The sequence below is a fragment of the Aplidium turbinatum genome, chromosome 5, assembly GCF_918807975.1.
Source record: "Aplidium turbinatum chromosome 5, kaAplTurb1.1, whole genome shotgun sequence".
Lineage (NCBI taxonomy): Eukaryota > Metazoa > Chordata > Ascidiacea > Aplousobranchia > Polyclinidae > Aplidium > Aplidium turbinatum.
The window spans coordinates 1,476,834-1,537,703 of NC_137476.1; the positions used below are offsets into that span (position 1 = coordinate 1,476,834).

Consider the following 60,870-nt stretch of genomic DNA (forward strand, 5'->3'; position numbering starts at 1 on the left):
GGCAGGCCGAATGTTTCAAAAGAACCGTTATTTGCATGAAGGTAAACTGCAGTCTACTTATCATGATTTTATCATGCAGCGCAAAATAACAGACTTAAACTGCAAGAATTTCGCTGAGCACAGGGGCGCCGAAACGATTTCTGACTGGGGTAGCGGGATTATGAAAAAAAGACACTTTTGTTGCTGAAAGGCCAATTTTTTTGAAGTTTTAAGATGATGTAACGATAATGCCCCATCTATCAGCTCACTATCGAGTACTGTAATGATATAAGTGTGCAGTATACAAAGAAGGGCATCATGCTACGTTATAATGATGTAACCTACTGTGATACGGAATTTTTTGCAGTGAATATTATTTTGGGACAAAAATGACAGATTATAATTAGACTAAAAGCAAATAGCAGAAATTGTTATAGTGCAAAATGTGCAGTAGCTTACATGACTTTAAAAAGGCACCATTACCCCCCTTGCCCTTCCATCTACAGAAAACCACTTCCGGCGCCCCTGGCTGAGCACCGCGGCTTGAACTTCCATCACAATCCCTGTAGCGACTTGTGCACAGAAATTACCTAGTTTGGTTTCAAATCGTAGTTTGTTTGTTTTTTCAAGAGTAATCCTGCTTAGTGTAATTTCTTGTATCCGAAACTCTTTTGCTTTGTTATGTAGTTTAGAACAATTGTGTCAAGCATTGATTATGACTTCACAAACGAATCTTCGTCAGGTATAAAAGCACAATACGAATAGTTGAAAATGTATCCGGGGATCGAACCCACAACCTCAGAACTTCACGATGCATGCTCTTATGACTGTACAATTGTTCTTTAATAAAACATGTTTTCTAAAGCTGGTAACTTACTACATTCATGTCTGTTAGGCGATTGGCTCAAATATAAACAAACTTTCGCTAAACCTGATGGTAAACGCCTGCTCTGTCATTCTAAGAGTTCAGATCAAATGAAAAACATCGCAAACAGGATTGTACAGCGTGTAAAAAGTAATGAATCAACTCTATTAGAACTTTTACAAACTTTCTCAATATTCAGACTGCCACACGAATTGCCGGCTGCCATAATCAGATTGCCAACGGAAATTTAATAAATGACTAATATTTTACTGCTAGCTAACGAAAAAAAAAGAAAAAGAAAAATTCTTAAAGTAACTTCTATTACGTAGCCTAGGTTGCATCAATTTGCGATATAATAAAACTAGCAACATTTTTGACTGATCCTTAGTTGTTGTTCACACAGAACATTTCGATCAATCCGAACAACTCAAACAGCTGTGAGTTCAGTGTTCACTCTTAGCAAGTCATTCACATGACTTATGATGTGATTATCGCGATCACAATCGCACAGTGTGACGTCGTTACGCAAGAGGTAATTGGACTCACGTAATGACGCGACAAATTTTATTTTTGGTTGTTTATGGGAAGTAACGACGTGATGCTTACAATTCTAACTAAACCTTTGAATCATTGAAAGCCAAACATATGAGGTATGTTCGTTTCATCATTTTGAATGTCAGTAATGAACATGTTGTCGGGCAGGCATCATCTTTTACAACAGAGTTTTCAGCTGTTATTTTCTCTTCATAGTCTTGCTTGGCTGATTTAATAGAAAGTTTGAAGATTTAGACAAAATGATGCACTCTGTCCGTGTCACACCCCTAAGGTGCGTAGAGGTGAATAGGATCATGGCCGGGATTGGAAATCAATTTTTTGTTACATTACAGTAGTTCAACGTCTGCGGTCGATGAATCCACGTAAAAAGTTCTGGTTTGTTGACACGGTAATAGTAAATGAATTGGACGCGATCATAAGAACAACAGAATGGATGCCACTTTCGAAAACTAGACGATTAACTGAGGATGCTATAAAGCGAAATCAATTCTTTAACAAATTATGTTGAGACAATAGATTGTTGTGCAAATGCTAACATTCGATGAATCTCATAAGCAGTAGATACAAGACTTCGATAAAGTATCCAACCAACCCAGATAACGCACCAACATGAAAGTAATTCGATGACATAATCTCAAATCTGATTATCTTGCACCAGTTCGTGTGAAAAAGCCTCAAGGTTGTAAATTCCACGCAAACCTATAATTGGAGCGTTTGTTGTTGCTATCAGTCAGTGATCTTGCAAGCTTCTAACAACGTAGAAGATTCTTGTTGATAATAATTGGAAATTCCACTTACGCACCAAACAGATCTGCACAACATTCGTCCTGCAAGCGTCGTGCTGCTGGCTAATAATAATAATGTTATGTTTTTATTTATTGTTGCTCCACAACAGCTAAGATCTTTTAGCGACAGGGTTCATGTTCAATTTTACATCAGTTATATGATGTCATCACATTATTGACCAGACTTATTCTCACTGCGTCAGGCAAGAAAGAATACAATCGGTAGGCTACAGTTTTTAAATTGTTTGGTGAGACTCTACCTGGAATGAGAGCATTAGATCCCAAGGCGAAACTTTTGACCACTAAGCTGATGTGCGGCTGGCGGCCATGATTGAAAAGTGTTTCACAGGGAAATCATACAGCTTGGGATAAGTTGCTATTTTTGTACCAAAGACAGGCAAGACACAACAATACAACAGGTAAAGGTGAGTCCCATACTTGAATCCAAGCATCGGGGATGAGAAGATATGGTTCTCATTATACTAAGCTTTCAGCACTAACGAGAGTAGGGTGGCCAGTTCCTTTCTCTCGGCCGCATTTACTTCAGCAACTAGGCCCACCCAATTTGTTACACCCTGGGTAGAACTGAGCGGTGTTTTTCAACAACCAGCTTAAGCCGAGAGTCGAACCAGGATTGCATGATTGGAAAGCGAGCGTTTTATCCGCTGCGCCATCCCACCACTATACCCATCCCAATACAACAGGGTTGAGCATTATAACAATATATTTTATATATTTACAAATAGTTGGTCACAAGAGTAGGTGCTCACTGCCTTCCTACAATCCCTCCTCTGTCTGCCTCAACCATACTTGCAATTGTTTCTTGTTGTTTTTTGATTTATTGAGTTAGCGAGTTGGGATAAAAACCTGATTTTGTATAAACTTATAATGGCTTTAACAACGATAACTTAAATCCGTGGTAGCCTACACATTGGCATTTCTCTAGCTTGCTCTTTCGATAATAATAGTAATAATAATGTTATGGTTTTATTTATTATCGCTCTACAACAGCTAAGGTCTTTTAGCGACAGGGCTCATTTTTAATTTATATCAGGTTTACGATGTTATCACATTATCACCCGACTCATTCTCACTGCGCTATACATGATAGAACACAATCGGTACCGTTTTTGAAGTCCTCGGTTTGACCCGACCTGGAATCGATCTCAGATCTACCAGCACCACAGCCGAAGGCGAAACCACTCGGCCACTGAGCTGGTTTTATTTCGATAATGAAATGAAACTCAACACAATGGCAAAATTGTGACCAGAAACAACGGCTCCCGGCACGCAGCAAAAATCGACAATCAGTTGTGAAATCTCTTTGCAGCCAGGCAAGCCACATCACGCAGAACACAAAAAACAACGCAAATTCAATGTCAACAAATTTCATCACAATTTCAATTCTGAACAAGAGGGCAATTGACCCGCCGGAACAATAGTCAAACGTTATCGGCTTAACTTAAGCCCTCATCAGGAATCTGAAAATATTTATAAAAATTTCAGACTTCTGATGAGAGCTCTGAAATTCTCAGCAAATCTGAAATTCGCTCCCGAAACTACAGTATAATTGCTATTTGTCAAGAAAAGGTTATGTAGCCTATATACCGTTTATAGATGTTGAATCGACGTAAAAAAAGACAAAGTAATTGGTTGAGTGGTTTTGTGTTTGCTTCAACGGATCTTATTTTTGACGGTCTCGACATCACAACTATGTAACCATTCTAACAACGGCAGTTTTTGATTTGTGTAAACTATGTAGATTGTAATGGATTCATCAAATTACATTCAAACTCAGATCTAGATTCTTCTTTTACTTATTTTTTTTTATTTACCCAGGCCTGGTTTAAATTTTAAAATTATGATCGGCTTACAGAGTGGTGCGTTTTATCAATGACGCATTTGTTTACAGCACGGCTTATAAATACACATTTTGGTTCTCAGAGACAAGTCACTTGAAATATAAATCTGTTGAGATCTTTACGATTTTTTAACAGTTTTGGTTTTAGATTGTGACAAACGAATTATTCATGAGCTTCGATGGCCTGATGGGTTCTTGAAATATTTTGTATTAAGTTTTGTAATTTCAAAACTATTCAAGTATTTCACGCGGCAAAATGTGATTAAAAGCGTAAGAACGGTCTTCCATTGACACGTGGGCTACACAATAAAATCTGCCTTTTCCCTCCAAAACTTCTACACGTAGGATCATGCTTGTGTTTTTATCATGAAACAAACGTTACAACATTTCAACATGTTGAGTGATGGCTGTCTACTGCCAATGTCATCTGATTCAATTTTTGCTCTTGGATCAAATTTTCAACGAAGAGGAGAAATGGAAATTTAAAGCAAATTAAAGAAAGCTAAGTCGCAAGAAATGCAATAATCATTGTCTTAAGTTTTGCATTAGCGAGTTAAGCAATTAATGACGTCGCTAAGCTCTAGACTGGGTTAAACACAAAGTATATTTTTAGATTAAAGTTTCGTTTAATTCCGAATCCAACTTCCTTTTTTCCTTTTCATAGCTTTCCTCCTCATCTGTTTGATGACTTGATGCACGAGGAAGAGAGGGTGTTGTCATGAACATCTTTTCGTCTCTGCTGCTCTCGGAATATTTCTCCTCCGAATCTTTGTGGTGCCTAATATCTTTTTTATATTCTGGGACTCCGAATCTGAAAAAGGTTCTCACACACTCCGGAAGATGCTTGTTATCCACCAGAGGGATGAATAGAGCAGGGTCCATCATCTTAGGATCATTCTTTCCTGTTAAACAATACAGTTGTTAGAAGGATACTAATATTAAGTATATGCGACTTTTAATAAAAAATTCAATGTGTATTTTTATGTGACTAATTGATTGTATTATATATATTATATATTCTATTATATACATACACCATACAGTATTACATTTTATTACTATTGTTATCTTATATATTATATCATGTATTGTATCTCCAATGTAGCCTGGAAAGATTTGCTCATACGCCGATAATGTATTGTATATGATTCCATCAGTACACATACAGTATATGTATTCAAAAATAATACATTCAAATTCGATGATTAGACTTACATTATTATGATTACGATTATTCAAATTCTAAATTCGATATGATATTGAGAAATATCATTCATGTCAGTCACGCCACAACGTAAACAAAGATACCTGTTACAAACGAAACCAGCAGAGTTACTACGATAGCAAGAATTAACCCAACCACTCCGTAGTGCATGAAGGATATTGAATACAAGGAATCGCCCAAAATAGACCTGAAACGTTTGACTGAGATTATTTGATTTCGATTCAAAATAATAGGAAATCAGAAAAACCAACAATATCATAACCTGCAACTGCTAAAAATTTCCACATCTGAGAAGCAAGACCAGTTTGGCCCAGTTTGGCGGGAAAAACTCGTAGATCTGGCAACTCTTAAAAATTATTGGGCGTTGTCGGCATTTTGAAAAATTGACAGACATTTTATAGGTTTTTCAAATTATAATCTTAACCCTAACCCCCAATCGTAACACAAATTGTTATCCGAAAAACTGGTTCGATTGGAACTGGCAGGGTACCTCTAAATACCCATTGTCAGGCATTGTCGGGCATTGTCAGGCATTGTCGGGCATTGTCAGGCATTGTCGGGCATTGTCAAGCATTGTCGGGCATTGTCAGGCATTGTCAGGCATTGTCGGGCATTCTCAGGCATTGTCGGCTGTTTGGGGGGTTTTGGAGCATTTTTAGGGGTTGTAGAGCATTTTCAGGGGTTGTCAGGCATTGTAGAGTAGCTAGTTTCAGGCATTGTTGATAGTTTCCAGGCATTGTCTAGGATTTCCAGGCATTGTCGATCATTATCAGTGGTTGACAGGCTTGTGAGGCATTATAGAACATTTTCAGGCATTGTCGAACATTTTCAGGGGTTGTCGAGCATTTTCAGGGGTTGTCAGGCATTGTAGAGTAGCTACTTTCAGGCAATGTTGGATATTTCCATGCATTGTCTAGGATTTCCAGGCATTGTTGATCATTATTAGTGGTTGATAGGTTTGTCAGGCATTGTAGAACATTTTCAGGGGTTGTCGAGCATTTTCAGGGGTAGTCAGGCATTCTAGATCAAGCTACTTTCAGGCATTGTTGGGCATTTCCTAGCATTGTCTAGGATCTCCAGGCGTTGTCGATCATTGTTGGTTTTTGACACGTTTGTCATACATTGTCGAACATTTTCATGCATTTTCATTCCCAGCTCTGCATGCGCAGCAGAATGATCCCTTTCTATTTTGTGTAGGTTGTAAACATATTTACAGTATACACACACACAGCAGCGTTTAAACGACCTGGCTATCATAAGTACTTATTGAAATCATGTGGAAGCCCTCGATCTCATCGAAACCATAGATGAGTTTGTTTCCAGAAGTCAAACCCGTTGCAACAAGTTTGAAACGAGTTTGTGACCTCATTTCACAGATAGAACGCAAAAACAATGCCTGAAAATGTTGTATAATGACTAAAAAACCTGTCAACCACTGATAATGATCGACAATGCCTGGAAATCCTATAGCCAATGCCATTAAATTATACACAATGCCTGAAAGTAGCTACTCTACAATGCCTGACAACCCCTGAAAATGCTCGACAACCCCTGAAAATGTTCGACAATGCCTGAAAATGTTCTACAATGACTAAAAAATCTGTCAACCACTGATAATGTTCGACAATGCCTGGAAATTCCCAACAATCCTTGACAACCCCTGAAAATGCTCGACAACCCCTGAAAATGTTCAATGCCTGAAAGTGTTCTATAATGCCTAACAAACCCGTCAAACACTGATAATGACCAACAATGCCTGAAACTAGCTACTCTACAATGCCTGACAACCCCTGAAAATGCTCAACAACCCCTGAAAATATTCGACACTGCCTAAAAATGTTCTATAATGACTAAAAAATCTGTCAACCACTGATAATGATCAACAATGCCTGGAAATCCTAGACAATACCGTTAGATTATAGACAATGCCTGAAAGTACAGCTACTCTACAATGCCTGACAACCTCTGAAAATGCTCGACAACCCCTGAAAATATTCGACAATGTCTGAAAATGTTCTATAATGACTAACAAACCTGTCAACCACTGATAATGATTGACAATGCCTAGAAATCCTAGACAATGCCTGAAAGTAGCTGCTCTACAATACCTGACAACCCCTGAAAATGCTCGACAACCCCTAAAAATGTTTGACAATGCCTGAAAATGTTCAATAATGCCTAACAAACCTTTCAACCACTGATAATGATCGACAATGCCTAGAAATCCTAAACAATGCCTGAAAGTAGTTGCTCTACAATACCTGACAACCCCTGAAAATGCTCGACAACCACTGAAAATGTTTGACAATGCCTGAAAATGTTCAATAATGCCTAACAAACCTGTCAACCACTGATAATGATCGACAATGCCTGGAAATCCTAGACAATGCCTGAAAGTAGCTGCTCTACAATGCCTGACAACCCCTGAAAATGCTCGACAACCCCTAAAAATGTTCGACAATGCCTGAAAATGTTCAATAATGCCTAACAAACCCGTCAACCACTGATAATGATCGACAATGCCTGAAAGTAGCTACGGTACCGTACTCTACAATGCCTGACAACCCCTGAAAATGCTCGACAACCCCTAGAAATACTCGACATCCCCTAGAAATGCTCCACAACCTCCCCAAAAGCCGACAATGCCCGACAATGCCTGACAATGCCCGACAATGCCTGACAATGGGTATTTAGAGGTACCGAACTGAATCACCTATCCGCACACCGCAATTTATCTGGAACTTTGACACTGCACCGCACCGCACACCGCAAATTACAAAATTTTCAAAAAAATAGTTTAACGCGTTATTTTTTAGAAAGTTATCTGTGGCAAAAAGCACCCATGGCATATAACCAGTAACCTACCAGTATGATACAGTTGTGGACTAAATGACTAGGCTAACCAGATCATGTTCTCTTATCAGCAATGCATCTAAGTTCTAAGACATCATGCTTTTTCAAATAGAATGCTCCTGGATCCAGTATCAGGACTTTTGAACACTTTTTGTAAGCAATAATGCAATTTTAATGTCAGTGGCTGTATGAACTGCACACTACACAGATAGACAGGACGTCAAGAGTAAAACTGATAGCCTGAACTCACTGGGCTAACTGTTATAGTAACTAATGTGGTAGTTGCGCTAGGCCTATAGCCTGGTAACTGAGCTGATTAGCCAGGCTATTAACCAAAAACACTCGTACAGCTTTCCTAAATCTTTGCGACTTCATATCGCTCACTCGAAAGTTGAGAGTGTCATAGGTAATGAAAATAGTAAACAAAGCAGTTGTGATGTTACAGATACTACGCATTATACATGATAATTAGAGCTTTTTTGAAAAGGCGAGTAATCCACACACAAACAATTTTAGGTAACTTAGCTAGTAGGGGGGAATTTATATTTAAATGTAGACCAAAAGGGTCCATAGGATAAAAAGGTTGGAAACCACTGGGTTAGACCAATGGTATTCCAATAAATCTGATTTCGTCCCATGTAGGCTTACGCGCGGTTGATGAAGCTTTAGGCTACATTGCAGTATTCAGAGATTCCCAAACTTTTTTGTTGTGTAACCCCATTTCAGAAAAATACTTTTCTATGGGACCTCTTTCCAGTGTAAACTACCCTATGCAACCCACTTTTAATCTGTTTCGCGACACTAAAATTACAATTGACGACCCCATTAGGGATCGCAACCCCATTTGAGATCGCAATCCATAGTTTGAGAAGCACTGTATTAAATGAAAATAAAGACACGAAAGCGGATCTGCGTGTCATCAAGTGATTTTAAAGACACAGAAGCTGCTCTTGAGCGGTGTCAAACCAGTTACCAGAGCGTCGTAAGCCTACAAGAGTTTCCCCACTCGACTGTGCAGTTCTTCAAGCAAACAAAATTTGATAGATAAATCATTCTATTAACTTACTAAGAACTTATTATACCTACCGCAATATGTCTTTCAAATATTTCTACAAAAACTCTTAACAGACCTTTCCGCCTCTCCCAAACTGGTCTCTAGGTGTGTGATTTCAGTTGTTGTCCATGAGGAGTTGTAGGTGGTTAGGTTAACTGGACAGAGATGGTCTGACAATGGAAGAGTATGTGTGTTCTTTACTGATGTGTTGAATATTCCTCCCAATGTGATCCAGATCGAAACGGTTAAACTTACCACAAAACCAACAAGTCCTCCCTGAAAGTATATTTGGTCACACAAAACACAAGTACAATAATGATGATTACGTAAAACAATTTGAGATGAAAGATTAATTTAATTAAATACAAAACTTGGTCTAGTGATTATTATTAAGTAGGCCTAATAATTACTAAGATAAATGTTATCCCATAATTGTACATATTGTAACACATTAAACAAAGGTGTGATTTAACTGTTGTATGTTTATTTTTAAATAGCCTAGTTTGAAAAAACACCTTATCCGAAACACTTGCTTGGCTCTTCGTTATCATTATCGATGTAATGGTTGAAGTTTTTTAAACTTACTTTAGCATTTGCCAACGGGAAATGGATCCCACATGCAAATATACCAAGGATAGGTCCACCAAATGTTCCAAAAAACCCGATGACAATTTGAAGAGCAGTTTGTCCAAACAATTGATTCAAAAACGCCATTCCTGTGACCATGACTCCCAAAAATACACCTTAAAAAAATTTGCTTTTCAACAATGTTTTGAAATGGTTTCTGCAAAACTGAAACACAAAACTAAGCTCTTTCCCTTCAAGGTTCGACTGTTTGAGGCAAAGATTCCATTCTTTTACCACTTCAGGTTGATGATGTCCCCAGATTGCACGGAGAGGCTACTGAATATCACCCAGTCTCTGATTTCGTCGTCTACTACATATGGTGGACGAAGGCAGTGGGGTAGATATAGGAAAAAGGGGAAAGGAGGAAGTCGTTTCTAGGGTAGAATATTAGGGAATGCCATGTTGATTGTTCTTAAATGTGAAGGGTCCAGAACATCATCACATTGTTATGAAAGAAATTTCTCAGGCTATTAATACCGTGCCATACAAAGTTTAGTAAAACACAGTAGCCAACAAGTAAAAATAAAAATTTGATACCAGTAATCGCCATGCGGCTCCCTTTAGGTATAAATCAGGATGTCCGGATTAAAACAGTGCATAGTGGGATGGCTATTCTTAACGTACGTCGTTTGAGTCTATTAACTTGATCGATTCACTATGGAACCAATGGCACAAGTGATCATTTTTTAATCATAAAAGAACATATTTGGTGCTGCAACATTAGCCTATTGTCATTGACCTGTAATTCCTTCAGATGTTATTAAAATAAATTTGCAAATTAGGCTCTGTGGAGCCACCTTGTGATTTTTCTGGTCGACTTGGAAAAATCAGTATTTTTTCAAACAATGATTGTTTTGTGACCTTTGCTGGACATGTAATGTTATGTTGTGACAACATTTTGCCAACTTGTGACATCATAATTTCATTAGCGACTCTACCTATAAAAATGTCTTTGTCAAAACTCAAGAAAGGCAACGCCATTTCGTTCATACACTTGCCAAGATGCTGTCAAGACCGCGTCAAATACTACCTTTAACATTTAACAAATACATTTCGTTCTCCTATGTACAGTAGGGTAAACGAATATCTTCACACCACTAAACAATGTAGATTATACCAATTTTCAACATTGAAGTGAGGTTACTGCTTTATGTCACGTACTTACATTTTTGCCACTTACTGAACCATTTTTGCCACTTAATAGAACATTGGTTCTCTCATTTTATAAGGCCTTACCGTGGCTTGCGACTGGAGAAAAGAATAAACGTAGTTATCTCATACTACTGTGTATAAATTGTTGATAAACTTATTTAAATTGTTCAATTAATTATATTCTTCAAACTTACATATCAATTTGCTCAACGGGAGTCGGTAATTTTGCTTTAGCGTTGGTCTTGCGGCAATAATGAAATCTTCAAGGATTAAGGCACCGACTGAATTAATCCCAGAAGACACAGTGCTGACAAAATATACAAGAGACAGTAATATAAGATTATTTCACGTAGTGTTAAACAAAGCCTGACAAAACAGTGATTGACTAAATCATGTGATAATAATAATACAAATAATGCTTGTTCTTATATAGCGCTGTATCCATCGCAGTTGCTCCTCGGCGCTTTACAAAGCAGACAGTGTTAATGCAGCCGTATAGAGGCGCAACTGAGTAGCCTACATTTTTACCCGAATCATTCCATTGTTCAGCGCCAAGCAAGAATTAGGTTCAGTACAACGTTTTAATAGTCTTTGATATGACCCGACAGGGCATCGAACCCATGCCTACCGATTTAGAGGCAGACGCACTAACCATTAAGCCACCGAGCCGGTGTAGCTTCAGTTATTTTAAAGATTAGTATTTCACCTCAGCATTCCACTATATGCCGCCGATACAAACAGACCAGGAATTCCAGGAGTATCTCTAAAGACATCCATCACCAAATAAACGACAGCTTGATCAACTTTTGAGATTTTTCCACTTTTTAAAGGGTCGCATCCCTCAAAGTAGGCGTACATGACGCAGCCGGTCAATGATGCGCAAGATATTAGAAAGAACATGGGTAAAGCTGATATCAGTGCCGCTCTGTTAAAAATAATCATCAATGTTTAAATCTTATATATGTTTATGAGTAGCACAAATGCGGTGATCTTTTAAAAATATACAACTTTTCTGCTCTACTACAGTAGGCTATGCACCAATGGGGAACGGCTACTTCTTCTTCTGCTTGTGAATGTGGTGTGATGGAATAGACCACAGACCACATCATCAACCATGTTCAAGCCACCTATTGGAGTGGAAAGTCTGCGTGTCTTGGATGATGCAACCAAAGATTGATTGCTCTCTTGTAGCCTTCTAACATCGTGAAATTGAAGTGGTATGCGATTATAGTACAATACACTGAATACAGTACGGTACATTTTCCTTTTCAAAAATTTGCTCAATTATAGTTCAATTAAACTATACGAGCCGACACTGCTGCATTAGATTTGTTACCCTAAAAACCTTTGAAATTCACTTAGGCTACATTTAGTGTAAAAAGCACTTTGTGATCGTTCAATTTCAATTGTTACGGCGCTTAGTTTAAGACTGGGTTCTAATTGGAGTCACTGCTTTAAAATACGAAGCATTTAGGTAGCCATGGAAGCATCAAGAATGAACGCTTTTGAACAATGCTTTGAAAAGTAAATCTTTGTAACTGTGACTCACTGTCTTGCAGTTTTAACATTCCGACAAGATTGGTATCGTTGAGTAACTGCTTGATTGGAACACGTGATGGAAGTCCATGCAATACCGTTTCCAATCATGATAGTCCAAAATGTATGTGTTGTGGTGGGGTTAGGATCAAAACTTTAAAAGTAAAATAACATTTGTAACAATTAGAAAAAGAAACGTGACAATTAAACGTAAGAAAGCGTAACAAACGTAAGAAACGTAGGCTAAGTTAACCAACAAAGAACAATCAATCATATAGTTGAAGTTGTGATATTACCCTGCACTACGAGGCTCGACCGCAAAGTAATCTCTATTGAAATGAAGCAAAATTAAGATGATAACTAACGTTTTTTGTCAACAACCTCTGAAGCACGATTCCAAAAGACCAAAAAATAACAGAAGAGAATTAAAGATTTTCAGTTTTTGCGATTCAATTGCTACAACAGCTACGGTTTGAAATTCTTCATGCATGATGTCAATGCGGTTTCAATTAAGATTGCAGCAATCTCTAGCTGTTTATCTGAATTTTACAAGTTCTGGACTAACAAAGTAAGTCCATATATACTTCACAGAAGCGTTGTCACAAAACAAGTTTACGATTTGAACAGAACTCTTACCTGCACCGGCTACAAACTTTCTGATAAGACTTCAGGCAAAAGATAGATTTTCACGTGTTTTTACATTCCAAAATTACAATTCAAAATCAACAAATCTTGAACAACAACTTCGGAATTTAAAAAGTGTTTAACTGAACGTAATGTAACTTTTCAACGTACAAACATTCGACTTAGGTATATTTGGAGATAAGAACATTTAATTTCGTACGGGCACATTTTTTTCCACACAAAATTTTCGTAAATGCACCTTTGGCAGATTTGTTTGTGTTACAAACAGTCCTTATTTTTCCTTCATAATAATCTTCATATCGTCTAAATGGCAACACGGATATAAAAAGTCCACAGTAGATTTTCGCAATCAACAATGGCCTTTGTCCCGAAGACAATATTGCACAATAGGGTGGCTCGTTTTTGAACTTTTTTTTTAAATTCTCTCGGGGTAGTAGGGAAATGGTGCCAATGAGTGAGAAAACAAGCATGACAAAATTTGAGATTCGTAACAAATTGTCTTCAGCCTCCTCATGGGGCCCAAAAATCGAAAAATGGGGTCAAAAACGCAATTTTTTTCAAAAATATTTTTAGTTTGGGTAGATACAATATTGTTTAGATATATCTAAATAACCTAAAAAAAAAAATTAAAGTCGTTTGAACTATTCCTTCAGCTTCCTCATAGCTTCTGAAAATTTTCATTTTGCTGAAAATTTTGCATTTTTATTTGTGGTTACATAACTACAAACTTCGTCAGTGACGTAAATTCATTATAAAAGACGTCACTTTTTCCTACCAAATTAACCCAATTTCATTAAAAAATGATGCAACAGCTCAGGGCAGGTCCATAAAAAGAAATACAATGACGTTTTATAGCTGGCAAAATGTCTAACGCAATTATGTATCATGTAACCACCCACAAAAATGCAAAATTTTCAGCAAAATGGAAATTTTCAGAAGCTGTGAGGAAGCTGAAGGAACAGTTGAAATGACTCCCATTTTTTTTTCTAAGGCTAACTAGATATAATGTATCTAAACAATATTGTATCTACCCAAACTAAAAATATTTTTGAAAAAAAATGTCGTTTTTGACCCCATTTTTCGATTTTTGGGCCCCATGAGGAGGCTGAAGACAATTTTTTACGAATCTCAAATTTTGTCATGAGCGTTTTTTCACTCATTGACACCATTTCCCCACTACCCCGAGAGAATTAAAAAAAAAAGTTTAAAAACGAGCCACCCTATTGCACAATCGTTTTTAACAGGAGCCCGAATGGCGGTGTCCAACCGGGCTCTGCACTTGTCGCCTTAATCCCACGTCCTCTCTGCACAGGAGATTGCCATCGATCACCCAGTTTAGGCGGGGAGTTTAACCGTTGGTTTAACTGGGGCGGTACGTCTGCCAAAGAATAACGCAGGTGTCCCAAGGCGGGCTCGGGGAGGACGGAAACCTCCCGCGGAGCGAAAGGGCAAAAGCCCGCTCGATCGAGATTTTCAGTACGAATAGCGACCGCGAAAGCGCGGCCTATCGATCCTTTCGTCTGTTCGAGAGCGTCGAACGAGAGGTGTCAGAAAAGTTACCACAGGGATAACTGGCTTGTGGCGGCCAAGCGTTCATACTGACGTCGCTTTTTGATCCTTCGATGTCGGCTCTTCCTATCATTGCGAAGCAGAATTCGCCAAGCGTTGGATTGTTCACCCACCAATAGGGAACGTGAGCTAGGTTAGACCGTCGTGAGACAGGTTAGCTTTACCCTACTGATGAATCGCGACCGTGGGTCAACTGCTCAGTACGAGAGGAACCGCAAATTCGGACATTTGGTACATGCGCTTGGCCGATCGGCCAGCGGCGCAAAGCTACAGTACGCCGGCTTAACGTCTCTAAGTTGGAATCCCTCCTGACGATTTGTCGCACCCGGTCCGGCGAAGTTCGGCTACAATGCAATGACTTGAGACACTGTTGTGATGTAACCTACTCTATTTTTATGTGTTCAATATAAGAAAGAACTTAAACAATAAATTATATTAATGCTACAAAATTACTCAATGCCAAGCAAAAATGCTAAGCAGAGCATATTAGGCTACATCAAATGTACTCATTATTTTCTAAAGTCTCTGCAGCCTGTTTCACCCCATAAGGAGAATTATGAGAAGGTCCTTATTCTATTTGAAGGTATTCTACTTGAATAATAACTATACTTGATGCAAAAAAGGACTTAGCGTAGCCTATGTTGAGTATGTGATATATAGCCTACTGTAGACGAATGTCTGGTGGATGTCTATTTAGAGGCCTATGTAGCTCTGTAGGCTACACCAATCCAACAGTTCAGTTCGAACTTACAAACAAGTCAAGATACGAACGACTTTTCGGAATGCAACTAGTTCGTAAGCTGAAGAGTTAATGTAAACTAATTCTCAAAGGGCCATGATAGATACAAGCAAATTGTTATTTCACAATAACTTGATACTGCATATGTTGCAAGGGCGTATAAAATTACCAAAAGTATTTCCCAAAGCAAAGTGTATCCATACTTACACAGCCACTTTATCTGGTCCAGATCGGGTACACTAGAGCGCTATGCATCTGTGTACGCCTTCCGACGTACACCTGACCCACGCTGCAGCCGACGGCAATGACTGTTTCCGGTTGTCTACTCTACTTATGACGTAAATTTGGTACTACCCATCACTCGAAATCGATCACTGGGTAGAGGCAATTATCGTAAAGTTTCTTGCCCAGAGAAACAACAGCAAGTGCGGGTGGCTGGAGTCGAACATGCAGGTTCTCGACTGCGAGCCAACGCGCTAACCACTCGGCCACTGCTGCCTTTTTTATTTAATTTTTTTTTTCATATTTTTTTTTTAAATATACATAGCATATAGGATGGGGTAACAAAAATATCTTAGAGTAGTCTATACAAAATACCAATAATGTAGTATTTACTGAATGATAGTTGTTTTGAAAATTCATTTCTCTAAATGAACTACAGTATATTCTAACAATCGCACCAGTAACTTGGATAGGCTTATGTGCACCTGTTTTGTTTTCAGTTCATTATGGCCGTCACTAAAATCTTTCAACCTTTTTGTGGCAAAAAATTGGGTTTAAAAAACTTTATTCTTTAAAGTTTTCATCCCAATTGTGTTTGGAAAACTTACGTCCAAAATGTGTCTCTTCCTCCGCGTTCCAAGGCTTCCCAAACGTTTCCAAGTCCTCCAACAATGACGGTAGTCCTAATAAAAACAGCGAAAATCCCAGCAACCATTATTACAGATTGGAACGCGTCATTCCAAACCACAGCTTTCATTCCTCCCTGAAATAAATAATTTTAACCTTCAATAAGGACTCATAAAAGTACGGGATGACCAACTAGGTTACGGTATCTGATAAGCCAACATGTGTTAACGAAATGTGTTGCCAAATATTTTCTAACTTTATTGACAAATTGTTATTTTGCAGCACTGGTAACTCGAAACAAGCTTGGTCGTGAAAAAATATTTTAAAATTAATCTAAAGCGATTTTGCTGTCCATTCATTGAACTATGACAATGAATACAAATTAAAATCTATTTTAGACGAAGAAGTTATAACTTGAAAAGAAATTAAAGGTTTCCGCACTTGAACCATGAAACTATCAATATATTTTGGAGATTTACTTGACTTTACTATATGATCTGTTCAATGCAGTTACCTTTGAATTCTCGTGTATATTGTTGAGTGCTGAGCTAGTCAAAAGATTTGTGAAGTTTTTGCGTTTTTCCATTGATAAATTTAATCTTTAAATACTGTGTTTGTTCAGATGTAGGTAAAATACTGTATAATTGTTATTCTTGAAGAGGACATCAAAATTGTTATTCTTGAAGAGGACATCAAAATTGTTATTCTTGAAGAGGACAGTTCAGTTTGTGTTTTATTTCTAACCATCACAACGAAAAAACAGTATATGCCAAACATAGCAGAGGTCGACGTTATAACGTGCATGATACCAAAGCACAACAATCAGTTTAAAATATGGCACGGTCGCAACACCTTAGAGTTTATTTTAAAATTTAACAGAAAATAAGAGGAAAAAAAGGGCTAGTAATTTTTTTTTTTTAACAGTTTAGATAAGTAAAAAAATTATGTTAAATCTGATTAGCCTACGTTACTTCATTTCGTATGCTCTAAAAGTGCATTAAAATCTCATTGCACAATGGCATAATTAAAAATTTCTGTAAATTAATTTTTTGCAACTGCAAATTTCTGCTGGTATTGAATAGCAAGCTTTGTGCAATCTCTACTTCAAATTTTTTTTTTTTTTTTTCAAATATCTGGCAACGCTTTTGCGTAACGTGCCAGGCAATTTATCATCTGTGCTTCTATAAATCCCCGACATCCATTTAGTAAAGTGAAGTGTAGGCTACACTGATGAGAGAAGAAAATTGCAAATTCCCAACAAAAATTTGCAATCGGGGACAGATTTCGAATTGAAGTTATTTCAAGCATTTGAATGCTGTGCACTTGTGCACTGTGCAGTGCCTAGCATACACTGTCTCTACTGTTCAAAAATTTTCCTTTGAAGAGCTTTTCCTTGTATGACAAATACTTCTTTTATAATTTCTTATATCTGCTGTTTCAATGCAGTTGTCTCTTACGTAGCCGAGTGAAAGATAAAACTCTTGCACGATGGTTTGAAGGATGTTACTTTGAAACAACTCAAAAACTGTGACTGGATGCCTGCGTCCCACTCCAACGGACTGCCTTCCCATCCTTGCAGGCATCCAACCTGCTGAGCTTCGCCGTAAAGGAGCCATGATTTCCCTTGCTCGTCGCGCACTGGACCCCGACCACCTCCTCCACAGTGCACTCCAGCGCCTACCTGGAGGACAGCAGCGACTGAAATCAAGACGCCCATTTGTGCCCGCCGCACAACAGCTTCTGAACAACGTTGAAGATCTTGGAATAAGTGCGGCACACTGGACGAACTACACATGGAACATGGAGTGGCAAAACAACACCTCCCGACTCCATGATTTCCTACCCGACGTCGATCCCCACCCTCCGGGAATGTCCCTCGCAAGACTTGCGTGGGTCCGGCTTAACCGCCTACGAACCGGCGTCGGTCGCTTTCGTTCAGACATGTGCAGATGGGGCCTGGCTCCCTCACCGGGATGCGAGTGTGGCGCCACAGACCAGACAGTAGATCATGTCGTCCATGACTGCCCAATCCATCAACCACCACATGGAACGCTTGGACTGAAGACCCTGGATGACGAGACTGTAGAGTGGCTGATGACATCATGCCCAAACATATAGTCCCGAAGAACAGCTCATACGACGAAGAAGAACTCAAAAACATTCAGTTTTGTCCCTGACAAAAATATTTTATTTACTCAAATCTTCTCCTCTCCTCTACGAAGCATCAGCTTGAGTGTGGGAAAACAATGCAATTTTATCGTTGCATTGTTTGTGAAACAAAAGTTGTGTCAACTTGTTTATCCACATTGGCCATTTCATTCTTTAAAAACAATGTAAAAAACAATGTAAAAACAATACACAGCTATAGTGTTCATACCATGGCGGTATACGCGGTGCAGATTCCCGCGGTCAACACAATGGTGAAATTCATTCCAAGCGGAGTTGCTGCGCTCATTGCCAGACTAGTCAGGTATACGTTCATCCCCATGTATAAAAACTGCAAAAAGTTAAATGAAAATTATATTTTTTGCAGAAAATATAATTTAAGTTAACTCTCGCCTAAAAACGTTTTGCACGCCATCACGAATTGGATATATTTTCTATTGCCACGAAAAACACCGAAGCAAATAGTTTCATCTATGGAGTAGGCATTGTATAAATAATATTCTTTTAAAAACTTAAAGGATCTTTATTGTAGTGTTATCATAGATATTTTTTGATAAATTACAACGTTCTTTGGATGTTATAGCAACATAACTTGGCTTCGAACCCGCAACGGTAACTTTTCACACCATCTACACTTATACATGTGTACGGGTATAACGGTTTTTGAGACCATTCCAAAGGAATAAAGATCCAAATAGCATCATACTCTTTGCTGAACTAAAACGATTGCAGCTATCGCCATTAAGTAATTCCAAATGCTGGAAATGTAGCAGGCATTTCTATGCTATATGAGTTAGCAATATACCAATATTACAAAAGCTAAAACTCACGAAAATGCATATTATGACAAAAAGCTCTCCAACCGCACTTTTACAGTAAGTTTTAATTAATTATCATCACTCTTAAGGGAACACTCCTGATAGAATATCAATTTCAGCACTGCCCTTATTAATAAATTGGTCAAAAAATATGTTTAACTTGCAGAAAACCATACATATATCTTTGAAAAAAATATGAAAATTGCAATCAAAATATGACACTTAAATGGATGAATAACGTTTCTGTGAAAAAAAAGTCAAAGAAATGCAAAAGTTTTTCCATTTCTTATAAATTTTTACTCCCGGTAAAAAGTTTAATAAGTTTTAAAGAAAAACTTATCATTCCTAACTTTTTGGTGGCGTTGTTGGTATTCCTCACCCATATTATGTTGAGAGATTTTCTTTTAGAGGCGTATATTCAAAAAGTACTTGAATTTTGAATTTATGTATCAAAAAACTTGATATATTTACTATTGTTTTTTAATTTTAAGTGAAACTACACATAAATAGCGAAAATCCTCTCATAGATCACATCTCCAGTATATATTGATTATATGCCTGCAAACTTTCGTGCCATTCTGACAACAAATAAATGAGTAGTTGCAAATTGAGTAGTTAAAAACATCAAAAAATGACTTTCGAAGAAAACAGCATATGAAAACCACTCATTAAAACACAAGCAACATTACTCACATTTATCACTGCAAGCTTTGACGTACAAACCCATTGAATAGAGTCAAAATTTTACCATATTCTGAATTCGGAAGAAATTTGCTGCTTTTTAGATCAAAAAATTTTGTTGATAAAAATTATTTCCATCAAGAGTGTGCCCTTAAGACGATTCTTACCATGTTTACAATGACGCTAGCTGATGCTAAGAGTCGCAGAGATTTGTGATATCTCAACTCCAAATACTGAAATAATAACGCAAAGTACATAGAAGAGTAAATCCTTAATGAGCTTTTGCCTTATGCCTAACTCTAAACTCTAAAGTGTAGTCTCGAATATAAACCATTAGATAAGTTACCCAAAAATCATCATCACAAATGATTGTAAATGTTGCTGTCAAAATCTTTCGTTTTTGCTACTGCAAGAAGTCTTTTTTTTTTTGCTTTCAAAATATAAATAATTAATTGACGTTATAATTCTCAAAACAGTTAGAATAAATAAATAGCTGCTCGTTCCTGGAAGAGTCATGATCCTGGTTGAGTGTTTGAGGGTGAGATCTATACTTTTACCTCTATAACGGCTGATGGTTCCCCAGCTGTACACTGGAGATGTTAATGGAGACAAAAAAGTATTTCGACAAGCCTCGAAAACAACCAGTCGTCAGATTGGTGGGACAAACTTCAAAGCAATTAAAACATTTATACAACTTATTACCTCATAGACAGAAGACAATTGGAGTCGATGATACAATGGTATATAGTAGACACAGGCTACCACTATCTGCACAAGTAGCGACATGCTTAACCACGTCGTGACAGAACCGTGCATGTAAGCGTGTGCAGGTGTCGCAAGTATAGTGAGGGAAGACACGAACGACACAGCTATCGAGAGACCAATAGGAACCTATGAAACAAAAGAATGGTTGACATCTTAAATCTTCAGCTTCAATTAAAGCTTCATACCAAAAAAACTGCATCATTTTACATTTCAATTTTTGTGAACTTTTTATATTGCTTTCCAAGTGTTTACTTAGGTTACATTAAATTTGATGATGGTGGCTTGTGAGGAAATTTGCTTGTCAGCTCAGCTGAATACTGAAAAGTTTGGGTGTTCATCAGGACAATTATCGTTTGTCAGCTCAACTCAGAATTTCTCAATAAAAACCCAAAAGTATTTGTACAGTTACATAAGCGTGTTAGACCACATTTAACAAATTGTGATTGGTTGTGTTAGTCATCACAGTTTTACAACACTACTTTTGGTGATTATTTTTAGATTTTCTCTGAAAAGCCGGCTATTAAAAGACGTGCCCCCTACTCAATCAACTGTAGACTATACTTGTTGTGTTCCTGTACATACCGGAGACATTTTCCTTCCAGCAAAGTAATAATTATCGACGGACGTTTTGGATCTATCTTTATAAGCATAAAACAAACCAATTATCAGTGATAGGAGGAGCATGCCTAAATGAAAGAAATAAACAAAAATTCGTCACGTTTTAAAATTGGTGGGCTAAAGAAATATTTCATGGTTGGAAAAAAATGCACTGAAATGTAGGCCATGGTAAATTACTGGTTTGTTAAAAAAATATTCCATGTTGCTACCCGTTGATATTGAATATTTGAACGTCTTATCACTTTCATACATATCAACTTTTTTGATGATTGACAACATGACAGTCACAACTTAATTATGAGCAGTCTATTTTGCGCATAACTTTATCAACTTGGAGTGACCGGGCCTGCGTCAGTGATTCAAAGCTTCTACAAATATGCGAAACTGCCAGGAATAAGCTCTGCAAGAAGCTTTCCCAGTCCGAGGATAAAGATTCAATTAATCAAAGTGAGACATGCAACAAAAATTTAAAATTTCATAAGTAAATAAACACGTTCCTTTCAACTTGTTTGAGGTCACGGCCTTGTGCAGATCATACTCGTATTTTAGATTTATTAATTTAGTATTATAAAGTCTTCGACTCTTCACTTATCGAACTGTTTTGCGAGTTAACTCAAAGGGAGAAGGGGATAACTCAGAAGGGGAGAGTCAGAGGGAGAATGTTTCAAATTTAATGAATTGTTAAGTTTAATAAAAAAGGGGGGGAGAATATTAAACCCCTTTTTGATGAGAAAAGTGATAAAACTTAATTTTTGTATTAATGGTCGTCATACTTACCTGCAAACACAATAAAGTCAATCACCCCGAACGACCGCTTCAAATCAAATGTTTCCATCTTGAAAACTTAACAAATTTATACAATGAATAAAGTTCTGATCAACATATAAAGAGTTGCACCTGAAGGAAGAAACCAAATAAAAATATCTTAACAAGCTAAAACAATTTAATGAAAAACTGCAAAAAAGTTTACTTTTACTAGTTTATTAGGAAAAGCTCTTAGTAGCGTAAAAGGCCTCACTTACTTTTCCTTGCAAAACTGCATTTATTAACGTCTCACATCTGCTCTGAATAGAACACTGCTGCTGTAGGCTATATAAAGTTTTAAAATAAACCTGAATGCATCTTGACTAATGTACAGTAGCCTATCTTGCATGTTGGCTAACCTGAGACACCAGCTAGTATCAAACCCAGTACCATCTTTTTTTCTTCCAAGCCATGCAAGAAAGTGGATGTTTCTTCTATAAAACTACATATATGATAAAATATAATAATAAACGAGTTGAGTTCATTTTGAAGTTTCTTTTTAATTTGCAGCAATAGCTTTTAAAATAGCAAGACCCTTTCTTTGTTAACGGTTGCTACAGCTTCACAGCGCTGCAGCAATTGCAGATTTTTTTTTCTTTCTTGCACAACCAAAGCCCAAAAAGCTTAGCATCTAATTCTTTCACAAAAAACAAAACATTTTTTTAACAAAAAACAAATTTTCAAGGTTATGCACTGACCTTTCCAGTGAGCGGTTTTGTGTGCATTGAAATGAAACAGCAGTTTGCGGTTGACGTACGTTTTGCTAAAAGGTGAAAGGTCACATGGTCTGAAGGGAAACTGTGATTTTGAGTTTGGTAAAAAACATAACACTGGTAAAAAAAAGAACACACATTTTTTTTCGTTTGTGTGTTTAGTTTCAATGAAACAAAGTTAACAGACAAAGTCGGTTCATTTGCAGCGACATATGTAAATCACAAGTCAATATTCGCCAAAGCAAAAAATCTTAAAAATCACTCAGTAGGCCTAACTCAACAAAGATTGATTAGTGTCTGTTATAATAAATTGGTCAATTTTGTGCTTGGGTGTTTTCTGACCAACTTAAAATCTTTGTGCAAGCAATGGTGTTGACAAGGGGGTCCAGGGGGTACATTTGGTTCGGGACTCTGAATGAGTTTAGAGGCCTGTAGCCTTTTCAAGAGACCCGTGACATTGAAGAAACTATATTTTTTGGATGTGATGCGTTTTTCTTAGAAGTGCCTTGATTTCCGGCCCGAGGATTTGGGGCCCGAAGATTCGGGCCCGAGGATTTGGGGCCCAAGGATTTGGGGCCCGAGAATTTAGGGCCCGAAGATTTGGGGCCCGAGGATTTGGGGCCCGAAGATTTGGGGCCCGAGGATTTGGGGCCCGAGGATTTGGGGGTCGAGGTTCTCATTGATATTGAACCCAACTTTTCTTTTCGACGGCCCTGTGCGTAAGTGCAGACAATCAATCACATGTGGGGCAGAGGGGAATCAAAGCATAAAATCTGCTCCCCACTTTACAAGAACTGCATTTCAAGAACTGCTTTCCATTTAGTGGCTATACTACAATTGAATGGAATAATTCACAGACAACAGCACTTTAACAACAATCGGGAACTTCAATCTGTCAATCTCAATAACCGGCCCTACGGTTCAAAACCTCTACAAGTATTTCAGAATTAAGATCTTGAAGAAGCTTTCTCAGTCCGAGGATAGAGATTCCCACAATCAATTAATCATTTGTAGATTCCAACAAAGTCTCAAGACAACCGAAAATCATCTCTACAGTTTATTGGAATGAGACTACTAGACCAGAGAAATCGACAGTACCTCCGAACCCCTGAACATTTCAATAATGTCTTGCCAAATCGTCGTTCTGTGCATCTGCCTCCCAAACCGCACAACACATCATTCATCAATGCCCTATTTACGAACCTTGTAATCAGTAGCGTAGCCAGAAATTTTGAAAGGGGGGGGTTTTGATGACCCAGCGGCGGGGGGTCTGGGGGGCTTCCCCCAGAAAATTTTGAAAAATTACTTTGAATTTGGTGCATTCTGAGAGCATTTTCAACAAAAATGTGGTTACGAATATTCCTGTAAAATGGTGGTGTCTGGTGGCATAGCAAAAGAATAAGATCATGTTTTCTTCGGCATTTTTCGGAAATAAAGCTAAGTCTCTATGTTATCTTGTTGCTAATTCCTGGCTGAGATGTTTGGTATTGGCAAAACTTGCTCTTTTAATGCAATTTTGTTTAAAATTAGGCAATTTTTTTAGACTGAAAGCATCATTCTCAATATCGTGACGTCACACGCGTGCCAAAGGGGGGTTGTAACCCCCAAACCCCCCCCCCTTGGCTACGCCACTGCTTGTAATGGAATTGCCCATCTCACAACCCTTGATAACAAAACGGTACAATGGCTGCAGCGCCTAGATGGAATGACGTAATTGCTGCCACCACATAGGCGAGAAGAAGAAGTTTATACAATTCATTAGGTTAGGGTCGGTGATGTCAGTTTCTATACGTTGTGATTGCACAATGATTGTTCATAAACAATGCAAAGGATGCTTTGTCTCGACTGCTTAAGTTTTAAGCACAGCCTGTTTCTCATTACAATGGAGAATTTCATTTGAAAGGAATAACCGCTTACGAAACACAATTCGCTAGAGGTCGTTGCCTACAATGCGTCGTATCAATAGGCAGTACAGGATTATCCAATTGCACCAGTTTGCTAAGATAACAAGCTTAAAGTGCCTCTGACAGGTAAATAAATTTGCTAAATTTATCTAAGATACCAAAAAGATGACACTAACAAACTTCCCTGACCAACAAATCGTAAAAAATATCAACAGGCTACTAAGTTACACGCTTGCAAACTTTCGCTGACATCGGCGAATCTGGTACTCATTCAATTGCGAAAATAAAAACGGCAACACCGCTGTGACGTCACAGTAAGCGGAAAGGATACATTCTTTCTCTGCGATGACTTGGTAAAGTATGGTACGGCTACTGCAAAACGTGAATGTGTGGGGCTCTGTTAGTCTAAAGCATGTGCAAATTAAGAATTACCGAAATGAAAAAGTGAACTTATTATTACTATCAGGTTTCGATCAAATAGGTTGAGTTTACTTTTATCAAACAGCATCTCAATTCAATTGAAATTGCAGTTTCATAGGGCTACAATTTTCATACTTTTTTATTTGTCCTAATGTGGCTATAGCCATTTACAGTGTAATAGCAGTATCCCACAAACAGTAGCCTACCTTTAATTTATGGTTGAGGCAATGCCTACAAATTGCTGTTTATGTGACATTGTCAGTGACAAAGACCGTGTGCTTTCTTTTCCCACTTTCCCACAAAACAAGGTAGGCTACTGAGAAGAAAATGGTCAAAGTTTTCTTCAAGTGTTCGAAAGTGGGATGGACCATACAAAACTAGTCGTATATGTTCACTTCACTGAAGATGATTTTGTTAATACCACTCAAGTAAAAATGCCTACAGGCATGTATTGGAGTGGATACTACAAGGTGATGCTCTCGGAAGCAACAATCGGATTGTGATGCCGTCATGCATTGTTTGGCGAATCCGAAACAATTTTCAAGTCCAGATGGCCGTTACACAGGATTTCAATGGCCAACTGAAAGCACATTATGAGAGAGAACTTTTATTTATTTTTGAATAGTGATGATGAATTAAATATGAATGATGATTCGTACGATTTCTTCATTTTTCACTTCAAGTATATTTTAGGTTTTGTAGGAACGTATCCAGTACAGTTTTATTAAACTGCAAAAAACAATAAATCTTCGAAAAAAGCAACCGCTTGTACCAACTCCGACCAAACTGTGATCCACCAATTACATCTAAGAAGCGTTTGTTTCATCCGTTGCTAACGAAGTCCACTTAGGATGACGTAATACCACCAAAGTCGTCCCAGAGCAGTGAAATATGGAGTTTCGCCTGTGGTGGCGCTGCGGAGCAGTCGTTTTATTAAATTACGCCCTAACCAGTCGAGCTACGAGATTAAAATTAAAAAGTTCGCTAAGCATAAATCTGCGCTAGGAAATGCTTAAAAAAGTTACTATACTTGGATCCAACTTGTCAGGGGCACTTTAAATTTTAATTTGTAGACAAAGTATATATGATCGCCAAGGGAAATATCAGGCTAAATGTTATATTTTTGCTAAGCAGAAAATAACTGAAGTCGAAATACCACTCGTGCTTTGTCAGCTACAATAAGCTCATATATGACCAATGTGACGTTTTCTTCTGTATGATCCTTAAGTTGAATTTGGAAAAACATCTCTCCCCCTCCCCAGGGTCTAATAAATTGGGTGGGCGTAGTTGCTGAAAGAAATGCATTTGCCAATGGCCACCTTACTCTTGTTATGTCAAAGGCCTAGTTCGATGAGAACCTCATCTTCTGATTCCTCAAAGCTCAGTAACTGAGTATGGGACTTATCTTTGTATTGAGCATAAAGAAGAAGCACGAAGTAATGTATTTGCGAAAATATGCATTTTTTTTCTTTTTATCTTTCGCGAAAATATGCATGTAGCCCTATACCCTCTATAAGTCAATCAACTGGTTGGCACCCTAATAAAAATCTTTGCAAAAAATTATTCCTTTGTTGTACGCAGTTAGCCGACATAACTCATCTACTGACCCAAAGACGCAAATTCTTCCAATGCATTGTAAAAAAGTGAGATGTGATTTCGATCATACTTTCAATACAACTGATCATAAACCCTTCCCACGTGTAGCCATTAGGTCTATCATTTATTATTGTATTTGTTTGAAAACTTAACACAATCAAGACAACAAATAACGATTTGTTCAACATTTTTAAAAATATTTTTAACTTATTTTTATTTAATTATTTAAAATATTTTTTTACTTTTTTTACTTTTAAATTTTTACTTTCATTTTGAACATTCATTCATTAAATTAACGACCTCGAATAGCTTTTGTTGTTACATATTACATTTCACATTGGATCTTACAAGGATTGTTGACAAACGGAGTCAAACTAACGACGAGATATAAGCAAACAACATAAAACCAATAAAAAATAAATAGATGATATTCTTCGAATCGCCAAGTGGTCATAAAACAGGATATTCTAAGAAACGTTCTGTGTTACAGCTTAACATGTGGGGTAAATATTTACCACTAACAATGGTGATAAAGGAAACCTTGGGAATGATTCCAGTTTTATGGCCACCTTAGGTTGGACGACTATGCATATTTCATTTTGTGGAAAGGTTGTTTAACAGAAATACAACCGCACTTCATCGAAATTCTTTTCAAAAACGCTTTTTTTTTAAATACTCACTTATGACTTAACTAATTTTAGTTTCTTTGTAGCTTTTTACCATGCGATATTGCGTTTGGCAAACTCAAATACATTTTAATTATTACTTTTATAATGCTGAATATGTCAGCTGCAGTAAAGTTGTGATTGAGGCAATTTCTTTGTATTGCTAGAAGTATAAGTCATACACTAGCATGAGATGTTTGCAACAGAACCGTAATGAAGTTGAGCATGTGCTAAGTAAATCACAGAAAGGCAATTGGCAATCTTTCGCAATTTATTGAAAATAGTTCATTTCAGAAAGACATCTAGAGGTGATTTAGAAAAGCCCTTGGAAAGATGAATTTATGCGTAGGATTCAATTTTTCTTTTGAAAGCAAAGCAGGCCCACCTTAGATACTAGATATCTTTTAAAGTTATGATTGTTGTGCTATTATTGCTATGATTAATTTGTTTAAATATGGAGGAATGGTTGGCTATTGAATAAACAAAATAAGAAAAATAATGCCTTATTTTGGCTTACCTATTTTTATTTAGGATCGGTGGCTGAAGATTTAGATTCAGGAAAAACAAAGAAGTAATTTTTACTTTCAATAAATCTTTTTAATTATCAGATTTTTTACATTATTTAAAGATTTTTTAACACATAAAATGCATGAATCGTAAGCCACAGATGCTGCTCAATAAAGAAATTGTTATCTGGCCGTTATTGTGTCTAATCCCGTGGATCAATTTCACTGTAAGTACAAAAATAGTCGAAATAAAAAATCTTTCATATTAATGGCATCTGAGAAAAGTCTTGAAACATTTATGCAATCTTAGTTTAGTGGTGATTAGATTGTCCCAGGAACATTTAGTTGTGTTTTTTGTAAAGATATCTATTTTTACACCTTCCATTACATGCACCTTCCATAGGCTTTTCCGCTCAACCATGCACCGATGGGGAATGGCTTCTTTGCTTGTGAATGTGGTGCTGAGGAACAGATTAAACCAATTCATGAACGATTGCACCATCTTCAAACCACTTAATGGAATGGAAGGTCTGTGTGTCTTGGATGATGAAACCAAAGACTGGCTGCTGTCTATTAGCCTTTCATTGTAGTCCAAAACATTGTGAATCTGGGGTGGCAAAAGGATAGACCCACGGCCCCAGACGCTAACACGACGACAACGACCTTCCATAGTTATGGTGGCATAAGTTTATTTGTTGTTTGTCCAAGTAAATGTTTTTGTTTTGTTGCAGGCTTGCCAAAAACCAAATAAGCCAACTGGTGTTGACTTATTAGAGGGATATTCCTCACCTTTCGTCATAAAATGGAACGTTGAAGTTGGTCAATCATACATTGTCAAAGCTATACCGACTGCTGTCGGTGGTGTGACGAATTGCTATGGAGGGGAGGAAAACGCAATTTCTCCGGTAAATTTGTAACGTTTAAAATCTCAAGTTATCCCCAGTCATCATCGAACTAACTTAACCCTCCAATGGACCCCAAACAAAAATTCGTTCTGCGATTTCTCAGGACATATAGCAGATGCGATATTGATATACTTTGACTTTTCACAGCTTTGCTTGATCTTTAGGACAACATAATAATTATTGATCTCAAACGAAAGTCTGTAGCATAGAAAAAAAATAATAGCATCTTGTACCGTGGGGTCCAATGAACCCCAAGCCTGCTGCATTGGAAGTAATCTTGTATTACAACAGCACTAAAAGGGGAGTCGACACTTTTGACACAATGGTTAGGAAATACACTTCCAAACGAATGACGAGAAGATGGCCGATAGCTCTATTTTACAATATGATCGATGTCACTGCTGTCAATGCTTTTGTGATATGGCATCAATTGCAAGGCAAAAATAGCAGCACAACACTGAAGCACGCATGCATGAAAGAGAAGAAACTTTTAGATTCAACTAGAAAAGAGCTTGCTGGATTACCAGCTTCGACTTCAATATCAACAAGACATCTAAATCCGCAACAAAATAAAAGAAACAGCTGTTGAAGATCAGGTGCCAAAATCAAAGAAGGCTGAATGCTATCGTTGCGAAAGACACAAACACCAAAAATGCAGACATTTCTGTAATACTTGCAAACTCAACATTTGCCAAGAACATTCGCAAATCATTTGTATCATAATAAATGCGATAATATATAAACTCACAATATTTCTTGTGAACTATATGCGTTGGCTTATATGCGTTGTTTTAGCTAAATCTCTCAATAGTTTGACCATTGCTCAAGAATAGACCAATTCCGTATCAGTTTGGTTTGTGCATGGGTTACTGTATGACTTGTTTAATAAATTTCGAGTATTTTTGGTTTTTCTACAGTGTTTTAAAGTTGCGATTTTTGTAGTCTGTTACGTCCATTTCTATTCAGCTTTAATTTCATCATCGGAGCTGACTTTTTTGTCCAAAACAAGTCCTTTGAAGCTTGGGGTCCAATGGACCCCAATGGTAAAACTTGCATATCTTTTTTTCGGTAGACAGAGGGTTAAGCAATCTTTCGCGGTCCAAGTTAGATCCCTGGGATGCAAAATAAAATTATGTAATATAGTCCAACGTCACCCCTGGGATGATGTCTACAAATTTTTGCTGAACAAGGTCCAAGCCTCTCTGTGGAATATTTTTGAAAATTGGGAAATTTTGAAAATTTGAAAAAAAAAAATTTGGACCTCAACGGACCAAAATCGGAAAAAAAAATTTGGACTTCAAAAGGTTAAGCATACAAATCATAAAACAAATATCATATGATTTTGGGAGGGAAATATTTTATAATGCCTCAAAATTATTGTGAGTTGAATAGCGTCATTCAAACAAAATGCAAAAGTTTTCTGTAGACCAGTCAACCGGAAGTATATATGCTATGTCGAAATACGTTGAATAACCGCTGCTTATGTTGGTAAAGCGTATAGCTGGATAACATTGACGAAGCTTTGTTCTTAGCATGTAAGAGGCCTAGGGGTAATCCTCGGTACCATCGGCTGAAATCTAAAGGTTTGCGAACTTTGGATTAAACGGGCAGGAAGATTAGTGTCTATCTTCAGAGATGTCATTAAGTGTCCTGCCATTTGCTATCGAGCAGTGTTGAAATGCTAGATCACTTTGTTGAGCACCGGTCCGTTTACCGCTCGGCTAAGCAGGCCACTGAATATGATGCATGATGAAGTGAAGTATGAGATGCACCAATCTCACCACCATTTGGAGACTGTTTAATATTTGACCTCAAACTTCGCCATGGAATAAAATGACTTGCAACAATATGTTCTACTGAACATAGTCATGGGCCAGATGCCAGTTTCATTATAATTTTGTTATATTTTTTTTTTGGGGAACTTCTTTCCGGAACTCAATTTAGAAAAAACTTTTATTTCAAAGCGAAAATAACGATATTTTAACCGATTTATAAAACTTGGTCAAGATCGTTTTTTTATCACAAATATAACAAAACAAAAATAATCCGTTTAAATAATCGCATACAAAAAGTTTAACAAGCGCCAGTTTGGCTTTCTTTGAATGAACATCACAATGATACTTCCTTTGCAATGTCACCTTCGATATGGTGTTCACTGTTCTGGTCCTTTCGTGAGTTTAAGGGTAAAAGTTTTGTCTACAGGGTACAAACATCTGATTTAATTACTCGCTTGGCATTCCAACCAAATCAGGGCTTTATACCCATTACCTCAGTTAAATTCTTGCGTTCTTTACTCATTTCAGGTGAGTCTGCTACCAGTTCAGTGGCCAAGTGGTTTCACCGAAGTCTAGTACCGAGTATATTGTTGTTGCGCAATCGACTGCAATATTTCACTCTCACTTAATTTGCCTGCTTTGCCTTATTCTGTCTGTTAGATACACGTCCAGTAAAAATACGACATCTACCTCATGTGATTACTTTTCTGTGCTCATTTCATGTAAGATGGAAGCTTTCAACAACAAAAAGCTCTACAAATATTTTCAATATTTTAACATCGATTGCAGTTCACATTCACAAAAGTTAGTGATGGAACACTATTACAACCTAGAACCAAGTACGACATTGGTATATGCGCTGGTTCGATTCCCGACCCTGCACCTAATCCTCCTGAATCACAAGTTTCCATGAGTGATCCCACAAGCATTGTCAGAATCGAGACAGGTAATTGAATTTATCGACGATACATCTGCGTGTTTTTGCTATTAGCTTTGTAAAATCGTAACAAAATGAAACTTTCCAATGCATAGAAATACTGTCCGCCCCGCTAGTTCAGTTGTTACGCGCCCTGCTCAAGATCACGGGCCGCTGGTTCGACTCTCGGGATGTGCGCTTGAGCAACGCATTTCAGGAGTGCTCTCCATTCAGCAGCACCTAGTGAATAAAATAATTCCCCAGCAACACGACTTCAACAATCGGAAACTTCACTCTGCCAATCTCGGTAACCGCCCTGCTTCAAGAGCCTCTACAAGTATGCGAAACTACCAGGATCAATCAAGGTTTTGTCAGTCCGAGGATAAAATTTCAAAACCAACCAAATTTAAAGGGGAAGCCATTTAATATGACCACAGAATAACATGATCATAGACCAACCGCTTTTGGTTTATATTTTTATACAGTCCGAGATGCTTCCATATAATATCCATCTCTCATTATGACCAAACTTTCGCGTGTTATGTCCATTTCTTGCAATCATAACCTACTCTTCTTCTTTTGCATTTGAACTTTATCATTCAGTTTTGTGAGACCTACGAGTCACTCTTTACTTCACGATGCATGACTGCGCTTGTATATGACGTCAAACGGTAATACCGCCAGGTTCTTTTCTTTGTTTTGTCAATAAACGACAAAAACAACACTTCTTGGTTTAAACGTTGGACTACCATATTTTGTATCAGAGACAACATTTTTCAGTAATTTCTTGTTCTTAGAGGTTATTATTTGCATATCACGGCAATAATAATCTAAGATTACTTTTACTTGCAGCAGAGATTTAATTGTAGCCGACTTTCATGAAGACAATTCTTCTCGTAATACATCTAGCCTATACCATAAAGTGATAACAAAAATGAGTTTACCTTAAGTCTGCCGCTGATAGAATTAGTAAGATCATGAACAAATTCAGGCACACAAACAAGGTATTATTTGCAAAACTAACAGTGTTGGTGAAAATTTGCTGAAAATATTTCTTTCCTTAGAAATAAGGAAAGCAATATTTTTAAGGCTTAGTTCTTCAAAGTAAGTACAAACCTTTGAAATAAGTGCTGTATAGCAGCCCTTGAGCACACATCATCTTGATAACTGATGGCGCTCAGTTGTTTTTAATCACAATTAAATCTTGTTAGTTGAATAAAGCGATTACAACAACAAATGATCGGTTCAAAGGTTCAAAGTTCAAAGAGCTAACTATACTTATTTAAGTTTGTTTATGACATCTTCGGTCATGACCGCCCGTCTATTCATAATCTGTAGGTTGCTACAGCAGATTGAGTGTTTTGACTGGTAGATACTTTAACATGGGATAATTGCTTTTTATGAACCAGATAACTGTAGTCATTGTGACCGTTCTAGCACTCAGCCAGAGAGTTTCTTTTTGATTTGAGAACACTCCTACATCAAAAATCTAATAAATGTGGTCACAAAAAACAAATAACGCTGAGGTTGTAAATTTAGAAAAATAAGTATCACTGCTAAGTTAAACCAAACACAGTTCGCTTGCGTTCCCATTTTGACGTTGAACATCTTCAACATTGATATAACATTACTGAAGTAAATAAAGAATAGTTAAAATAACAAAATTTGATGGTAAAGGTGTGTCGTATATCCCAGTCATTTTTATAAACATTGTACGTTAGACAAGTATTTAGATGGCTGGCTTAATCAAGCAGCATACCATCCCAATTATGTGCAGTTATTTCTAAATTGCCACTAGGCTTCTGTGTCGTGCACGATGTTGGATTCCTCCCAGGAATCAGCACAAATTCTAATGCCCAACGTCATTGCTAATCATGAAATGGCAGTAGGTTGGTTTTGAATCATTATCCTCGTCTGCCAAAGCCTTGATTGGTTATTCCTGGTAGTTCCGCAACTGGTAGAATTATTATACTAGATAAACTTAAATGGAATAGATTTCAATTGGCCAAACTGCGTAGCATATTATGCAGTTTTTGCTGTTAATTTGGTGTTTACTGTTAAAAGCTTGTAGATGAAAACCACTTAAAAGACATTTTTTAAATTTGGAATTAATGCTGAACCTTGTAGTTGGTCAAAACATCTTCCCTTGAAAAAGTGTGTTCCTAGAACAATTTTATTGTGTCAGATAAATCTGCTCTACATGTTCAATAAATGTTTTTCTACGGATGTGTAAAACTTCAAACTAATCTGTCTACGAACTTTTTTTTTGTAAGTTAAACCTATCTTTGTACGAGCTGTTTTCGTACGCGGAAAGTGCGTCACGGGCTATCTTAGCCCCATTCTAATTAATCGGTAATAACGGGAACTATGAAAATCACAGAGTCAAAATATTTTACAAGATAGTAGCCATGTGTATTGTGCGTATAGAAATTAAATTTTAACCCAACAAATTACAGAAAAGTTTTAACCCAACAAACGTCAGAAAGTCAGTTTTTATTCTAATGTCTAGAAAGTAGCTTCAAAATGGCAGTAGGTTTATATCAGGAAGCATTGGGTAGAATTTTGGTAGATAAACGTAAGTGAAATAGATTTCAATTGGCCGATATAGGGTTAAACTCAAGTTTTCAGTTTGTCCTTCAATTTTCAGGGCCATCACCACCAACAAACGTGAGAGTATCAAACACAGCAGCAAATGAAATATCCGTTGAATGGGATGATGATGATGATGCAAAAGATTTTCATCCTGTCATACAATATACCGTATATTACAAACCAACTGGTAGCACTGATGATGAATTAAGCAAACAAACTGATGCGGTTGCTGTGGATGACTCTGCCAACCGAGACAAGTTCATAACAATCACTGGACTCCAATCCAACACTGAATACACGATCAGTGTTGTTTCTGTTACAAGCAATCCAATAAAAACCAGTGATAGAAGTTCTTCAATAAACGGAACAACAAGTAGGTCATGCGATTGTAATTTGTTAAAAAAATATTGCTAATAAAACCCATAAATTAGGCAAAATGGGCTGAATGAAGTGAAACTGGAGAAATCGTTTTCAATCTTTTATTGGGTGTTTGCCTTTTTGCAATGCAACAGTTCAGTTTTAGACAAATAAAACAAAAAGTAAGTAAACAGAGCAAGATCACTCTTAGCCAACTCAAACCAGCATTATCATGCACAAAAGGTTGGGGCGATAAAAATTATTTGGCAATCGTGGGTACATGCAAAGGTCTAATTTTTATCCTCAAGTTTTTATTGTTTAAAAAAAAAACTTATTGAAAGCAGCTACAGTGTTATGTGCAGTCCGGTAAAATAAAAGTATATTTTCTATACGCAGAGCATTGTTCAGGTTTGGCACTATACACTGTTGTTGGGATGTTTTTGAGGCCCCTCCTATTTCTAAATAATTTGTTAAACAGAAAGGAATGGTTCTGTTATAATAGAATTTTATCCCGAACTGCTACCACTTTTCATCGATGGGGCTGTCAAAACACACTAATTTGTCTAAATTGTTTGAAAAGCAGGAAAGCTGTTAGTCATTTGATTTTAGACTGTCCATGAACTGCACTATACCCGATGGCTTAAACACAGTTTACCAATGCAGAGATATAGCTAAAAACTGTAGATTTGAACAGAAACAGTTTGCAACAATTTTCTAATAACTGCATATAATAATCAGATTATATTGACTGATTTAAATTTAAGTTTTGCAATTTATTGTTACTTTAGTTCCTTTGCCACCTTCCAACTTCGACAGAACTTTAATCTATTCAATTTCAATTCTAACCAACTGGACAGAAGTTGATGGTTTAACATACAAAGTTGTAACTGAATCATCAAATGTCAATATAAGCAATTGCGACAATGGAGAATTTGCAACATCACCGGTAAAGATGAATACCCTCTTTCTCAACAATACTTTACATTTGTTAATTTTTAGCATAAAAACTTAATGTACAATTTATATTCCAAGTTGAGTTGAGCATCAAGCTTGCTTTTATCAATTCTCACCTCTTGTTGAACTCTTTTTCGTTTATATGGGGGGTTTCGAAATTGTGTGCCACGGCATTCTGTTATGCCTCGATTCGAGAGTCTTGCAAGTATGCTGCCAAACACCGGTAATTTGATTACAATCAAAACGCAAAGCGCCAAGTGTCATTTTAGTTTAAAGGGAGGATATTTGCTTTTACGTTGCAGTAGGCTACGATACGGTAAAGTACGAAAATCGTGGGAGAGCCGTAGTACAAAAAAGTTTGTAAACCCCTGGTTTATTCTTACTGATGTTTGGAGCAAGCTTTAATGGAGGATACAGCTTTTTTCTTTTAAAAATTTGCTTTGCAAGACACTGAAAATTCCGGCTAATCAAACAATGAAATCCTGGATGGTAAACGGTGAAAATCCGGCCCTAGATACACACACACACAGAAACACACACATACACACACCCAAGAAGACTTCTTGTGGCATGTGTGAAAGTGACACAATATTTGCCTTTTGTGTCTAATCATTCCAAATCACGAATATCTGCCACAGTGGGAAGAAAAAGTAATTTCACAAAAGCACTTTACAGACGCATAAGTAAAAAAATAATCTCAGGTTACAATAAACTTAACAAATTAAAATACTAGATCATAATGAGAACATTGTAGATCATAATGAGAACATTGTAGATCATAATGAGAACATTGTAGATCATAATGAGAACATTGTAGATCATAATGAGAACATTGTATAGTAACAAAGTTCCTTCGAAAATTCACGTTAGTGGATGTTGCTTGATGCTAATACAAATAAAAATATGACATAATAATATTTACCTCATTAGTTCTCATATATTAGTTGATTCTATTTGAATAAGGAACTATATTTGATTTGCCTTATTAGTTCAATATCACTGCGACAAGCGCCGGAACTAACATAACACCAAGAACGAAATACAATCTTGCTGTGTGTGCTGTCAACGCTGATGGTGGAAATAGCGATCCTAGTTTTAAGTTGGGTGTCGAGTCTGGTGAGTGACCAACAAACAATAGGAGGTTTCATCCTACTCAACTTAATCAAATAAAAAAATCATAATTCATAAATTTTGTTGCTTTTTAAGGAAGATCTTTATTATTCTCCTAGTAGAGAATAATCCCCTAATGTTTGTTTCATTTTCAAATAATATCGTAAATGTTTTAACATACGTTGCAATAGTGTACGTTGCATGTGATAAATGATGTAAAATACCGTATGCTCACAACTACAAGGATGCGACAACTAAGAATAATTTATTCCAAAGCATATTCCCGTTTATAAATTGCTTTCTCATGCATAATGGAAAATATAGTGATACAGCTTGGTTTTGTCAAAGTATCGCTCAACAAAGTAACCGATATTTTTGTTCCAGAGGCTCATTTTCCTTAAGCTCTGTGTCAGGTCTATTTGATGGCTATTGGCGTAATTTGTTGTGTGCTCTGGCGAGTTGCTTAATTTTTGCTTATGGCTGTACCTGAAGTAAAGGCGCTTCTCAAAGCAAACACTTTAGTTGCCTTCAGTTGGGTGGACCAGCTCAGTGGCTGAGTGGTTATTGCATTCGGCTCTGGTGCTTGGTAGATCTGAGATTGATTCCAGGTCAGGTCATACCAAAGACTAAAACATTAGCGATTGTGTTCTTTCTTAACGCAATGAGGATGAGTCGGGTAATAATGTGATGATGTCGTAAACCTGACATAAAACTAAAAATTAGCCCTGTGGCTGATAGATCTTTGCTGTTGTGCAGCCACAATGACTAAAACCAGAATACTATTATTCAGTTTGGTGCAATGTCAGATGCTTTCCGGATGGTTGCGACTTATCTTACGTTCAATAATTTTGTGTTGTGAATATTTGCTTTTAATCCTAGTTTGGTAAATAGAAAAAAGAAATGTGAAGTCATCCACAATAGATTAGGGACCCAAACTAAACAAGCTCCATGAACGTTACAAGTGTTCTTTGACGGTCTTGAGAACACTCCAGTATCTCAAATCTAATAAATGTGATCACAAAAAAACAAATAACGCTTAGGTTGTAAATTTAGCAAAATAAGTATCACTGCTAAGTTAAACCAAACACAGTTCGCTTGCGTTCCCATTTTGACGTTGAACATCTTCAACATTGATATAACATTACTGAAACAAATAAAGAACAGTTAAAATAACAAAATTTGATGGTAAATATGTGTCGTATATACCAGTCATTCTTATAAACATTGAACATTAGACAAGTATTTAGATGGCCAAATTAATCAAACAGCATAACTGCCATCTCAATTATGTGCAGCAAAAATGCAGTCATGCAGTTTTTGCTGTTATTTTAATGTTTACTGAAATGCTTGTTTTTTTGCTGTTTTGATGTGTACTGTTAAAGGCTTGTGGATGAAAACCACTTAGAATACAATTTTAAAATTTGTAATTAATGTTAAACCTTTGTAGTTTAATGGTCAAAACATCTTCCCATAAACAAATGTGTTCCTTAAACAATTTTATTGTGTCAGATAAATCCGTACTACATGTTTCAATAGATGAGTTTTTACGGCTATGTAAAACTTCAAACTCTTTTTTCTACAAACTCTTATTTGTAATTTAAACTCAAGTTTTCAGTTTGTCCAATTAGCCTTCAACAATTTACAGGACCTTCACCACCAACAAACTTGAGAGCATCAAGCACAACAACAAATGAAATATTTGTTGAATGGGATGATGATGATGCAGCTCTTGTGCATCCTGTCATACAATATACCGTATATTATAAACCAATCGCCGGGAGTACTGATGATGAACAAAGCATACAAACTGATGCGGTTGCTGAGGATGACTTTGCTAACCGAGACAAGTTCATAACAATCACTGGACTCCAATCCAACACCGAATACACGATCAGTGTTGTTTCTGTTACAAGCAATCCAATAAAAACTAGTGATATAAGTTCGCCAACGATTGGAGTAACAGGTGAGACCTTACAAATGAACTTCACTGCTTATCCCATAAAAAGCTGCAAACACAACAAAATACAGTATATGCTGCTGACTAAAACTACTGTTTTACGATAAGTGAATAAGCGTAAAGCCTGCATAAGTGCATAAGCATAACACTTAGATGAATAATTCTCTACCACAGGCTAACCCAATATGAATACATCCGAATGATAATAATCAAGTTCTCAAACCAGATGTTGCAAGAATGCTAAACATCTTCCAGTTTGTGATGTTTGTATGAGCATTTTTATTTTATATTAGTCATCACTACTTTTGAACCAACTGACTATACCTATCCACCCTTGTCGATGTTGTGATTGAATTTGCAGTAACAGTAAAAACAAGTTAGATCTCGTTTTATCATATAGTTCCTGACCAAGTCAGTCCACCAACAAGTAGCAACGTAACAAGTTCATCGTTTGTCTTGGAGTGGAAAGAAGCAGATGAAGGAACAGTCGATAAAACCTACACCGTCGCGTGCGACTCTGTTGATGACAATGAAACCCGCGGTAGAGATGAAATCGGTGCAACTTTATTACAAATGGATGATCTATTGTCCAACGCTGAATATACCTGCACTGTGGCTGCTGTCAATCAAGGTGGTAGTGGGCTGGAATCTTCTGGGACGTCTGTTATAACTGGTAAGTTGGTGTAACCAGATTTCACGTGCACGTAAAAGGATACTGTATTACTGTATATTATATTATATTCGAATGACATAGTCACTATTTCTTGGGATGCCATGAAATGTTACAATTAATGACAACAAGAATGTAGTTTTCCATATTGCGAACAGATGACCAAAATAATTATTACAAATAAAGTGATCATTGACGTGTCATTTATGTTCATTTGTTTTATGTAACCAATTCTACTAATGCGTGACTTTCCCATTTGCGTCACTTGGAGTATTATCAAAAGTTATTTTAAAACGAGACAAACTTTCTCTACCGAAGCTCTAGTTATTTTAAAATACATAAACTTTTTTTCAACTACGCATAGTGAAATGCGTTTCTACGCAACTTCCAACTTGTCTTGAATGTTGTTTCCGCAAATAGAAATTTAAACTTTTTCGGTCAATTGATTACATAGTTTGTTTGGCTTTGAAACACCACTCAATGCTAACATTTCTTGACATTCAATGCATGGAGCTCCACCAGTCCCCTCACAAACAGCTCAGTAAACAATCACAGAGATGCAATAAATTGAGCTTCACTTTTAGCAGCATGATCGTCGCTTACTTCGAAAATGTAGATGTTGACGACCTGTTTTAGCTGGATGCTGCAGGTTTGCTGCTGTAGCAGCGGCTTGCACTAGCTTTTGGAATACTTTTCCTAAAACAGGTCGTTTGTATCAACATTTGTGAAGTAAACCACAGAGATCTTCCTACAATGGAAAGATGTTGATCGTGGCTCAGTAACCACAGTTGATAAAGCCTACATTGTAAGGTGGCGTTCTGTTAATAAGGTTGACAATAAATTTGAAACAAATTTAACTTCATTTACAATTTCTGAATTAACTCCAAGCACAAGTTACAACGTTTCATTGCTGGCTTCAAATGAGGCTAGAAACAGTTCACTGTCACCTGAATGAATATTGTGAACGGGTTGGTTTCTTTAAATGATTTATTTTTTTTAAATCTATGTATGCGTTCATAAAAACCAGCTTGCTGTCTTTAATATGGATGTAAAGTTAAGCATGGCTTGATTGTCCTCGTTCATGTGTTTTCCAATCTCCAGTCGTGTTCTTATTGATTTAGTGGTTAGCCTTACCTACTGCGTAATAATTGTTCAAGCGCAAACCAACCAAACGTGAACATCCTGCTATTCTAGCTATCTATGCACCTTCGTCATAACATGGATGCTTTTCATGTGAGTCACCGTAAAACAGGTAGCGCACCTCTGACTAGCAACGTGATATCTCGGTAGGTTATATTCGATTAGTTACATCAGAAACACTTACTGTAAATGATCTTTTCGTTTCTCATCACTATTTGGTTTGTCATTTGAATGATTGGATGATGAAATTTGATGATTGTTTGTAAAACGACGCAATTGATTTACATTTTGGGTTATTCTGTTGCAAACACATTACAAAACCTAAAACAATGTTCTGCTGCAGATAGGAATTTTAAGTTAATTATAGAAACGGTAATTAAACAAGCAATTTACTATCTAATCAAGTTTCTGTGTTGCCAGTTCCAAGTGAAACAAAACAAACAAAGCTATCATCCGTGCCTACCAACGCCACAACCATGCTCAAGGTGGAATGGTTGAAGCCTGATGGTGGGAAGGAGATTGATGGTTACCTGGTTCAGTGGATGAATTCTTCTTCTGGTGCATTTGTTGACTCTCATGATGAACAACACTTGAAAGGAAACCTCCATTATTCTTACACGATTGAAAACTTGACTCCTGGACAGACATATGACGTATCAGTGCAAGCATACAATTCTGCTAAAAGAGGAAATACCCAAACAAGGACTTCTACGACTAGTAAGAAATGTTTTATACAAAACTAATTATCGACAATAATATTTGTAAAGAAAAGGACCTTCTTCCCGGCTATCAGCACAAGGCTGAGCACTCACTAGTACAGCGAGCAGTTGCAATTCGCCCAGCCTCATGGGCGAAACACGTGTCTATCGCTGTCAATTCTTGCTACAAATCGGCTGCCGAGTGGTCACAGCGGTAAATCATAATCTCTTCGTGGGAAAATTGTAACGTAAGATTCCCGAATCCGTTCGTCTGCATGTAATGACCGAAAAAGAAACACTCCTTCGAAACGTCTATTCAAATTTGTATTTCTGTAAAATTAGCCACCTGGCTGTCGAAATTGGATGTAACGCCGTACACCACTAAAACTTGTCACTACAGAACAGATTACTTAGATAAAAGACGGAAAATTTGTCCAGCTAGTAAGCACCAAGCAAACAGTTAAATATGCGACTGACTTCCAACAAACAATTTTAAGAATAACCAGAATGATTTGCAATATCTCAAACTCACGTACGCAGTACTGTGACGTAATAATGAAAGACAATTATGAAGTCATTCAAACAGGTGTTCAAAGGTAGTGATGCAATATTTCATAAGGTCTTACGAACGATGGTGCAATATTTGGACATTTTCTAGCAATTTCCATGACGTAAGATGCCAGCTATGTTAAGTAGACCATAACGGTTTTTATATGACGTTTGATTTGGTGAAAATTGTCGGGAACACCGAGAAACAATAATACTTGTTAATATTATTGTCATCATTGTTGTTTATATTGGTTTCTTTACAATAAAAAAATACTGAATTGATACTTGATGGAGAATCGCCGGTCTGCTGCTTCTCAGGAGATCCCTATCCTTAATGGAACTCAATAAATGCAAGCTAACTAGCATGATATTGTCGACGTCATAACAGATACAGATTCTCATTATTCAAATTTATTTTTCGTCATAATTGTTGCAGTTCCTGAAATTGTTAGAGGTTTGATATCTTCACAGTCTTCCAACTCTGCTCATCTCTTGAAATTGAAGTGGATCGTGCCGGTTGGAACAGGAGATAGTATCCAAGTAATATGATACGTACATTAAAACGAGCATCAGTTGATTTCATCAACATCAGTTATAATCAGTTAGAACAGATAAACATCAATTAAATCGAACTCGAACTGTAAAAGAACATCATTTGATTATCTTCAAGTGTATTTATGAAAACTCAACTTCACTTTAGAACATCGTCACTCTGAGACACTTGAGACTGACAATGCAGTAGCGGATTTAGGGAGGAAGACTTAGTCACTTGCTCCCTCAATATATTTTTCTACATCCGCTACCGCAATTATGTGCATAAAGAACGAAATAATTTCTTTATTAAGATTTTAACGAGAAAAACAATTTGCCTGAGATAGCTGCTTTGGAATAGAAAATAGATTGAGACGTCTTTGGCATTTGATGTTTTATTTACTGCTTTAATAATTAATTTTGTAATGGAATTTTCGCATCAATCCTGTAGCTTATTATCGATCTGGGCTTTTTAAAAATTTCCTGACAATGTTTGAAAAATGCAGCTGTTCACCTATTGAATGGTATTTATTTATGTTATTTATTGAACCATTGAACATGGCCACATCGATTTGCCGTTTACCTCTTGTTTGAAAGAAGATTAATAACTCGAATAACGATTATTATGCTGTTAATTGTACTGTACGCCCAGATCACCTACAATAGCACTACCACCTGCGCAACCACTGGAAATACCTTGTTTCCTTTCACAACCATTGAAGGGGAAATCCCGGTTGCTCCAGGCAACAACTACACAGTATCAGTGCGAACTGTGTCTAATGGTCTTCGGAGTAGAGAAGATGAAAGCACGAAACTTCAAACAAATTCTAGTGAGTTGTTTCTCATGATAGTAAAACTGCTGCTGAGCTTTTATCGAAACGAGTTCAAAAATTTCATTAAGTTTGAAATTTACAACTTTAATAGTCTTGTGCAAACGCTTTTGTATTCTTGTTCTCACTTTGTATTCTGCTGCTGTCTAGACATGTTTACTTCCTTTTGAAGAACAACATAATTTTAAAGACGTTGTTTAAATGTTGCTTGAATGTACACGTTCACCATCTCAAGTATCCCCAATTGGGTATTGGCATAACCCTACGTTAGCCAAACCGTAACCAACAGTCAACACCGCAACCAACAGTCAACAGTCAACAACCAACAGCATGCAAGAAAGAACACAATCGCTAATGTTTTTAAGTTTTTGGTTTGACCCGATCTGGAATCAATCTCAGGTTTACCACTATCAGAGCCGAAAATGATAACCACCGAGCCACTGAGTACCAATTTGTGAACAATAATGCAAATGTCAGCAAGGCAATCGGCAACACTGCGCTGTAGGTAAGCACTGACGACGAGAGCCACACCACAGATACCACAATATTATGACCATGCGGTTGCAATATAAAACATGCACCACTGCCAGTCGTCTGTTGATCAAACATATAACGTGAATGTTAAACTTGTTTATTCTACAGAGCCTTCTGGAATTGATGACGTTACGATTACACCATCATTGAATGACATAGCTCTGGTTTGGTCGCTACCATCTGGATTCGTTGAATGGATTATCATTGAATTTAAAAACGACAATGGTCCCCAGGTTTGGTGCATTTCAATTTTAAAGAGTCCTTAGAGTTTTTTCTATTTCTGAATTTTGAAATTGAAACATACTCAACTTTACTATACCGTGTGCTATACTTTTTTATTATTATTTTGCAATGATATTGTGTAATACAGTATCGTATTATGATAAAATACTATTACTACAGACAGTATTTGAAATGCTTTATAAAAGCACAATATTATCGCGATGATGACCCAGAAAATTAATTTTCAGCGTGACAACAACATTTCTCTATCAATTGTTTTTTACGTTCACAAATGTTGCATTATGACAGTTTAATGCACAGCAAAAGTAAAATTACAGCACTTTATAAAAATGTACACAATCTTGCAACCAGTGGCGTAGCCAAGGGGGGGGGTTTTGGGGGTTACAACCTCCCCCTATGGCATGCGTGTGACGTCACGATATTGAGAATGATGCTTTCAGTCTAAAAAAAAATTGCCTAATTTTAAACAAATTGCATTAAAAGAGCGAGTTTTGCCAATACCAAACATTCAAACATCTCAGCCAGGAATTAGCAACAAGAAAACACAGAGACTTAGTTTTTTTTTCCGAAAAATGCCGAAGAAAACATGATCTTATCCATTTGCTATGCTACCGGACAGCACCATTTTACAGGAATATTCGTACCCACATTTTTGTTGAAAATGCTCTCAGAATGCACCAAATTCAAAGTAATTTTTCAAAATTTTCTGGGGGAGGCCCCCCAGACCCCCCGCCGTTAGGTGGTCAAAACCCCCCCCCCCCTTTCAAAATTCCTGGCTACGCTTAACTTAAGAGAATAGCATTAATATTATTTATCATCTTACCAGTATTTCATTCCCGAGCAGAAAGCAAGTCTATTTCCTGATGAGACATCTTACGTCATATCTAACGTTACCAACAATACCCAATATGACATCACTATCTATACAACTATAACCAACATTAATGGAATAACAGAAGAAAGTGAAAGGCATCTATATTCTTCAGCACTAGAATTACCAACTCCAATTTCGGAAGCTTGTAAGAATTGTTGCAATTTGTGTTTTATTGTTGTAGCTTTTCTATTGCACTGCCTGAAGCTAAGCGTTGCTTTAACACAGCCATCTCTTCATTGCGTGGCACCGCGTATATTTCACCATGCAAGAGGTCTTCTAGTCAGCCTGCACTTCTTTTAAAAATCCAGCAGTCTCTATGCTGAATCTGAAGGTACAATGAAAGTTCATTTGTAAGCCACTGGGCAATCCATTTAGTGTATGTGATTATGCCCAACCACGCTGTGTAGGTGGTTATGGTCACACATGCTGTGTAAGTGGTTATGGTCACCCATAATGTGTAGGTGATTATGGTAACCCATGCTGTGCAGGTGGTAATAGCAGCCCATATTGTATAAGTGATAATAGCAACCCATGTTGTGTAGGTGGTTATGGTCACCCACGTTGTGTAGGTGGTTATAGCAACCCATGTTGTGTAATGTGTAGTGTAGGTGGCTATAGCAACCCATGTTGTATAAATGGTTATAGCTACCCATGCTGTGTAGGTGGTTATGGTCACCCACGTTGTGTAAGTCATTATAGCAACCCATGTTGTAGAAGTGGTTATAGCTACCCATGCTGTGTAGGTGGTTATAGCAACCCATGTTGTATAAGTGATTAAGGCCAGCCAAGTTGTGTAGTTGGTTATAGCAACCCATGTTGTATAAGGGATTATAGCAACCCATGTTGTGTAGGTGGTTGTGGTCACCCACGTGTAGGTGGTTATGGCAACCCATGTTGTGTAGGTGATTATGGTCACCCATTTTGTGTAGGTGGTTATAGCAACCCATGTTGGGTAGGTGGTTATTGGAACCCATGTTGTGTAGGTGGTTATAGCAACCCATGCTGCATAAGTGGTTATGCACCCATGTTGTGTAGGTGGTTATGGCAACCAGTTTGTGTAGGTGGTTATGGCAACCCATGTTGTATAAGTGGTTATGCACCCATGTTGTGTAGGTGGTTATGGCAACCAGTTTGTGTAGGTGGTTATGGCAACCCATGTTGTATAAGTGGTTATGCACCCATGTTGTGTAAGTGGTTATGGCAACCCATGTTGTATAAGTGGTTATGCACCCATGTTGTGTAGGTGGTTATGGCAACCCATTTTGTGTAGATGGTTATAGCAACCCATGTTGTATAAGTGGTTTTAGCTACCCATGCTGTGTAGGTGGTTATGGCAACCCATTTTGTGTAGGTGGTTATAGCAACCCATGTTGTATATATGGTTATACCACCCATACTGTGTAGGTGGTTGTGGTGACCCACGTTCTGTAGGTGGTTATAGCAACCCATGTTGTGTAGATTTTTGTGTTCAATCATGTTGCGTATAATGCTGTGGCAAATCATGTTGTGTAGGTGGTTATGGCCACTCATGTTGTGTAGGGTGTTATAACCACCCATGTTGTGTAGATTTTTTTGTTCAATTATGTTGCGTAGAATGTTATGGCAAATCATGTTTTATAGGTGGTTATGGCCACCCATGTTGTATGAGTGGTTGTAACCACCCATGTTGTGTAGGTAGTTATGGCCACCTATGTTGTGTAGGTGGTTATGGTCACACATGTGTAGGTGGTTATGGCCACCCATGTTGTGTGGGTGGTTACGGTCAACTAAGAGTCGAAGTGGTGCATTAGAGTTTATATGCTGGGTTTGTGAAATGACTTTGATGTTCAAAACCCTTTTTTTATATTTACTTTATACTTTTCAGTGATTATTGGACTTTCTGTTGGAATTGCTGCTCTTGTTGCCATTCTCGTTGTGGGAATCATTTGTTTCCGAAGAAAGAAATCAACTGGCAAGGAATATAAAGGGTTAGTCAATATTTCGAAAGTTGATTCTTTCAATTGTTAATTGATCGATTGAATCTTTATCCTCGGACTGGGAAAGCTTCTGGCAGAGCTTAATCCTGACAGTTTTGCATACTTGTAGAGGTTTTGAATCACTGACGCAGGCCCGGTCACCGAGATTGACGGAGTGAAGTTTCTGATTGTTGAGGTCTTTTTGCCGGGCAAGTATTCCATACATTAGATGGCGGTGAATGGAGAGCAATCTTTTACGTGCGTTGCTCAAGCGCACAACCCGAGAGTCGAACCAGCGCAACTTGATCTTGAAGCTTCTTCGTTCCAGAAGTCACGCGCTAACCAACTGAGCTATCGCATTTCCAAAAGCAATGCTCAGGCATGGTGTGGCACGAAGTTACTACTTTTGACATTTTGATTGAATGCATGTACCAAAAGTTGAAAGTTGACTTAAGAAAAATTGTTTGCTTATAAATCCAGTCACCTTGATTGATATGCATATTTCCTATACAGAAAAGTTGAATTGAAGGATTTCAACGATTACATGAAATCTATGTCGAAAATGAAGATTACTGAAGAACACAAGGTGCACTAAATGTTTAGAAATTCAATTTTTTTACGCTGCTTCGCCTGCTGCAATGTTTAAGCTAAATATATATTTTTTCTTCGTAGAGACAAACTAGTAGCCTATACAATGTAGCAAATTGAAAGATTTATCATTAAGTAGACAAATACCGGGGGTCTAACAAGAAAAGCTCTGAGATATACATCTTCTCCATAATTTCAACCACATATCAAACACCCTATTGAACGTTGGCAAGACGCACAAGGTCGGTCTAATTGAAATATCATCGTTCGTCGATGGCTGAATCAGCCATGATACCTTGGGTACAGAGAGATATAACGTACTGCACATTAGAATGGATTGAAAAAACGTTTTTATAAAAATTTTATTAGCTTAGGGTTGGAAAACTTGCTAATTACTACTAAAACTAATTGTGCAAAATTAGAATGTAATCTGACGAAAGCTTGATCTGCCACCAGCCACTTGAAAATTTACCATTGGGCCATTCCGTGTCAATTCACACAGTCAAGAAATTCAACCTTTTCAATTTTACCTAAATTTTACACACCTTTTCACTATCCTATATAATGAACACCTGTAAAATTTGAGTGAAATTTATTGAGAAACACGAGAGTTATAAAGCATTTATTTTGGGTGGGTTTGCCGAGGGGAGACAATTTTTATTTTTTTTGGCCATGTTTGAGGCCCTAGTACTGCTTAAGTAAATTAAGTAAGAACCTAATTTTTTTACAGGTGATATTACTTTTGCCAAATGTTGAAAAAACAACATCGTTCACATTGTCACTTTAAAAGGTCGAGTCATAGACATCCAAATGTGACCGTTTCCAGCTCACGGTTAAAATTTTCCAAATTTTAAAACCTTGCCAAGACCCCATTTTTGATTGGTTTTGGCTGAAATTTAGTAGAAATGTTGTTTACAGGATTTTCTATGAAATTTCAGTGTAAATTTTCACTGGGGTTATGGGTAACCGGTATATTAAAAGGACCTTTTTTTTGCTTTTTGTCATTTCGACCCCTGTTTCACAATAAATACCTCCCAACTCCTTTAATATTTTGTACTGAAATTTTTTTAGTTCATAAAAAATCCTGTAAACAACATTTTTACTTAATGTCAGCCAAAACCAATCAAAAATAGGGTCTTAGCAAGGTTTTAAAATTTTGGAAAATATTAGCCGAGAGCTGAAAACGGCTACATTTGGATGTCTTTGATCTTTGATCTTTTAGAGTGACAATGTGAACGGTGTTGTGTTTTCAATACTTGTCAGTAGTACTATCACCTGTAAAAAAATTAGGTTCTTACCTAATTTACTTAAGCAGTAATAGGACCTCAAACACGGCCAAAAAAAATTGTACTTCTAGACAGACCCACCCAAATTAAATGCTTTATAACTCTCGTGTTTCTCAATAAATTTCACACAAATTTTGCAGGTGTTCATCATTTAAGATCGTGAAAAGGTGTGTAAAATTTAAGAAAAATTGAAGAGGTTGAATTTTTTGACTGTGTGAATTGACACGGAATGGCCCAATGGTAAATTTTCAAGTGGCTGGTTGCAGATCAAGCTTTCGTCAGATTACATTCTAATTTTGCACAATTAGTTTTAGTAGTAATTGGCAAGTTTTCCAACCCTAAGCTAATAAAGATTTTATAAAAACGTTTTTTCAATCCACCCTACTGCACATCTATTGCTGCAAAGTCTATTCAAGTTCTAGTTCAGATTAAGAACGTAGGTGTAGAGTGGGGACAATCCCCCTAAAAGCTCTATATTATGTACCAACTAAAATATGTCGTGTTTTTATCATAAATAAATATGTTTACCATTGTTCAATGCATTTATCTGAGCGTAAGTTTAACTCAAATCAGGAAAACTTACCTTTATTTGTTTATGTGCATGTAGGAAATGAGTTTCACTCAATCTCTAAACAAACTAATCTGTGATTTTAGAGGCTTGCCAATGTAGGAGAGGAACAGCCCACAATCACTGCCAAGAGTGCAATTAACCTTCCGAAAAACAGATACCCCAACATATTGCCATGTAAGTAGTCTTCTTCATCGTGTGTCACACGGAGTAGCCCAGAGCATCAAGAAAGTAGTGCTGCATGCTACATAAGTTATGCATATAAGCCAGACAGCAGCTTAGATTTTAGCTATTAAGCTTTTCAAGCATGATTAATTTATTTAATATGTTCTTTCAGATGACTCTAATCGTGTACAACTTTCCTGTCCAATCAACAGAATCGGTGGAGATTATATCAACGCCAGCTTCATTCCTGTAAGTACAGCATGCTTATGGAAGAAACCGGAATTGTAATGATTAGCTTTCCGTTAATTCCGGATTAATGTAATGCTTTTGTAGCAATCGCTTTTCTTTATGATTACATTACCTTGTATATCAAACTAAGGTGTGCACAGACAGGGAAGACTTTAGGCAGGCTACCGCTAAAACAGATTTAGGCTTTATCAGCCCTTAAACTGCAATAAAAAAAAGTTCACTGGACTTCAAACCAGACAACTGTTGACTGTTAGTAGAGATTTCAAATTAACGAAGTTTTACTTTTTGCTCTTCCACAGCGGCTTTTGCAAGTGAGATAACTCGGAAGACCTAGGCCTACACCTATTTAATTAGACATCCCTGTGTTGCAAACTGCTGTGTTTTTATCCAATTTTTATAAATAAAATTTACTGTGTTGTATTGCTGCTGTTGTTTCATTTTGAAGATCTTTTTGCTATCATGCGAAGATAAACATGTGTCATAATTCTGTACAATTTCGAATTTTTGTTAAGTCGAAATTTTTGTACACCTACCTACATGGTATTTTGGTACTATTCACCGTTACCGATGCAGTATCTCAAAAACTTGATGTTATACAATATAACTGATGTCAAACTCGAACTTAGCATCTCAAATTAACCCTTTTGCATTAACTTAAGCAAAAAAATGTAAAAAATGTAGCCTAGTATTAGTAACAATTAATAGTTTATACGGTGACTCAAGGGTGAAAACCACAACAAAGAATACATCGCCGCTCAAGGACCATTGGCAAGTACTCGGGATGACTTCTGGAGACTTGTGTGGGAACAGAACAGCAGAGTGATTGTCATGCTTGTCCAGAGTGGTGAGAGGCTTAAAACATGGAAAATTACTATTATCACAATCTCTGTCGATGTGGAGGAATGATAGTACATCTTGCTTGATAATTTTAATTCTATACTTTTTGATAGTTCTAGACACCTTCTACGTTATGACCATTGGAAAAAGGAAACAAAAAAAAAATTAAAGTATATTTCCAATAGATATAAATAGAAAATTTTGCGGCCAATCAAAGCACTGGGAAACGTTTTTTTTATTATTTGACAAAGTTTTTTTTTATTATTTGGTTACGACGGGGACGTATGGGAAGGTTTTGTCAATTTTTTTTTCAGAAATAAAAACAAACTGGACTGAAAGTGTATGGATGATTTCAAACTTTGACACGAATCTGTTTTTGCTCAGGTGATCAAGTTTGCGACCAATACTGGCCTAAAAATGACCTTCCAATGAAAGTGGACGACATGAGCCTGTTAATAACCTCCCAGCTTATAAAAGAGGAGTGGATTGTGCGAAAATTGAAACTTTGCAAAGTAAGAAATAAAATCATAACAAATATACAAATAGTAATTCCCAAAAACTGTGTTCGTGATTAAAATATAGTGTTTGTCAATTCTGAACTTCAGGGATCAGAAATACGACGCATCAATCAGCTTCAGATGACGGATTGGCCTGATAACGGATTTCCTCAATCGACTGATTACTTAGGTCGATTTGTTCGGGATGTTCGTCAAGTGATTGAACGAAAACCAGACGCTGGACCAACAATCGTGCACTGCAGGTACAAAAAAAAAAGTCAAGGTTAAGGTCCTATGTTAATCTCAACTTCAATAATGCTCTTATGTAACACTTTATGAAAGACGCAATATGTAAATCACATCAGCTCACCAGCTACAATCTCGGGCAGTATGAAATAGTTATTTGATGAGCGGAATCCTTTCTTTTTCAGCGACGGCTCAAGCAGGAGTGGAACCTTCATTGCTATCGATCGTTTGCTTCAACAAATTGAACGTCATTCATTTGTTGATATATTTGGAATCGTTCATGAGCTGAGAATGCACAGAATCAACATGGTCGCTGCTCAGGTTTGTTAAACGGGGTTTCTGGTTGCTATTTTTATCTTTTAATGTTGGCTAGATGACGCGACAACAAATTGTGTGACCTTAAGCAGCAGAATAAAAATATTTTTCTGACAAAATCTGAGCAATCATTTACTGTAGGCTAATTATAAATCAAAGTTATATTTTCATATACATTAGCCTATTTTTTGTTACAAAGTTTCATATAATGCTTGAAAGCTACCACTGGCGTAAAGATAAGCTACCAGTGAAAGCAGATGATCTTTTACACAACAATTTGTTACTTCAGACGCAGTACATTCTTCTTTACCAAACAGTCCAAGATGAAATCAGTAAAAGCAACAACATCTACCACGAACTTGACAATGTCTACGCAAGTTGCCACGAGCAATCTGTAGAAACTGCATACGAGAACGTAATGTTCCAAAACCGTGCAGCCATCTGAGCTTAGCATCCTGTTTGCTTCAATGTAGGCTATCCCAGACAACAAAACTTGTCTGTTCTTGAAGCCTAGGCCTACTGTACTATAGCTGCTTTATTGGTGTCAAAAAATGTTGGCAACAAACACCGTAAGCTAATACGAGAACGATGTCGTTTTTTGTTAAATGTGATAGTGTTTTTAATAGTGTAATACATTTGCATGCCGTGCAATCGTACATATTAAAGAATAACAAATAGACACCATTACACCAATGCTTCCTGACCTCTGTTCTGATTCCTCGATGTTATGAAGAAATGTTCCCATCCAGGCTGGGTTCCGGCGCGGAAAATCCACCGTAGGAATTATTCCATCCATTAGATGCCGCTGAATGGGGAGTAGTCCTTAACGTGCGTTGCTCAAGCGCACACCCCGAGAGTCAAACCAGCGCCGCTTGATCTTGAAGCTTCTTCGTTTCAGAAGTCACGCGCTAACCGACTGAGCCATTGGGGCGGCAGTGACACTCTTGACCGAAGACATCGAGGATTGCTTTGAGGCAAAAAAGAAGGTAGGCGCTGTCTTTTTAGATCTTACGGCTGTCTACGACACCATATGGCACCGTGGCCTTAGTTGCAAGATGCTGCTCCTGCTTCATGACGGAGATATGGTCCATATGACGATGAATATGTGTCAGAAATCGAAGCTTCACCCTCACCACCGACAACTCACGGCGAAGCAGACTAAGATGCCTGAAAAGACTGACTGAGACGAGACGACAGACTGATCCCCATGGGACGATATTTTTCAGGGATCAGTCCTGGCTCCTTTTCTCTTTCATATCTACACCCACAACCTGTCAAGCACGATCTTTGCAAAATACGCATACGCGGACGACCTGGCACCACTTCACTTCACAGAATTGTGGGAAATCCTAGAAGACACCCTGAGCCAGGACATAAAACCATATCAGCTTTTCTCCAGAAATGGCAACTGAAATGCAGCGAAACTAAAAATGTGGCAGCAGATTTTTATCTATATAACCGAGAAGCTGATCATGAGCTGAATGTCCTGAACAACGGAAAATCACTGTCTTTCTGTCCCGTACCAAAATACCTCGGAGTGACATTAGACAGATCACTGACGTGCCACCATTTGATGTTACTGCGCAAGAAAGTCTCATCGCGCGCTGCGCTGCTCAAGCGCCTGGCAGGCGACAGCTGGGAGTCGAGAGCTGACACTTTGCGTATAGCAGCCTTAGCCCTTGTCCACTTTTAAGCAGAGTACGGTGCACGTGTTTGGTTCTACAGTGCTCACTGTCACAACATCGACACTGCCATAAACAGCGCCCTGCGCACAGCGACCGGATGCCTGTGTCCCACACCATTGGACAATCTCCCCATACTCGCTGGGATCCAACCTGCTGAGCTACGTCGCGATGAAGCAACTCTTCTTCATTCCAAGATCTTTGCTCCCCCAAACGAGCACCCCCGTCGACTGAAATCAAGACACTCATTCGTGCCAGCCGCTCAACTTCTGATTAACGAAGCTGATGTACAAGACATCTCTGCGGCTACTTGGGCGGACCATAAATGGAACTCTCGATGGAAGTCAAACATAACCAGCCTCCAGTTGTCCATCCCCGATGCCGACACCCGTCACATCGGCTTCACACTAAAAAACAAGCGTGGGTGCGCTTCAATCATTTTCGTACAGGCATCGGGTTTTTTAGCTCAACCATGGACCAAACAGACCGCAGACCACATCATCAACGTTTGCACCATCTTCAAGCCACCTAACGGAGTGGAAGGTCTGCGTGTCATGGATGATGAAACCAAAGACTGGCTGCTCTCTATTAGCCTTCCAGTGTAGTCCGGGAAGCAACTTTCTAAAAGGTACCATTAAAAAATCCCCTTTGAGCAACAAAGGAAAAAGGCAAATCATAGCATAAATTAACTCATCGGTTTGCCACTGCCTGACTTAGCGCAGAGGGTTATGGCGGTGGTAGTCATTGCATTGCATTGACGTGGGTTTGATTCCCACCACTGCTATGCTCATTTTTCTTCCGTAATTACCAAACAAACTTCGAAGGGGATTTTTTAATGGTACCTTTTCAAAACTTGCGTCCGGGAACGTCGTGAATCTGGAGTGGTAAAAGAGATAGACCCTCGGCCCCAAAGGCTTACACGACGACGACGATAATAAAGAAATGCAAGTAAACGAACGATTGGACAAATAAAGTAAATAATGTTGTATCAGACGATTTTGAAAACTTAGGCACAGATAGCTGATTTAGTATCTTATTCAAATGCAATAACAATCTGTGTTTACATTTTATTAAGACACTGAATAAACCATCTTCACGGTGGCCAAAGATTTATAATCCTCATGAATTAATTTATAAAAACGTCTTTATGTAGTAATAATGGTTTTAAAGAAATTGTTATGATAATCGTCGGAGAAAGAAACACAACCTATGTTCGTTGTAATATCATTAGCGGGTTCAGTGTTAATAATAATAGTAATGTTATGGTTTTATTTATTGTCACTCTACAACAGCTAAGGTGTTTTACCGACATGGTTCAATGTTTAATTTTATATCAGGTTTATGATGTACGTAAGACGATATATCATCAAGATCACCATTTTACCCGATTTACTTTGTCAGCGTTATACAAGAAAGAACACAATGGGCACCGTTTTCACAGGAGCCTTATTGTTTGAATAGCTTCCAATTCCAAATAATGTTGCAGTGAAAGGTTGATAAATTAAAGTTGTGGAATTTTATAAACTTTGGCATAGCTTCACCAAACAAGCATCAGTTCATATCTGAGACAGCCATGAAACGATTTTTGTTGAAAAAACGCCTGGTTACTTTTTCATTTAACGCACCCTACTCTGAAAAGGTAGTTTCATATCTCGTACTTGTAGAAATCCCTTCATTTAGATAAGAAAGTTCCCAGGTTCGAGTTCCGATGATGCCTCGGTTTTAATCAAAATTGGTTGACTGAAAAAATCCTACCTGGAAATGGGTGACGAACTGACGACCGTACTATGCTTGAACTTTCTGTTAGATGTCCTTTGTGTAAGCTAATAAACATCAATCAACCTTTGTTTTCACAAACAGTCAATAAAAACTAAATGAATAAAACTTTGGTAAATACTTAAAATTTGTTAACCTTGGCGTGGCGCCATAGCTTAGAGGTAAAGCGTCTGTCTCGTAAACAGAAGATTCTGGGTTCAAATCCCGGTGGTGCCTGCTGTTTTATTGCAGTAGTTTGATATATTTCGGTTTGTGAAGAATGATCTTAAACTTATTGATCAATGTGTTTCCTATAGGAGTCGAATGTGCCAACAACAAATTATTTACTCTATCACTATCTGTAAAGAGATAAATATTAGGCTCACACCACCAAGAGTGATGTTGTTTTGAGGAGTCATCATTATTACCATCAGCCAATCATCCCACTGGTGGGAGACGACCTCTACAATTCAGCTTTTTGCTGTTCTCATCCAGATGATGCCAAGCTTTCTTCAATGTCATTCCGCCATCTTCTTTCGGTCTACCTCTAGTTCTCTCTAGTTCTTTTTGTATATTTTGGTGTCCATTCTGTGATTATCTTGGCCGATCTTTTTTTGAAGAGTATCCATTTTTCATCAGAGATTATATCATCGCATATTCTATATTAATTTCTCTGTGAGATTTCTCTCAAAAGTTAAGTGAAATAAAATTTTAAGTTTAATCAAAAGTTAAGTATCAGCCTCCAGTGAGAATTGAACTCACGACCCCTGGTTTACAAGACCAGTGCTCTAACCCCTGAGCTATGAAGGCTCGCACAACTGCTAGATGTTAATGAAAATGAAAGCTTTAATCAATTTTGACAAAACTTGCATAATTATTTTATGTGTGCTATAGGCTACAGTATTTTTGCATCAACGAAAGCAAAATAGCCTAAGTCGTGGTCACCATTGGTTTAATATTTTTGTGGAAAATCTAAAAGAGCGTAGTGCCTACAGACAATTGACTTTTATCCAGAAACAAATAAAACCACTTGTTCAGAATTAATTTGTTTGAAGAAAATTTTGAATGCGATGTAACATGTACAGGGACATAGCTTAATAACACAGGCCAATAAAAAATATTTTGATTCTACTTCCACATCAAATTGATTTGAGCAAATTCGGGTGGTGCTGAATCTAAATGTGAGCTTAAATTTCTATTAGATCAGCGTTTTGAGATGATGAACAATAAAAGCAAGCCCGACTGGGCCCAGTGCAGCTCTAAACAAACAATGGAAGACTCATAGACCTCTCCAAGTAATGCTTTATGGAAAGGGGTGTGAATGAATGTTCAGAGAATGAAATACATTTTCAATAACAACATTCATTGATTTCTATTTGTTGCAATAATCTTCTTCATCAATTTAATTATGTGAAGAGATAATACAAGACAACATAACACTTTGTTCACCGAAAGTGATTGTTTCGATCAATTATTGACAAAGCTGTGAAGGCTTATCCAAGCCACTTATCGAAAGACTTTCAATGATACAACACCAAATTTTTGTTGATACATCACTACGCGTATCTGTAACGTTGGAAAAGTTGCAGTTGAATAAGTTTGTAACGTATCTGTAACGTTGGAAACACGTATGTGTAACGTTGGAAAAGTTGCAGTTGAATAAGTTTGTGGTTGATGATATCAGTTGTTAGAAGTGATTAAAAAGTATGTAAAACAATTGGTTAAAAAATATTTAAAACAATTTAGGCTAATGAAAACAATTTAAAACAAAAGAAGATTGATTAAAAAGCATGTAAAACAATTATTTAGCCACCAGTGAGAATCGAACTAACGGTATCTGGTCTGAGCCGTGGAGAGGACAATTTGGGCCCGGTATACACATGACAATCTTCGGCTCTCAAATCAAGACACTTCTAACAAAAGGACGCGATATCCAAAAAATATGCGTCGGTATTTCTAGTTTCCAGGGCGCATAGTGAGGTTACGGTTTACTGCTTCTAAAGTCACCCCGGACACGTGTCTGAACGTACCTCCTAGACATCCCTGTCAACTCTACTTCCCCTGAAAGTACCTCCTAGACATCCCTGTCAACTCTACTTCCCCTGAAAGTACCTCCTAGACATCTTTGTCAACTCCACTTCCCCTGAAAGTACCTCCTAGACATCCCTGTCAACTCTACTTCCCCTGAAAGTACCTCCTAGACATCCCTGTCAACTCTACTTCCCCTGAAAGTACCTCCTAGACATCTTTGTCAACTCTACTTCCCCTGAAAGTACCTCCTAGACATCTTTGTCAACTCCACTTCCCCTGAAAGTACCTCCTAGACATCCCTGTCAACTCTACTTCCCCTGAAAGTACCTCCTAGACATCCCTGTCAAGTCTACTTCCCCTGAAAGTACCTCCTAGACATCCCTGTCAACTCTACTTCCCCTGAAAGTACCTCCTAGACATCCCTGTCAACTCTACTTCCCCTGAAAGTACCTCCTAGACATCTCTGTCAACTCCACTTCCCCTGAAAGTACCTCTTAGACATCTCTGTCAACTCTACTTCCCCTGAACGTACCTCCTAGACATCCCTGTCAACTCTACTTCCCCTGAAAGTACCTCCTAGACATCTCTGTCAACTCTACTTCCCCTGAAAGTACCTCCTAGACATCCCTGTCAACTCTACTTCCCCTGAAAGTACCTCCTAAACATCCCTGTCAACTCTACTTCCCCTGAAAGTACCTCCTAGACATCTCTGTCAACTCTACTTCCCCTAAAAGTACCTCCTAGACATCTCTGTCAACTCTACTTCCCCTGAAAGTACCTCCTAGACATCCCTGTCAACTCTACTTCCCCTGAAAGTACCTCCTAGACATTCCTGTCAACTCTACTTCCCCTGAAAGTACCTCCTAGACATCTCTGTCAACTCTACTTCCCCTAAAAGTACCTCCTAGACATCTCTGTCAACTCTACTTCCCCTGAAAGTACCTCCTAGACATCCCTGTCAACTCTACTTCCCCTGAAAGTACCTCCTAGACATTCCTGTCAACTCTACTTCCCCTGGTTTACAAGACTAGTGGTCGAACCCCTGAGCTATGGAGGCTTGCCCACACACAAGTTGTTCATCGAAAGTGATCACATTGATCAAGTTTTAACAGAGTTTGGAAGCAATAACCAAGCCACATATCGAAATGGCATGCCATGGGGGTCTCAAGCTTTTGTTGATACAACGTTACTACACGTATGTGTAACGTTGGAAAGTTGCACCAAGTGATATGAGTTGTAAAAACTTTTATCCCTTGCAACAGGCGCCATGGCTTAGCGGTAAAGCGCCTGTCTAGTAAACAGGAGATCCCGGGTTCGAATCCCGGTGGTGCCTCGCTTTTAATCAGAATTGATCGAAATTTATGAATGAAGTCTTATCTGGAAATGGGGTGACAATCGTACTTTGCAGTAATTGTAAATAAACAAGCAAAACAAAGTAACCTTAGCGGGTTTAACACAATGTATTACACACAAAACAAAATATATAACATAAGAGCTCAAACTTTATCGACACGTGTGTCCTCATCATCAATTAAATCTGCAATAATCATAAAATGAGAAGTTGTAACATAAATTTGACTTTGCACTACAACTGTAATGCCATTCTGAACTGATAAGCACAAACTGAACAAATGATACAAGAATGATTACGAGTAAATTATACGGCGGGAAACAGGTCACATGTGTAAACTACAGGCATGTGACAAACAATTAGAACACACACAAAAAGAACAATAAGCCACAGGCGAATAGCTGCCGATTGAAAGATGGATTGTTACGTTTGATTCTGGCTTCCATGATCTTAGTCTGAAAATCAGGTCTGCCTCGAGAGATGATTTTAAATTGGTCGATCGATGCATTGTCAGTGCACGTTTCACAAGAGGCGATGTGCTCTTTAAGTTTAATTCAAGAAACGAAATCAAACGGCAATTTTTACTCAAATTATTTACAAATTTTTTATGTCTTTAACCGTGTTAGGCTAGAAAGTTAATGATAGAATTGAGATGGAATGATGGAAGACTGTCTTCCATGCCATGATCCAAATCTTCCATCTCATTCCAACTTTCATCGCAAAATATGCCTTCCATTCCATCACCTGCACAGAAGTGGTTGACTGATAGCGATCACTTAGGGTCGAATGCACCAACAGTGATTAAACTGCATTTAACTTAATCTTGAATAAAACTACAATTAAGTGAGACTTTGTATGCACCAACACCAAGGGCTATTTAAACCATGATTAAACTGTGATTAACTAGGCAAGTTAAGTAACAGAGTTAATACAGCTTCAGAGTAGGTTTAAAGCTTGATTAACTTTCCAGCAAAGGTTTCTAGTACAGGTATTGTATTAGTTCTTGGTAATTGCAACATCACGCTGCACCTTTTGAACTATGGAAGGTGTGATGTGTGATAGGATTAGAATGACCAAAATGTAATTGTAAAGGTTCCTCACTTTTCATGGACAGCAACTGATTTATAATTGTATATAAAATAGTTGAGGTTATGGGTTGCTTACCAAAATTTGGCTATTGTAGCCAGGGGTAACGGAACAATTTTCGACTGGGGGGTGCAGGATTATGAAAAAGGGGCATTTTTGTTGCTGAAAGGCCAATCCTTTTAAAAGTTTTAAGATAAGATATAGCGATAATGCTCATCTATCAGCTCACTATTGAGTAATGAACAAGTGTCCGGTATACAAAGAAAGGCAACAATTAGAACACACACAAAAAGAACAATAAGCCACAGGCGAATAGCTGCCGATTGAAAGATGGATTGTTACGTTTGATTCTTAAGGCTTCCATGATCTTAGTCTGAAAATCAGGTCTGCCTCGAGAGATGATTTTAAATTGGTCGATCGATGCATTGTCAGTGCACGTTTCACAAGAGGCGATGTGCTCTTTTAAGTTTAATTCAAGAAACGAAATCAAACGGCAATTTTTACTCAAGTTATTTACAATTTTTTTATGTCTTTAACCGTGTTAGGCTAGAAAGTTAATGATAGAATTGAGATGGAATGATGGAAGACTGTCTTCCATGCCATGATCCAAATCTTCCATCTCATTCCAACTTTCATCGCAAAATATGCCTTCCATTCCATCACCTGCACAGAAGTGGTTGACTGATAGCGATCACTTGGAAACTTAGATCAATTGTTGTTAATCACCTGTTAATCAATCGATCAAAGTTTATATTATGATTGTTACATAGCTAACTGCTCTAGGTTGCTGCTGAGCTGAGTCGGAGTCTGCCTCTCTTTCTGACCTAGTCTTGTTCTGACACGATCCCTGTTCAATATCTCGAAAGCTAAAACCTCAATTGCTAAGGTAACAGGGATCAGTAGTCAGTATAGATGTAACAGAAAATATATTTCGCACTTATTCAGTGCATCTTCAGTTCTGATCAAATTAGGGTTCATGATTGTTATCAGAGTTCATGATTGTTACATCGTATCAGGGTATTACGTAATACGTAAGGCTTTGTAACGTCATAAATATGCTTTGGCTGGCTGTAGTTATTTTTCACGGCTTTCTGTCTTTCTTGCGGCATTTCGCTCGCAGCTGCAGCAGTCATTTTGTGCTACTGTTTTTTAGGCTTGGATGTCTGTATATTACAGAAACTGACTGGATTCTATTTGAATAAGTGATAAGTTGTAATGTATACTGTTACCGTAAGTTAGTATCGTATAATGTTGGGTACCAGAACCGCCTGTCTGTTGAAGCTGTGGTAAAATTATTCGAAAACCATAGCCTGCGAGCTTTATACCGTACTCAATAAAAGGTGTGCGTTTTTGATTGCCAACCCATCGTATTTGATCCGCGTTGACAACTTACGCTTCGTGATCTAACAATGATAAGAAGATTGATTAAAAACTATGTAAAATTATTTCTTAGCTTCCAGTGAGAACCCTGGTTTACAAGACGACCCCTGGTTTACAAGACGACCCCTGGTTTACAAGACCAGTGCTCTAACCCCTGAGCTATGGAGGCTTGCCCACACACAAGTTGTTCATCGAAAGTGATCACATTGATCAAGTGCACTGTTGCCACTCTCTTGTCATGGAAAAGTACTAGATTTGACTGAAAAAAACACTAGAATCATAAATACACGATCG

General features: G+C 37.6%; 2 protein-coding genes and 3 non-coding genes across 8 annotated transcripts; 3 read left to right on the plus strand and 2 right to left on the minus strand.

The window, feature by feature from the left end:
* Positions 1-3,018: 3,018 nt before the first annotated feature.
* On the minus strand, positions 3,019-22,241 carry LOC145770522 (sodium-coupled monocarboxylate transporter 1-like). 4 transcript variants are annotated; one of them, XM_082582192.1, is made up of 13 exons: positions 22,120-22,241; positions 21,307-21,410; positions 20,662-20,850; positions 20,127-20,192; positions 18,672-18,791; positions 16,276-16,430; positions 12,506-12,646; positions 11,663-11,881; positions 11,151-11,263; positions 9,763-9,920; positions 9,254-9,453; positions 5,354-5,457; positions 3,019-4,947 (listed from the first exon to the last, which is right to left on the minus strand). In XM_082582192.1, exons 1-13 carry the CDS (start codon positions 22,175-22,177, stop codon positions 4,655-4,657), a joined length of 1,920 nt encoding a protein of 639 aa, XP_082438318.1. In that variant the 5' UTR covers positions 22,178-22,241; the 3' UTR covers positions 3,019-4,654. The 4 variants fall into 4 exon arrangements, with proteins under 4 accessions (XP_082438318.1, XP_082438319.1, XP_082438320.1 ...); XM_082582193.1 differs by lacking the exon at positions 11,663-11,881; XM_082582194.1 differs by lacking the exon at positions 3,019-4,947 and having other exon boundaries at positions 5,356-5,457; positions 9,210-9,453.
* Positions 22,242-28,466: 6,225 nt separating this feature from the next.
* LOC145770183 (receptor-type tyrosine-protein phosphatase H-like) lies at positions 28,467-51,985 on the plus strand. The gene is made up of 22 exons (XM_082581769.1): positions 28,467-28,478; positions 28,682-28,855; positions 31,420-31,576; positions 34,194-34,511; positions 35,284-35,441; positions 36,439-36,565; positions 38,205-38,522; positions 38,917-39,189; positions 40,747-41,043; positions 42,010-42,113; positions 42,757-42,934; positions 43,577-43,701; positions 44,556-44,730; positions 46,450-46,552; positions 47,054-47,126; positions 49,069-49,159; positions 49,320-49,396; positions 50,120-50,240; positions 50,618-50,745; positions 50,839-50,993; positions 51,162-51,297; positions 51,581-51,985. Exons 1-22 carry the CDS (start codon positions 28,467-28,469, stop codon positions 51,734-51,736), a joined length of 3,456 nt encoding a protein of 1,151 aa, XP_082437895.1. The 3' UTR covers positions 51,737-51,985.
* Positions 51,986-54,893: 2,908 nt separating this feature from the next.
* Trnat-cgu (transfer RNA threonine (anticodon CGU)) lies at positions 54,894-54,965 on the plus strand. Its single transcript has one exon. It is a non-coding gene; the product is annotated as a tRNA-Thr (tRNA).
* A 500-nt stretch (positions 54,966-55,465) lies between these two features.
* On the minus strand, positions 55,466-55,538 carry Trnat-ugu (transfer RNA threonine (anticodon UGU)). The gene has a single exon. It is a non-coding gene; the product is annotated as a tRNA-Thr (tRNA).
* Positions 55,539-58,020: 2,482 nt separating this feature from the next.
* On the plus strand, positions 58,021-58,092 carry Trnat-agu (transfer RNA threonine (anticodon AGU)). The gene has a single exon. It is a non-coding gene; the product is annotated as a tRNA-Thr (tRNA).
* The last annotated feature ends 2,778 nt before the right edge of the window (positions 58,093-60,870 follow it).

Bases quoted from the DNA above. Each gene is read 5' to 3' on its own strand.
- LOC145770522 (XM_082582192.1), bottom strand. From the start codon at position 22,177: ATGGAAACATTTGATTTGAAGCGGTCGTTCGGGGTGATTGACTTTATT. The intron at 16,431-18,671 runs GTATGAACACTA...TATTTATTTCAG, and splicing joins GCACCGCGTATACCGCCATG to GGAGGAATGAAAGCTGTGGT. The intron at 11,264-11,662 runs GTGAAATACTAA...ATATTTTGTCAG, and splicing joins GCATATAGTGGAATGCTGAG to CACTGTGTCTTCTGGGATTA.
- LOC145770183 (XM_082581769.1), top strand. The intron at 34,512-35,283 runs GTAGGTCATGCG...TTGTTACTTTAG, and splicing joins TTCAATAAACGGAACAACAA to TTCCTTTGCCACCTTCCAAC. The intron at 39,190-40,746 runs GTAAGTTGGTGT...CTGTGTTGCCAG, and splicing joins TGGGACGTCTGTTATAACTG to TTCCAAGTGAAACAAAACAA.